Source organism: Ixodes scapularis, unplaced genomic scaffold (genome assembly GCF_016920785.2).
Source record: "Ixodes scapularis isolate PalLabHiFi unplaced genomic scaffold, ASM1692078v2 PGA_scaffold2__306_contigs__length_199485367, whole genome shotgun sequence".
NCBI lineage: Eukaryota > Metazoa > Arthropoda > Arachnida > Ixodida > Ixodidae > Ixodes > Ixodes scapularis.
In genome coordinates this window covers 12,848,489-12,920,577 of record NW_024609857.1, presented here as the reverse complement: position 1 = coordinate 12,920,577, position 72,089 = coordinate 12,848,489, and the positions used below count along the sequence as shown (strand labels likewise).

Below are 72,089 nucleotides of genomic sequence, written 5' to 3'. Positions count from 1 at the left end.
AAAGAAATTTTTGTGATATTAATTTTCCCAGTGTCGCCTAGTTAGATCAACGCACCACCTTGAATTATCTTCATCCAAATGCAATGACTTCCTAAACATGTGTTCTGATTGCAACATTAATCAGTTAGTTAAACAGCCAACAAAAATTAGAGTTGTCTGTTCAAGTATATTTGTCTAGTCTTAACTAACTGCTCTGATCTTGTCTCACCGATTACTCATTTGTCCGGTCGTGGCGACCAAACAATCCTGCACTTTTTTTATGTTCAAACAGCTAAATTAATAAAAAAACACAAAGGTAATTAGGTATTACAGTAAAGCTAATGTTTCCGCTATTAATGATGAACTTAGCACATTCAATGTATTTTAGCGATCATTTGACCAGCGGTTGGAGCAATCCAACAGGAGTATATTTGAAGAAACCGTCGGAAGGCTTATTAGCATGTACTGTCGGGAGCAAAAGTCTGGATAACACGGGAGCGCCGACCGAATTGCATCGCCGCGCTCCCTGACGGCGCGGCGCCTGGCGCCGAGACCCGCGCAATGAGCACGCGCGTCCTTTCTTGTCTGCTGGCCCACTCGTTCGCTCGCTTCAACGCGATGCGCTCCTGAGCGATTAAATGGGCGCTAGTTGCCGCCCCGGGAACCAAGATTCCTAGAGCCTCGCTCACCGCCCTGGACGAGCTCGCTTGCTCCGCGGCACGCGCCGTTCGCGCATATCTCCCGCGACTCGGCGACGCGTTAAAAACTCTCGCTTATGTTGATGCAGCCGCAATGAATTGTAGAACTTATATTCCCGTACTCGAAGCAGCCTTGGGCTTCCTTCCGAGTGATCATGCACGCGCGGTAAAGTGGTGAATGACGAGCAAAAAGAAAACGCCAAATAAGAAATATTTATTCAACCCCCCTCCCAAGAAAAAGGCAAAAAACAAAACGGAAGGAAAAAGAGGCGCTGGTTCAGTTTGGGCGGCTTGTAATTTTTATATTGTTGATAGCGTCCGACAGAATCGAAAAAGCATCACCTTCCTGCAAAATGTTGCAATTCTGTTGTGTAATCGCAAAGCAGAAATAGAAATGTTTCTCCCTCTGCAGCCGTGCGCGGCGGCCATGGGAAACGCGCCGTGATGGTGACGCGGGGATCGCTGCAGCTCAACGCCTCACGAAGAGCAGTAGAGAGAGAAAGAGTAAACATCCTTGAGGAGAGCGCTCGGAAACCGGTGCATCCTCACGTCGATGTCACTGAGCACGTCATTTAGAGAGTTGAGGGTGTGCCGGAAACTTGAATCTTTGCTATAAATCGCTTTTGTGTTCTTTACTTTGGAAGTGTCGAAGATCAACTCCTATAATTATTCGGCCATTGTGCGGAAATCGTTGCATAGCCGCTTTATTTTATGACTTCCGATACAAGTCATCACAGCTGATGTCAAACTGAACATTTTAAGGTCACTTCGCGAACAACCATGCTGAGAATATGTGGCCAGTACCATGTTTTTTTGTTTGTTTTTTCTCGTTGTTTTCTTGACTTCCTGACCCTTTACAACTCGTGCATAATAAATTGAGCAGCAGCTGTTTGCATTGTAGCCGGGGCAAATATAGGGGGAAGCCTAAAAATAACGAATCGAGGGAAGCGACAGTTTTTAACGCGTCGCCGAGTCGCGGGAAAGATATGCGCGAACGGCGCGTGCCGCGGAGCACGCGAGCTCGTCCAGAGCGGTGAGCGAGGCTCTCGGAATCTTGGTTCCCGGGGCGGCACCTAGCGCCCATTTAATCGCTCAGGAGCGCATCGCGTTGAAGCGAGCGAACGAGTGGGCCAGCAGACAAGAAAGGACGCGCGTGCTCATTGCGCGGGGGTCTCGGCACCAGGCGCCGCGCCGTCAGGGAGCGCGGCGATGCAATTCGGTCTAGGGTGCCTACATGTCTGTCTGTCTCAGGGTGAAGACATCCATTGTTGCCCTGAATGTGCCAGCGCGTGACGCTCTCGTGCAGTCGGTGCGTGACTTGGGCGGTAATATGGCGTCTATGCATTAGCCAAAGCTACGCGCTCGAGCTGAGTGACACCGGATTGCGCGCACTTCAAAATGCATAAAAAAAACACTGGGCGGAAAAATGGCTGAGATGTCACCACTCAAGCAAAAGCGCGCGTGTGTATGAAGGCACTCTAATTCGGTCGGCGCTCCCGTGTTATCCAGACTTTTGCTCACGACAGTACATCCTGTGCCGCATGAATAAATTTCACCGTGGTATAACGCAACTATAAAACGACTAGCAAATAAAAATAAACTTCTGTTCCGAGCGGCGACAGGCTCGTCGTGGGAAAAATTGTTGGGCAACCTACAAGCAAGCTGCCGAAAATTACAAGAATTCGGTTAGCCAGGCTAGACTTAGTTTTTTTTTTTTTACTTCAACGATTCCATCATTACGAATAGGAAACCCGAAACAGTTTTGGAATACTGTAAACCGGAAAGAAACCTGTGCTGTATCACTAACCGACGAAGACGGCGTGGTGGTGCCTATCGATTGTTGTGCTAGTTTATTTAACAACACGTTTTCTAAGGTCTTTTCTGCAGTTGAAAACCATCCTAATCCTTAATTTGAGTCAGATTACTACATCCCTATGTTCCCAGTAATAATCAATCCAATAGGTACAGTTAAACTACCGTATTTACTCGCGTATAGGTCGACCTGTTTTTCAAAAATCGCCTCATCAAAACTGGGGGGTCGACCAATACGCGAATCCCGGTATTATATTTTTCAACTTTTTTTTTTTTTCGGGGGTCCCGAAGTTAGGGGGTCGACCTATACGACGTATCGACCAATATGCGAGTAAATACGGTAATTGATTCACTTAATCTCTCATCGTCTGCTGGCGTTGATGAAATTAATTCCAAATTCTTTAAATGCACTAAATTTACTCTTTCATAATTCTGGCAGAACGCTTTCAAGAATTTTCAGATGTTTCAATCTTACCTGAGGATTGGAAGGTGAGGAGGGTGGTGCCTTTACATAAGGGCCGGCCTAAGCATTCACCCGATACCTTCGGTCCAGTATCTCTAACGAGCGTTCCCTGCCAAATTTTAGAGCATATTATTCACTCGAATCTTGTTAACTTCCTCGACTGAAACACCTTTTTAACCTATGTCAACACGGCTTTCGGAAATTATTCACTTGCGAAACGACGCAATATTTATCTTTCACTCCTGATCTGTATAACATTCTGGATCGTAGGTCACAGCCGGACTGCGCATTCCTTGATTTTCCCAAAGCTTTCGATAAAACCAGTCATCAATTATTGCTTTTCAAACTAAGTAAACTTAATATCGGCTCAAACGTACTAAACTGGATTCAATGTTTTTTTTGCATCCTCGCTCAATTAGTAACGGTCAAGGGTTCTAAATCTTCTTTAACCCCCGTTAACTCAGGTGTTTTGTAAGGTTCAGTTCTAGGCCCGTCACTCTTTCTTATATATATATTAACAATTTGCCAGCCTGCATATCCTCCTCTGTTTGTTTATTTTCCAATGATTGTGAAGTTTACCAAGAAATATTAACCGATAATAACATCAGCCTTTTGCAGTCTGATTTAATCTTAATAGCTAATTGATGCCGCGCATGGCTAATGGCACTGAACATCACCAAGTGCAAATCAATGCGCGTACCCCGTCGTAACACAGTTTCGCCTATTTACTAGCTTAACACCATGCAATTTGAATCCGTGGAAATGTACAAATACCTTGGTCTTCATAAAACGTCTGACATGTCATGGAACATTCATATAGTACACGTAATTAGCAATTTTAACCGGATGCCCGGCTGTCTAAGAAGAAATTTTCGTTCTGTTCCCTCGTCACTTAAGCTCCCACTCTATAAATCACTGGAAAAAAGAAGACGACGAAACTTGCTCTAAGTCGGCGCCTGGACATCGTGCTCATATTTCTGGCAAATTTTGCTGTTTTGCACCTTACACCGCGGGCGAAGAACACTTTCACTGACTCCTGCAATATCGCCGACACCTTGACTGCAGGAAGTATCCTCAACAAACCGTAGGATTTCCACCTGATGGTCCTCTGGACGGCAGCGCTCCGGTAGGCCTGATGAAATCCAATCATGCCACCTCAAAACCAATACTGGTCCCTGCTGGATTAGACATGCCTTCTGTAACGCACTCCTTGCAAACTTCGCAGCCAAAGCTGTCGACGACTACTATGAAGTTCTTACTACCTGAGGAATACGACATTGACACAGAAATTGAAACCTTCCCTGAAAATGAAAAAACCGACGACCAAAATGATGTCGAGGATATGGAAGAACAGCATGCTCCTGCCAATGATGGGCCACACGATCACGACAACAATGCAAAACAGTTGAATCACGCAAATGACGCTGGGGGAATAAGGACCAAGAGTCAAGTTCTCACAAACCGCAGCAGTCAGCAGCCAGGCTCTTGGCTCACCGGCATATTCACACCAGACGACCAAAACACCAACATCAAAAGCTTCAATCATTGAAAGCCAACTGTCCTGATGAAATCTACAGCAATCGACCTAACTCAAAGCTGATGTGATTGCTGTACACACTCGCAATTTAGATACAACGAACACTTTACTGCGTATCAAGTCTCTTTGGGGGGGGGGGGGGGGGGGGGGGGGGGGGGGTCCGGTAAGTGCATACGAGCCCCGCTCTAAGTACATGACTATGGGTGTCATCCATGGAGTACCGATAGATATCAGCGACAGCCAACCTACTGAGGCACTGCTCTCAAAGTCATCAATCGTTCGCTTCCGAACACTGGGAAAATCACCATCTGTTGCAATTACATTTGCATGCCCAACTCTACCCGATCCGGTATGTGTGGGCTTTGTGCGCAACAAAGTATATCTCTACGTAGAAAAACCAACACAATGGGGTACTTGTGGTCGCCTCGAACAGGTAGCTGCATCATGTGCATCTTCCTCTACGCACATGAGGCAGCCACAAGCTGGGCGTTTTACAGCAAAGCTGTATATGACTCGTTCGTCAAGTTTTTTTATCAAAACTGTAAATGACTCGTTGGTCGGGTTCTTTTGTCTTCGTCGACAGATAAAATTATTGACAGAAAACCCACGTGCGCGCCTTAACACCGTTCGCGCGCGCCTTATCTATTACCATGTGGTTTTGACAATTGTTTCAATAAGAAAACCACAAAACAAGTGTCAAAACCCCGTGATAGACGATAAGAACGTAGCACTCCCGCACGGGTTTCTCGGTAAAGATTCCGGTTGCATAAGCTGCCGCGGCAACGGCAGCGTACGAAGTCTTTCACATGCAGAAAAGTTCTGGTACAGTGCATTAACTTTTCTTTGGTCAATCAATGGACTGCTTCCAAAACCGACGCGCCCCATCGCGGCGAAATACCACGCAGTGCACTCTGGGAACTAGTTGGCCACCTAGTTTCAGTTTCGACTGAGCAGCTTCATTTCATGCTATCACGCCGCCACCGAACGCGCTGCTTGCGTTTTTGATCACCTGACTTTTTACGAATGTACAATACACTCATTCTCGAGCGATACAAAACGAAGACCGGGGCACTTTCCTTGGTTCCCGAAACACCGGATATCGTGCGTGCGTATGCAAACTTAGTAAGACGTGGCTTAGTCACCTCACCCCACGAGTGCATCTTTGAGCTCAATTTCAATAATCCCGTCTTGTACCTGTGAACTACAAGTGAAAATTGGTCACATTGAGCCCTGCACGTATTTTGTTTGCCAAACGTCCGCTTCTTGTTACTTCATTAGGCGAAAAGCAAGACGCATCCTCACAGGAGTGTCAACGCTGAGTCCAGCGTTGACGAAGGAACTTTTCAGGAAACGCAATAAATTCAACCTCACTACTGCATAAAAGTTACTATGATGTCTTCCTTGTGTCATCATATATCTCCCACTCAAATTTTAGGCTGATAGAAGGTTAAGTTTTCGCAAACACTGAGATCGGCTAGCTACGACAGAGGAGAGCAAGCGTCCCCTACTCCTCATAAGCCTTGTTGGACGAGCTTTTACTGACTACCAAGATCTGTGCCTGAATGATATGTCTGAAATTATCTCGGCATACTTAGTCAGGAAGAAAGCAAACACATAAACAATATTATGGCCATTACCAACCGTCAAATGTGCTTTGAATAATTTCGTTCGTTCGGCGCACCGCATAAGCTTCATGCCCGTCCGGCGCGCTTCCGACGAACGGTGCGACATTTTTCACACAACTGCTTGACTTTTGCTTTCTTAAAACGGTTTGTATGTGCGAGTGTGCCTATACGATTGCAGGATAACTTTATGCGCATACGCGATGTTGAATATTAGTGAAATGCAAAGTGGGTGGGGACTTTGCTTCGTGCAGTGCTGCGGGTCAGTAAAGATAAGAGATAAGAAGTGTGTTAAAATTGAGCTTTTCAATGGCGCCTCCAGGTTTTACCTCGCGTACTCAGGCGTACTAAGAAAAACAGTAATTGCAAAAAGTTATATTTCGTCTATGGACGCACTAAACAAACAAATTTCTTGATCAACAACACTAACCTAAAGGCGCGAGCTTACCACACATTAGTGTTGATGAACACTGTTGAACATTAGTGTTGTTGATGTATGCATATATACTTATTGGTTGCTACAGCTTGTTGATTTTTAAGCACGATCCCCGAGCTTCGCAGCGTCGAGATTCCTAGCACTGGCTCGTCCGCATACCTCAAACCGCTAACAGAAAGGCTCAAGTACAAAAATACAACAGGCATATGTTAAGACAAGCTGTACGTCTCGGGCTTGCGCTAAAGCTTCGAGGTCTGACCATTCAGGTTAGTTTAGAGACCACAAATGACGCTCTCGGGACCAGAAAACATGAGATAACGGCCGTTTATAGTCCACGCTCTGTGTATGATCTCTTGTCGACCTCTCGATCGAAACTGAAACCATGCCACTCTCGTCCCTGGCCAACTAGTTCCCAGAGTGCAACGCGTGCCGTGTCGCATGCAGGGCTTTATGGAAATAGTCGATTGGTATATACCTTTTTGCTGTTTCAAAACATGAACTGCCGCTTGCGTCTCAAGCGACTTCCGGTCGCACCGTCTTTGCAAGCCTGTTGAGCTTGCTTATGTCACCAGTACTAGAAAGCATGAAGGCTACATGGACAACAAAGCCGGAGACTTAAGGAGGGCCTTCGGCTGCACAATATTAGATCTGAGAGGAGGCAAGTTGATTTATAAGAATACTCGAAACATTTTAATAGATCTCGCACTCCTTCGTTCTTTTGGCATTCACCTGGAGAATTGGTGGTTTAACGTTTTGACTACATTTCAAGCAGCGGTGCTTAGGTGCCCTCTATTCATTCTTTTTTTATAAACCGGAAATTCTCTGGGACGCCACAGACTAAAGCACCACCTGGAGGCGTTTCGCAAAAAAATGCTCCATAGTGCAGTGGGCAATCGTTGAAAATCGTACCACAGCTTCGCTGTCCAACCACCTTCACAGCGTGGATTGGAGTTTTAATTTTTTTTATTTTTCGTGCCCGTCGACAGAGCAGTGGTTGACAGAAAACCATTGCGAGCGCCTTACCAGCGTTCGATGACGCCTTATAATCTATTATGTAGTTTTAACACTTGTTTCCTCTTTTCTTCTTTTCTTGCCTCAGTCTCAGGCTAACATCAGAATGGTTAATTTCCACCAGCTCGCCTGCGCACTCACTAGAAAAACAAAACAAGTATTAGAACCACATGATAGATGATAAGGCGCGCGCGAACAGTACAAAGCACGTAGCGCTCCCCGCATGCGTTTCGCGGTAAAGATTGCGGTTGCAGAAGCTGCCGCGGCAACGGCAGCATACGAAGTCTTTCATTAATTGAAATGTTTTGGTACAGTGCATTTACTTTTATTTCGTCATGGGCAGTCGTTGCATGGGATACCACAGCTTCGCTGGTCAACCACCTTATCAGCGTGGATTGGAGACCCAATGTTTTAGTTGTCCCTCCCCCTCGACAGGGCAAGCGCGGACCTAGCTTGCTTGCCGTACTTCCGCGGAGAAGCGCAGCTTTTAAGTTCATTTTGACGTAACAACATTCGGTCTATTCCCTTTAAACAACGTTTTGATGTCTTTTGGAGCAAACAAATTGGTGTCTCTGTGCTGTGGCCAGAACGTGATTGACATTTAGACAATAAGATAGGTGCTGTAATTTCGTTGCACTATCCCCTTAAGGAAAACTCTGCATATTGTACATGAACATTAAAGATCTGACCACATATGATTAGTTTATTTATTTTTACTCGTTTACCTTAAATACCCTCAACGCCGGAGGACATTGCAGAGGAGATTGGGGAGCTTGCCGTTCAAAAGCTATATACAATTTCGTAAATTGTAATCGCGCAAATGCCAGCAGAAGAGTTAAATGGCGTTCGCTACTGGCAACAGTCCCGATTTTCCTAGTGAAAAATGTCCGGAAAATGCCCATAAAAGTCATGATGTTGAATTGAGTCTCGATAACGATAAGCTCTTAAACTTACGGGGATCGTGGTCCCGAGGGGGCCGGACATGGGCCCGCGGAGGCCAAGTGAGAAGAAGAGGTTGGCACGAGCAGCGAGCTCACGGATGGCTGGCGACGGAACGGGAAAGGACAAGGCACTGCCTCCTGATCGTTCATCTGTGAGGCAGTAGATTCGTCGTACCTTGCGTTGTGTGATCTCCTTCGGGGCGGTCGAGGCGTGGCCTGATCGGACGGTGGCTGAAGTGGACACCCACATTATCTGGCGCAGTGTGGGTGTCCACTTCAGCCACCGTCCGATCAGGCCTTACCTCGACTGCTCCAAAGAAGATCACACAACGCAAGATAAGAAGGATCTTCTGTCTCACAGCTGGACTATCCGGAGGCAGCGCCTTGTCCTTTACTGTTTCCTCGCCGGCCATCCGCGAGCTCCCTGTCCGAGCTCTGCCCCCTGCCGTCCTTTTCCTCGTCTCACTTGGCCCCCGCGGGCCCTTGTCCGGCCTTCTCGTGGCCACAATCCCCACAAACTTTGCCGTCTGGTCCGGTCCACGAGCGCTGCATTTGGCCGGAGAACAATCGTTCCTCGTAGCGGAGTTTGTTTTGGAGGAAACAATCAAACACTGTAAATGTCTTCGGGTACGCCAGGGAAATCAGTGCATACCTTATTTACAGTGTCACTTATTAATAACAATTAAGATACTTAGCTGTCAGTGACTATTATCATGGCAATATATATATCTATATATAAAAAAAGATATATAGATTTTATCTATACTCTAGAAAGAATCGAAGACTATCTCCTGTGATGTCAGCGCTGAGATTCGCCCCGTGAAACATGTTATTCGGCTCATTACTTTTCCTCTTACATATTTATTTACCTTACATAAAGAAACAGCTAACGTATCTTGTATTGTATTGTTTTTTAAAAAAACGACTTTGATGATTATAGACTAATTAGCATCCTGCAAGTCGTTTTAAAAGTGCTCGAGATAATCATTCTTAATTGATTGGAACGATTCTTAGATGTCAATGATATAATCGCTGATTCCCAGTACTGTTTCAGAAAAAAGCAGCTTTGTCTTCTTCAACAATAAGAGTACATGTTAGATCATTTTGAACGTAAAACTTTAGTACTAGGGATATTTGTAGAGACTGAATCATTCGACCGATCAAATCACAATATTCTCGTTAAAAATGTTGATATATGTGGAATAAGAGAACTCGCCATACTTTCGGTCGTATTACACCTATCATCCTGAAAGCGGTAAGTTCATATAAATATATTCAAGTTAACCATACGTTTTGTTAAAGGGCCCATGAAACGATTTTTGGGTTGGGATAAATCAATTTAGATTGGGATTTTACTAATAGCACATCGTTCAGTGGACCAAAACAAAAAAGGTAGAAACTCAAAAGCCTGACTTTCAGTGCGAAAATTTGAAAACAGAGCGGACTATTTCGTACCTCCTCCCCTTCGCAACCTCTCTGCCTTTTCACTGTGATACATCCGCGGTCCCAAAAGCGCGTTATCGGGTCCAAACTGACGTCACAAGCAACCGGACCTCACTTATTCCCTTCACCCCTAAGCTGACATTGTGGGGGAAGCTACGCGCTTGCCGGACCAATCAGCCGTCTCCCTTTCATCACCTGACTTCATTCTCTGCAGCCACATTTGCCACGCTCACGTGGCAAGTGTGGCTGGCCCAACGAGCACGTAGCTTCAACAGCACTGTCAGCTTCGGAATTAACGGGGTGGGGAAAGCAACTTTTGTCTGAATTTTGAGCGACGGGCTAATCTTCTAGGGGGAGAATGGATATGTCCGGGATTACACAAACGAGAGTGCGAGCAAGAGGGGACTCCCCCTTTTCGTCTTCTTTAACTGTTTGGTGGAATGCGGGATTTATGAGTCGAGGAGGAAAGCGAAACAGGAAAAAGTTGGACAAGTGTTTCATGACCCCTTTAACTCTCGCGTTCCTCAGGGCAACATCCTTGGCCTGTGAGTATAATGATATCTTTACCATTGACACTACCGCCTGTTTCATTATATATGCGGATCATACAAGCATATACCTGCCCAGTGAGACTTACAACGATCTAACTACTAACGCAAATAATGTACTGAGAAATTTGGAAACCTGGCCGGACAAAAATTTCTTAGTTAATATAGCAAAATCTAAAGTTGGAGTTTTTCGCCCCAAAAATAAGTCATGCAGCGCGGTAATGAACCTTGCGAGTAAACTACAAACAGTCGAAATACTAATGTCGTTTAAATCACTTGGCGTCTCTTTTTTTTCTAAAATATGCTCTGGGATCATCATCATCATCATCATTTATTATTCCTTGAAGGCCCAGGGGGCATTACACAAGGGAGTGAACACTTAAAAAACAAACAAGTAACAAAACTATTTATCTACAAAAACACGCTGTAATCTAGTTATGGGTTAGAAAAAATAAGCTAATGGCTGCAGAAAATTTCTTAGTATCAGATAAGGTAACAATTACGTCAGGCAGTGAGTTCCAGTCGTCAATGGCCAATGGTAAAGTAGACATTTGGTGAGTGACGGTTGACGATGAAATCGGACGGAGTTTACAAGAATGGTCGAGACGAGGGAAAATGCGGTAAGGAGGTGATAACAAACTTTGTCTGAGATGACTGTTGTAATAAAAGATCCGATGAAGAAGAGAAAGACGAGACACCCTGCGGCGGTGAGAAAGAGTGTCAAGGTTAGCTGATTGGCGAAGTCCTGATATGCTTGCGTATGGGGAATAGTCGGAATAAATAAAACGGAGGGCCCTGCTTTGAACGGATTCCAGGTTGTTAGTTAGGTATGCCTGCCACGGTGACCATATAGAAGAAGCGAATTCTAGTTTAGTTCTGACCAAGGTAGTATAAGCTAGTTGTTTTACGGGGGATGCAGCTTGTCTGAGGTTACGGCGAAGAAATCCGAGAGTGCGGTTAGCATCGGCGATGACAGTCGTTATATGAGTGGTCCATGACAGGTCAGATGTCAGATGAATTCCTAGATATTTATACGATGAACAAGAAGTTACTGGGATGCCAGAAAAGTGGTAAGAGGAGGATAGAACATGTGAACTGCGGGAAAAAGATAGCGATTTACATTTATTATAGTTTAAAGCCATTTGCCATTTATGACACCACTGAATTATAAGTTGGAGATCGTTTTGCAAGGTTAGCTGATCGTGGCGTGAATGAATGGGTCTATATATGACACAGTCATCGGCGAACAAACGTACTTCAGAAGTGATGCCATGGTGGAGATCATTAATGTAGTTTAAAAAAAGAAGGGGGCAAGAACGCTTCCTTGAGGGACGCCAGACGTTACTGCGCTTGTGGTAGATTTTATATTGTTAATAGAAGTGTACTGTGTGCGATTAGTAAGGAATTCAGAAATCCAATTGACTACTGAGGGGTGAAGATTAATATTTCTTAGTTTCATTAAAAGACGTTGATGAGGTACCCTGTCAAATGCTTTGGAGAAGTCAATAAAGATGGCGTCAGTTTGAACATTGGAATCGAAATTTGAGTAAACGTCAGTTAGAAATGCTGTTAGCTGAGTTTCGCATGAGTAGGACTTGCGAAATCCGTGCTGGTGCTTAAAAAGGAGGTTATGAGAGTCTAGTAAATTTATTATGTTAGAATAGAGAATGTGCTCCAAGAGTTTGCATGAAACGCTGGCGAGCGAGATGGGACGATAGTTGCTGATTAGTTGGCGATCGCCTGTTTTATGAACGGGTATGACGTTAGCAACTTTCCAATCTGATGGTACTTCAGAGAGTTTAAGAGATTGAGAGAATATGTTGCAGAGGAAAGTGGAAGAAATGTGTTTAGTGTTTATTAATACCTTAGAGTTAATTTGGTCATTTCCGGAGCTGGAGGACACCTTTAGTTGATCTATAGCCTTAAGTACTCCAGTACGGTCAATTACGACAGGATCCATGAGAGGGTGAATGGATTGGCACGAGTCGGGAATATTTATTAAGTCCTCGTTAGTAAAGATGAAGCAGAAGAAATTGTTAATAGTAAGAGCGCCGTGTTTATCAGAAAGCGGAAGTCCGTCGTCATCTACAAATTGCAAAGGAAGTGAAAGTGCCGGATTGATTATTTTCCAAAACTTCTTTGGTTTCGTGGTTAGTATGTTGGGGAGGTCGATACTATAAAATTTGGTTTTGGCGTGATTTATTGCTGATTTATAAGCCCTAGCGCATTCGTAGTAGGCGTTCCAAGAAGCCGTAGTGTTAACAGCCTTAGTCCGCTTATAGAGTCTTTTTTTCCTATTGGAATGACTATGAATTGTTTTATTGTACCAAGGATTAGTGTTGTCAGATATAATACGGGTCAGTGGAATAAAGCGTTCGATTAGGTAGATCATTTTATCTTTGAATAGAGTCCAGTTTTCATTAACCGTTCTTTCCCAGAAGTTAACTGAGAAAGTATGATAAAAATCTTCGAGGTTCGAGTTGATTGATGCGTAATCAGCTTTCGCGTAATTGCGAATGAATTTGCAGTAATGTGATCTACGAGGAGCAGAGAGAGACAGAGTTAAATCGATGACGAGATGGTCACTAATGCCGGGTAAGTATGTGATGTTACTGAAGAGTGAGGGGTCTTGGCTTAAGCACAAGTCGAGTATATTGCTACAGTGATTAGTAATCCTAGTAGGCTGAGTGATAACATTTGTAAAGTTGAAATCTAAACAAAAGTCTATAAATTCTTGAGACAATGCGCAACTAGAAGAGAGGGCAGACAAGTCAACGTTCGGGTAATTGAAATCACCAAAGAGAGTAACAAAGGCGTTAGGGTATTTAGTGGTGATTTCAGAAATACACTTATATAGCTTGTTAACAAATTCTTTATCACTATCTGGCGGTCTATAGCACACAGCCACTATTACGGGGGGCGTCGTAACGACGTACACAAATACAACTTCTAAGTCAGTAAGAATCGGTATAACCCGGGACGGAATTTGGTTATTTATAGCTAAAAGCACACCACTCCCCCTCCTAGCGGATCTATCACACCTATACACACGAAAGTTTGGACACAAAGGAAAAAGTTCAGTATCGGATATATCGGGGCTTAGCCACGTCTCGGTGAGCACAAGGAAATCTGCGTTGCATGCCTCAACCAAGGGAATCACATCATCTCTTTTTGGTATCAAGCTTCTAATATTAGTAAATAAAATAGAATGTTAAGAAGGTTTGTTACAGATATCACGGCGTTTTGCAGGTTGATTGGGTGACGAAAAACGAAATGAACGCTGGCATTGCTATGCACTTTTTTCCTTCACGGCACCAAGAGCGGCGTCATACACATAACACTTATTATCTAAAAACAGCTTCGTGACGCAGCTTGTAAGTCGTGCCTTTAGGCTTGGCAAAATCAAGAAGGTGACGGCGCGCAAGTCGGACAGAAATGGGAAAATCTTCACTGATGGCTACACGTGTTCCTTTGAGCTTAAATGCCGACGAAAGAATGCCCTCTTTATCCTTAAATGATGAAAACTTCACAATTATAGGGCGACATTTCTGTGGATTGAACGCTCCCAAGTGGTGCGCTCTTTCAATTTTGCTTGATTCGATATTCACGCCTAGGTTACTGGAACACAGGCTGGTTACCAAGCCCTCGGACTGGGCCCACGTTTCCCTATCGGTGTCAGTGACACCAAAAACCATGTCAATGGGATTATTCTACCCATGACCATGTCAATGGGGTTATTCTAAAATCGTCTAGAGTCTTAGAACTTACGTCACGTCGTAATAAAAATAATATATTAATCTTTATTTTCGAGTGCCCTAAAACAACCTGAAGGTCTTCACTTTGGTACACAAAGAACGAGTAAACACCCAATTAACACAAAACAAATAGAACACACATCACAGATAGGAAGTAATCCTTTGCAGTTGCTTGCGGTAAACAAAAAATCACTGAATATTTCAATACCTGCGTTGTCAAAGCAATGGAACAGTAATTGCATGCATGACAAGGGTGAAGATCTGCATATGGTATTGACATAAAAACTAAAGCGATTCGTAGTCAAACGGGAGAGGACATAGTTATTAACATTGAATAAAAGCGAATCATTACCTATACTTCCATTTACTATCTTGTGCAAAATGATCAAGTCACGCTCTGTTCTTCTATCAGACGATGACCTCAGCAAGGACTTATCTAGGAGAAATTTAGAATCAAAATAAAAGCGGTACCCAAGATAGCGATTGTAAACGATCCATATTAAGCGTTTTTGCCAGCTTTCAATTTTTGTTGACTATGTTTCTGTAAAAAACTTCTAGGCTGTAGAACCAAATTCAATCATTGGCCTAACAAGAGAGAATAGTAAACGAATAAGACAGGCAGGGTTTCCAAACTGCTTCGTGTTGCGAGATATAAATCCCAACATTGTCGCGCTGCCAACAGTAGAGGACACATGCGAAATAAACGTCAGTTCATTATCTATACCAGGGGCTGCCGCGAGCCGGATGCGGCTCTTCGCTTAGGAAAGTGCGGCTCGCGGCTCCCTGCCCTACCCCCCCCCCCCCCCCTCCAAAAAGAAAAAAGGAACATTTTTTTTAAATTGAAAGACAGGTTGCGGTTTGGTAGTCTTGTGCTACTGCTACCTTACGTAAAATTAGACTGGTTTTGATTCGGATAGATTTAAAGTAGTCTGAGTTTTGGTTATTGCCCTGGACAAAAATTTTCTCCCCCCCCCCCCCCCCCCCCCGCGGCTCTTGGAAGTTTCGTGGCTTTGTTTGCGGCTCTTAAGTCGCGTCAGTCTGGCCAGGCAGCTTACATACCCTGTGAGAACGACTGCGGCGCCCCCTACCGGACCACGGGAAGTTGTGCGGTTCTAATCCGGGAGGGGGCGTCATCAGGGTTCAATCTAGTAGGCAGCCACATGTACCAGAGGCGTTTAGTTATTGATAACAACGGTAGCGCCAAAGAATACATCGGAGGGAAAGCTCTTCCGTGTCCGTGTTGGAGGGCGTGCACCAGGGCTTGGTTGTCGTTGTATATTACAGTGTTGGGGGGCACGAGGAGGGCTGCAGGGCACACCGTGAGTTCTATAATGTAAAACCTGTTAAAACGGAGGTTCGGGCGAGTTGGTTGTTCATGACTGACAAGGAACCAGCGCACCTTCATGTGTGCATGAAAGCTTTAGAGTGTTTGTTTTGAGGGTGCGCTAGTTTCTTGTAAGTCATTATCTGATGTAGATGCCACGGGGTTCAGGTACGATGAAGGCGACGTTTCCTTTCCCGATGCACACCACGAGTCCAGCGTTGATGGCGTCCTCTGCATCATGAGAAACAGGTTCCGAAATTGACCATGGTGTTGTGTGAGGCAATTCCTGCCAGATCCCGTTGAACAACTTTGCCCACTTAGGGTCCACTGCATGGGCGGGCGTTCAGCTGTCGCGGCAGAAAACATGGGCTTTAAGATGTGGTAACGCCACAGTATAAAGAAAACATAAAAAGCCCAGTGGCCTGCGATTCTTCAACAGGCTTCAACGTGCTTCAATATAGGTCAAAACAATTTACCACAACCCTCAATAATACAAGATGGAATGGAGTCTGCCCTAGTAGATAATTTTGGTTTTAGTTTTGTAAAGCTTCAGCGATTTCTTCGATATCTACTCTATACGATTCGGTTCAAGCTACGCTGTATTCTGTCAAGTTTTAAGCGTTTAATTTTAGAGTACAACCTTCTAGCTAGAGCACGATCAATGCTAAACTGAGTTAGCATGAAGTATTGCCAGTTCGTTTGAACAGCCTGTGAAATTGATTTTTTCACGCAAGTAAGTTTTTAAATCTCTGGAAAACCATTCGGAGTAAATTGAAGGCTTGAAAATTCACTGAGCCACAAAAGTGTTAATCGTGTCTTTAACAATCAACGAACCCTTCTCCGTCACTGTTTCCGTGTCAGAAATTGCAAGAACACAGCTCCAATCAAATTTTTCGAAGTCTCTGTACATGCTCAGATAATCTCATTGGGTATAGTTGTAAGTACAGTAACTACGGGATAATGGCTTTTTTCGTGGAAGGCAGAAGATAACCACGAGTGGTTTGTGAAACTCATATATTCCCACTAAGGAATGTATAACAGGTGTCACGGAATTGACTGATATGTTAGATAAAACAAGGTCGAGAACATTTCTAGCGATATTCTTAATTGGGTTAGGCTGACCAAGGCCAGAGTAGTCAATGAACGACAGTAACCATGAAGCCTTATTTGATGTTACAGGGTTGTTGCAATTAGCAAATCTCAGTGGCCAGTCCACTCCTGGAAGATTAATATCTCCGTATATCTGTAATCTGTATTTCGAAAAATGTATTCGTCTACTAAGTGTCTAAGAATGTTCTATAAAAGTTACTTCATCGGAATGTCCCGTAAAATAACAGATTCCAACCAGATAGTTGAAGCCATCGCCTGACTTACTCTCTACCCAGAGACACTCTGAATGCGATTCCAGGTCAAAACGACGATGTGACGAAAGAAATGTCGCGGTAGCAATTAAAACGCCACCACCAAACTTCTGTCCTATAGACTGGTAATCTCGATCACGGCGGTACATTTTATAGTTAGGTGTAAAAAAGTTGGAGTCGGGTATCCCATTACAGAGACAAGTCTCCCTGAGGTAAATAACATCAAACTTCATTGTCACTATGTTGGACATGAACTCATGGTCCGTCACGTTTCTATAGCAGTCATAAAAATATTCTCTCAGAACGGGTCAAACTTGTGGTATATTGCACTCTATTTTGCTCTCACCTGTGTTGTTGCACGCTAATCTAGGCCACAATGACACACGCGAATATATGTTCAATATCGGATCTTCAGAAAATTATTATTCATATAATTTATTAGTTCCCGAACGGTCACACCACTCGTCATTTATTTGTCAACTTATGATAGTTGAATTTAATTTATACACGAATGGTTACTACAATGCTACAAAACCGAGCAAATGAGATATATCAATACCATCTCCATACTAGCTTCATTACGTTCATTGGAATCGCCATATCCGCACCACCATGCCACGCTGAATGCTATCTCTTGTGAGGACCAGCTACAGTCGCCAGAGGGTTAAACATCAGTTTCCTACGGTTTTAAATGAACGTGTTGAAGCAGGCACTAACTTCCCCAATGTCATCAATTTAGATCTGCGTTGTTGTTGTTTTCTGTCCAAGCCCGTAGCTTTTAAACATTAATTTTCTACTGCATGCTTATGTGTCACCTTATCTTAGAACTTAATATAGCATGTTTCATTAGGCTTAGTTTACGTGAGAACCGCGAATGTATGCGTATTGTCCTTTGTTTGTGCTGCATAATCGTTTGTAGCCTTCTCGCTGCCTGCTGTAAAGGAGGTGACAACTTCGTCAAGCGCACTTATTTTTTATACCTCTTCCATCATTTTGTAACGATAAAAAAATAAACATTATCATTAAGTATCAAACTTAGTAGGATGCTCGGGCTGCAGTAGCCAGTCACAAAAAGCAGCGACAGTTGCTGCCAAGTTCGTTCAAATACCTCCGGTTGGACCAAAAATAAAAAAGTCTACGAACGAAAGCAATTGCTAAAAGCTATTTACCGGCATAACCGCCGACGACTGCCTTGCAGGCGTGGGGGTTTGGTGAAGCTGACATATACTGGGCGTACCCAAACCCCGAGAATTCGAGCACGTAAAAAGGAGCAAAACCTTGACAAAAAGGCTACGGTCCGATGCAGGTTAAATGAAGTAGAACAAGCTCCTCCCACTAAGCCCTCCATTTTTAGCAACCATTGCAGAGCGAACGTTGGAGGGGGAGGAGGAAACCATCAATCAACTAGAAATTTGTGGGAAGGACTTCCCCATGTATTTTTAACCTGCGACATACTATTATTGCATGCGTTCTCTTTTACATACACCATTCCTTTGTCATATATCTTTACATTGCTATAACTAAAATACAGATGTCATATGTTAATTTTACATGCTCGTCTAATTAATAGTTCAGCAAGTACGTAAGCCGGCTTTTTGGATCGTATTAGTGTTGGGCTGCTGCCTTCCTCGGCTATGTTTTCTGCTTGTGGAAAACAGTAACAAAAGTTTTTTTTTTTTTTTTTTTTTACAACAATAAGATTGACATATGTACAGGAAAAGTAGATGTGTATGATAGAGGACCTTTAACAGGATTATATTGTTGAAATACACTTGATATGAGATGTCAGGTCAGGTTTTAATGGCACTATTGCGGATGAACTACACCACATTCTTGCATGCTCGCAAATTTTTGCTTAATTATAGCCGGTGATAGGCTAAGATTTCAGTATAAAAACTTCGCCTCAATCATAATCGTGTCGCCTTCCGCCTGACCTTAGCTGCACATGCATCAAAGTGTTACCAAAGGCAAAAAGCTCGCTCTGGAGGTGAAGTTTCTACCGAAGCGGTTAACCTGTCACCAACTATTAAGACTGCATTAACGTGGGGATGTCCGTTTGTGTTTTCTATTCTTACGTCCACCCAAATCCACGTTCATTATCTCAAAACGTGCGTTTCTATTCAAATAGAATCAATCGACGATCGAAATCCCGACAATCAACGTGTACAGTCGCTCGCCCTCAGCAGTCGCGGTCGCCTATTGTGTCAGTGACGAGCTAGGACGTCCCGGCGGCGACGATTCGCAGGTGGGTCAAGGTGCTCATATCGCCGGCTGAATAGCGTATACGCGCGAGCTGCGCGCTGGGCGGCAATATTGCAAGCGGCCCCTGACCCAGTATTCCCCGACAGACAAGGGTTACCCCGTGCGTTCTAATCTAGACACTGTTTGGTTGTTGCTGTTGTCGTCGTTGTGAAAGGACTTGTCGTCTATTCGAGGCTCGTATACTAAAGCGGGACGCAAGTTAGAACGAAGCCTATTAGCCTAATGAAGTTGGATAAATCGCCGTATATTAACTTGCGAGCCTGCAGCTGCAGGTATTTTGCGTGGCAGGCTCAGCCTCATGCGTCACACGAGCTAGGTTATCTACACTTCGTCTGACTTTAAATTAAACCGAAGCCGAAGCTACGAAACGAGGGATCCAATGGGGTAGATTTCAAGGCAGCTCGCTTTGAGGGCTACCCACTATCCTTCAATCAGAGCCTATCAGAGCTTGGCGTCTCTCCTATGTTATCACAGCCACCCTGCAAAAGAAGCAGACGAACTTGCACTCTGCATAAGGCAGCGCCAAGAAAGTGCATCGTCATGGTCTTATTTTTCTTCCGTGTTTGCCCTCTCACCGACGAAACCAAGCTCATACAAAAATGTCCTATGGTCGGCTATAGAAATTTATTCGTATGGTCGGCTTTAGCTATTTGGCCCAATTAGCTAAAGAATTTTGTATGGTTGTCTTTAGCATGGGCCTCTTTAGCTTTGTCTATGGCCCTATCACTGTCCAGCCATAGCGCTCTTTAGCTTTTCTAATGGCTGGCTCTCTATAGCCAGCATGCTATAGCTGCCTAAGGATTTTCCTTTGCTGTCTTTAGCCATTTATATGGTCTGCTAGAGAAGGTGATTGGTTTTCCTATGGCTCTCTTTATCCAGCAAGCTCTAAAACAATGTTTTAATAACGCTACATGGTAATAATAACGCTACATGGTAGATACATACTTATATATATACATCACTGAACACACAGAATACACAGAACACAAGTAGAACACTCCCCCACACAACAGCAAGAACGCAGCGACACCGAAATCCCCACACCTCTCTACGTACGCTATGTTCGCACAATCTCTATATATGGCAGTTTTATTTTTGAATCCGACTTGGCCGGTGACTGCCGTCATTTGTCGCTTAAACATGGAGAGTCGGAGAAATATTACTCTATTTAATACATTATTTGATTTGTCTCTTGGAGTAGCCCCCATCTCTTAATTCAGCACCCCGAAAAAAGCAAGTGTAGATCATTATGTCAATTAACTAACATTTAATAATTATAATTTTAATAAGTTTGATGAATTATGTTGACAATGCAGTGATGAAATGCAGTATATTAGTGCTGAAGATTGCAATCAAGCTATTGCTTGATTGCAGTGTTCGGTGCCAGTGTAATATATTTTCACCACGGGGGGAGGGGTGATAATTAATTTTAATTGTTGCACACTCATTTCAATTGATTTTTCAAACAAACAATATTACTGGTTTTCACGACTTGATCGTTGCAACAGCAGAGAACATATCTTGTGTCATGCTTTGCCACCGCTATTACATAAATTTAGTATTGCGTTAATTTTCTAACCTGGGGCGTTTTTGCTACAAAAATAAGTGCCGGTAATGATTTTCTATAGGCGTGTAAAACAAGTTAATGTTTCCTAGTCTTTAGACTTGGGGCCATAAAGTTCTCTATAGACGGGTAAAGAAAATTTATACGCCTCCCAAGTGGGCTCATTTTCGTCTTCTGCGCATGAGAAATGAAGTAGCGGTGACGTCAGAACGCCGAGCCCTGATTGGCTGATCGCGACCCCTTATCTGAGCGTCGTCTGCTCCTTTGCTACGTCGTCTGCATCTGTCTTACCTTTCCTGCGACTTTCGGAAGTGTAGGTCTTTACGAGCGTGCTTGACTTCGCCTTTCAGAGAGGGCAGACGAAATAACTCGAGCGGTCCGTTGTTTTTGTCTAACAACAAGCAGACGCGCATCAAGGAAGGAAGTCAAAGAACTCACTTGCGAGGTGTCCCGAGGCGCCGAGGTTTGTTTGCTAAGAACCGAGAGGTGAGCGTGTTAGTGTCCGCAAGTTTCCTCCCAAATACTTTTTCTCACCTTTCGTGTGCGGCGAGACCCCTCATTCTTTAACGGCGTCGGCGGGTTGGCGCAGTTAATGTCGTCTGCTTTACGCCTGCTAGTCAAAGCGATGGCTGCTTTACCTTTCCTGCGTGGGTCCATATCACAAGAGCGATGACATTTTAGCGAATGGCGACATTTGAGCGAATGGTCGTTTTAGCGAATAACGGGGGCGCGCGTTAACCCATCCGTCGCGCAGCGTTTACGCCGCTTCGCGGCGACAGTCTGCGGCAACTCATTACAAAAATATGAACTCACTTGGCCCACCCGAAAACGCCGCTTCGCGGCGTCCGACTATTCGCTAAAGTGTCGTTCGATGAAACGTGGGCGTTCGCTAAAACGTCATTCGATCAAGTGAGTGCCTCCCTTCCTGCGTCTGTCGGAGATTCACCGCTTTTTCACCGGCGAGAGTCACCGTTGCCTCGGGAAGCAAGGAGATAACAAGAGGAAGAAATTGACCTCTTAATCTAAAACTGAGGTCAGCGATCACAGTATAATACGGAAAGGGTTCACAAGGCTCGCGCGGGCATATTCCATTCAGCACACCAGCTGGAAGTGGGCAGACGGTCGCCGAGTCGCGGAGTGCCTGCTAAGCCTAACTGCCGTGCTCGCTTGTCGCATTCGGTGGAATCGTGGCCGTCGGAGCTTTTCCCGGGTATTTGTGGATTCAGCGTTCTTGTTCGTCGTGGTCTGTTTCAAGTACTTTTTACTTTTTCTTGCTGCTTGAAGTCGGGACGCGTGAGAAGCGCCCGTAGAAAAATAAACGTCCGTGGGTCATCGCGACCGCGACGCTGTCGGCCATGCTGATTTGATCGTAAGTGCGTAAGACAGCTTCGGAGCTGTCGTAGGATTTCGTCGTAACCTGCGCAAAACTTACGAAAATTTCGTTTCGTGAATACGAATTTGTTCTTAAGTTCTGTCTCACGCACATTTTTGGCGTAAGATCGTTTCGTGAATCTGGCCTTCCGAAAGTCGCAGGAAAGGTAAGACAGACGCAGACAACGTTGCGAGCAGACGACGTAGCAAAGGAGCAGACGACGCTCAGATAGGGGGTCGCGATCAGCCAATCAGGGCTCGGCGTTCTGACGTCACCGCTACCCCCTGCGCAAGAAGCAGACGAACTTGCCCTCCGCATTGGTTCGCGGTCTTTCGACTTGGAGCCATAGAATTTTCTATAGGCAGATAAAAACAATTGATTGGTTTCCTGCCTTTAGACTTGCGGCCAGAGAATATTCTATAGGCGGGTGAAGAAAATGTATTGGATTTCAGTCTTCAGACACGGGGCCGTAGATTTTTTATAGCCGGCTGTAGCTGTATTTATGGATTTATATAGCCGACCATAGAGGGCCATAGCGGGTGATAGCCTGCCATATAATTTTCCATTGTAATTTTCCACGTGTAAATAATGTATCGATGTTGTTACTGCGGTGCACACGTCAAACAGGAAACGACCTCACTTTTCGCGACTTCTTTTGTTCAGGGTTCTCTTTGAAAATAAATACCGTCGGTGATTTGTTGGTCTTGTCACCCCGTGATAATATGATCTAGCCCCATCTCGCTATTGTTTAAAGTTGAAAAACAAGAACAAAAGGCACAGGTGTGTGAGGCTACTTTAGAAAAAGAAAAAAAAAACATTTTGCTTGTCCCGAGAGCTCGTCCACGAAAAATACCTTCCAAAGCCATGCAATTGCTCCCGTCCCTTTGCCAGCACTGCAAGTGTTCATGAATTAGGGGCAGCCGATACTTACTTCTTTTCAGTCACCTTGGTTCGAATTGTCATTTTCTAGGCTGGGCACGAAATGAGAGCATGTGAAGGAGTACGGCTGACATATCTCAACGTGAATTCGACGCACGAGGGATATAATCATAAACCTACGTTCGCGTGTTTTTTTTGTTTTTTTTTTAAAGGGGGGGTGCGTGAATTTTATGTGTGTTTTTACAAACCTTGTCACGATTCGAACGACGCCTTCGCCATCTTGCCAAGTCATATATCAATGCTAGATCTGAAGCCGATACCGAGAGAATGATCATCCGCTCATAGCATATTTGCGCCTTATCTTCATTTTTACATGTCAACGTCTCAGTGTCGCTCTGTATTGCGCTTTGTAAGCAGAGTCCCATCCGAATCGCGTTTTTTTTTTTTTTTTTTTTTTATGCTCGCAGTTAACTTGTATTTACGGGTTTTTTTTTTTTTCAGTTAACCAGTGCCGGACTCGCAATACGCTGTTTTTTTTTCTTTTTTTAATTTAAATTTAGATATTACGTTTGAGGTGCATGTTCTTGCGAAAATAAACCATTCCAAGAGAATCAACCTTTTTCAGGATATTAGAGAGCTTTAGGGAACCGTAATAAAACACGGTCGATATACCAAACCATCCATACCTCGTATGAAGAGCTCGGACCGGTCGTTTTCCATAAAACGGCTTTTAGAGAACCGCGCTTCCAGACGATTGGTGCAGGTCGCACCCCCTGGCAACGGAAATGCGCAAAGGCTTCGTTAAGTAAAGAAAGAAAGGGCCTGTTTTTTTTGTTGTTTTTTTTTTGTGTGTGTGTGGGGGGGGGGTTGCTTTTTTTCTTGCTTTTTGTTGTTGTTTTTCTAGGGGGGGGGGGAGAGAGGGAGGAGTGTTTGGTAATATTATAGAACTTTCTATTTTCAGAAATCGACTGAAGTCAAATTTATGAACCTAACCATATTTTGTATCGTTTTGCTAGAATGGGAGCGTTAGACGTGTCGGCGGCGTCCCCACCGTGACTGAACAGTTCGTCTGCTTAAGGAGGAGACGATCTTCACTGCAATCATAGCGCTCGAACTTTTGACGCGATAGCGTTAAGAAGCTCATGTCGCAGAAAAGCCGGCGTCGGTGCCGGTGGCGTTGAGCGGAAAATCCTAAATGGTCGATAGGGTCATGACGTCCCAGCCACATGACCTCGCGCGGGAATTTTAAGCAACACACAACACTCACGTGAAACGGAACGTCACGCGTGAAACGAAAGTGATCAAAAGACATGACACGAAATGCGAATTAAAGGTCGCCGCCTGATTCAAAAGGTTTCACTTTATAAAGTACTTCATTGGCCTTAAAAGAAAATGTGAAGGATTTTAGGTGGAATTGGAACCCGCGACCCTTCGGTTGCTAGCCAGACACGCTACTATGTTTCGTTCACTCTTAAGCTGAGAGTAGAAGCACCGCCTTCAGCGCGAGCTTTCTGTCGTTGCTGCAGAAGTGTGGACGCGCAGGCACCCGCAACCAAAGCACTGCGGAAGCCAGCGAGCTCGCGCTGGCGGCGGAAAGTATAGGACACGCAAGGCACGCTTCCACGGCTTGAGAACGAGCTTGAGTTTATGTGTTTATAAGTTTCCATATTGCGTTCCACCGTTAAAGGCCAATCTTAAGTGTCCTTATGTGATTTTTGACAATGAGTTCAAATTGGCTTAATTCGGAGAGGAAACCTTAGAAAAAAGTCCTTTTATTTGACTCGGCTACTCCAAAAAGAAGGAGATTGTTGACGGTGAGACTAGGGACGTTCGACCTCGCGTCGATGGATGAGGTGGATGTGCTAAGCCAATTTCGCTTGATCGAAGCCGACGTAGTTCAAACATTGGTCTGCGCTGCAGATCCCGGACACCCTAACCACTAACTGCTGGGTCATCGGACAGGGTTCGAACCCGTGTCGTCGGAGCCTTCATCAAAATGGAAGAGCGGCGTAACTGAGCTCTGCCACAGCCCCACAGACTGAGACAAACGAACAACATGATTCTAAGAACGCGTCGGTGTCCTTGTTCACGTTTCGTTCGTTTTCTCTTTTATTATTTCTCATGAACGCGACTTGCATCTCTCACCGGCACCATGATTTTTTTTTTTTTTTCAGACACAACCACGAAGCTTTTTATTTCATGCTTGAAGCTTCGGCAAGCATCATCCAACAGCGAAACAGACGTTCTATAAACGACTCAAGACGCTTCTGATGTCAGCCGCTTTGACCATAGGCTCACAGCGAACGGTTCCGACACTGGACTACGGTAAGGCTGCAGCAGCGACCACGCGCATGCGCGGTCCGCACCGTAGAGACGGTCGTATAGTATCGTCTGTGCAAATAGGGAGTTTTAGGGAATATTTTTTGCACACCCGATACGGTACGATGAGCCCTCGGGTACGAACTGCGCGTATGCGAGTCTTCTGTGGTATAGCGCATGCGCAGTGCGTACCGGAGGGCCCATCGTATACCGCATCGGATGTTGCAAAAACGGTTCCCGAGAACACTGTATTATGGTTCCCTAAAACCCTCTATTGTACAAAAGGGCATGTTACCAATCGCGTAGACAATATGAGATGAACAAGAAATGCTTCGTCTTTGGATCAGGCAGCGTGCTGAATAACAAATTTCTTTCAGGTGGAGGGAATTGCGAAGAACAAGTCGTCTGCTTCTTGCGGAGGAGTTACGGTGACGTCAGAACAACGCCGAGCTTTGATTGGCTTTGATTGAGACGATAAAGGATAGAGACGCCTTGAGGTTTACCCACTATTTTTTTATATTTTTTTTTCAAACGGCCAATAAGGGTTCGGTGTTCCGACGTCATCACAACCCCTGTGCAAGAAGCAGACGAATTTGCGCTCCGCATACCGCCTAGAAGACAAGAACTGCCTCCACCCCCCCCCCTCCCCTCTAAAAAAAAATAAAGCTACACATGACAAATTTTATGCGTCCAACGTGCCAGAGAGTTCATCCGATGACGGTCCGTGCTCAAGCGGATTTGAAGTCACCCGATGAGATGGAGGCATTGCATCGGGGTAGGTAGCTCAGTGACTAAAAGGACGAGAACGGCCGGGGAATCCATCGGTTGTTTCGCTTCCAGCGCGAGCTTCGTAGCTGCGATAACACTTCGGCGTCTCGTGGGGCTCGGGAGTACACGCGCAGCCAAAGCATGGTTGAAGGCAACGGGCGCAAGCTGAAGGCCGATTTTTCTCATCCTATCAGCGGCAATAGAAATGGCTTCCCGTCAGAAAGGGCCTGAGAGAAATTGTATCCTCTCCCCGCTCTAGCTCTGAATATCGATTTTTTAACGTTGTATTTCTTAAATAAAAAAGAACTGTAGCCTGATGCTTTCGTGGCGCATGTCTTAAATACTTTCATTGCTTGCTTCCGTCCCCATAAAAAAGTATATAAATAAAAAAATAGAATTTACACCGTCATTTGAATGAAGAGAGATTTCAGAATCGGTTCCTTCTTTTAAATGTGTCTCAGTTCATAATTTTTTTTTATTCCATGATACTGCTTATTTCAAAGAGAATGAACTGTTGCTACACGTGTCTTACATCTGTTCCGCTGATAAGCATGGTGCGACTTATCTTTATTCCGGAAGGTTAAAGAACAGCACGTATGTATTTTCGGTATATCGGCGGAAAATTGATCACTAGCTTGCGCCATTGCGCTGCAAGTGCTCGAAACGCAGGGCATGAAAATCACAGCGGAAAAGGGCACGCTCATATCTTATCAAATACAAGTGCATTGTACTTGAGTTAATTGTTGTTGTAAATCGGATGGACTGATTCTGTGTTACACACAATCGGTCCATCGGTGTATGATCCTCCGCGGTCAATATCATTATATTGTTCAAGAAGCGGCCTAAAATCATTCGACGATTTGGAAAATAGGAAAGGTTCTGCTCTCCTATTTTCCGATGGTCATAGTTGAGGATAGAATATCTAAAACGTTTTCCGGAACAGACATTGTTTGCGAATCCTGTCTGATAAAGTGGCTTTCTGATATGCATTGATGGAGAAGGATATGCACGCAACCTTTCATCCCTTTGTAATAATTAAACTTCAATTCACTGTTTGAAGCGCATCAGGCATTCCTGAAGTGCTCTTGGAATTTTGGGATTGCCACAGGAGGTTGCCTCAAAACTCTTCTTACTAAGGATATTCCGGTTCACTCTGGTTTCTCCTTAAATGCTTTCAAATCGCAAGTTTATTTTTCCAGGTAGTATTATACTCCGTTCACCCTTAATCTGATACAAGAATCTTCGCCTTTAGTGCGAGCTCGCTGGCTTCTGCAGTACTTTGGTTGCGTGTGTTGCGCGTTCACACTTGCGTTAGCAAGGGCAGAAAGCTCACGCTGAAGACGGAGCTACTAGACTCAGCTTAAGGGTAAACGGAGTGTACTTGTAATCAAAATGATACCTGATAAGGAACAAGCGTTCAGTTTGTCGACTTTTATTTTGTTAATGCGATAGCATCCCTTAGTTAGAATCTCTAGATAAGACCTTCCTAGAAGTAGCGACATTCTTTAAACCACCGACTGCGTGACGGTGCAGGTTTTAGAAAGCGAATGGCGGCGCACAGCGGAGGTTTGAACTGAATGCCGCCATTTTGCTTCAGCGGAATGTGCTTTGTCATTTGTATTGGTTGTCGTTACTTGTAACTAAGGTATCGAGGGACTTTAGCTACTTCACCCGGTTTTCGCGATACGCTATGTGGCCTCGAATGCGCCCGTATACGCAGGACTTTTACATACGCACGACGTCCGCATACGCAGGCGCTGCGCGTATGCGGCCGTCGTCCTCAACATTATCCTAAAGCTTGTCCTTCAGTTAGTCCAAGAGGTCCTCCTAAACGCCGCCTTTGACGTCGTCCTCGACGCCGTCCTATACCTCGTTCTTGAGGTCATCCTTGAGATCGCCCTAGAGGTCGTCCTAGAGTTTGTTCTAGAGGTCGTTCTAGACGTTTTCTTTCACATCCTTCTCCTAGACGTCGTCCTAGGCGTCGTCCTTGAGGTAGTCCTAGAGGTCATCCTAGAGATCGCTCTACGGGTCGTCACCGACGTCGTCCTTAAGGCTATCCTTGAGATCACACAAGAGGTCTCCCTGGAGGTCGTCTTAAACGTCGTCTTTGATGTCGTCCTGGCAAGCAGTTAAACCCGCGCCGAGCATACAGGGAGCGGGACTACGCACAGGTTCCTACTTGCGCCCAAGCTACGAAGCAATTATCGGTTTCGTTTGAGCTAGTTAGAATATGGTCAATGATGGTGGGGAAACATCTTGAACATGAAACGATTACACAGGACAAGACACACACGCGAAGTTACAAAGATGGTGGGAAAACAGCTTGAACAATAAACGATTGCACAGAGACAGAAGAATAAATGACTCCGCAGACACGAAGAAATCACTCAATTTCAAAAGTAGCGCGCTGCAGTCAAGTTAACGTCTATGATTGCGTCGTAAAATATTCATAAAATAAAGTGTTTACTAAAACTTTGTGTCGTCGTATCTACAGTGAGGTGCGTCGTGAGTCTGATGACGAATGCTATCGCTATTCATCGATCAGATCAGAAAACGTTTATTAAAATGATTGGGTTCCGCCACACATCTTGACTGAAGTCATCTGGTAATTCATCGACAACCCAGAACAGTGGTTTCTGTAGCCATATTTTTATATTGATGACAACTAGACCAGTAAATGGCGTAATTACGGCTAGACAAGTAAAAGATGCGATGTGCGCAGTGGTTGAGCAAGTAAAATTTCTTGTTCGTTGAGCCTGCACACATACATTGCATCTTTCAGCTTCTGATCCTTTCCTGAGTAGAGATGTAAGCGGCTGAAAAAAACCTTGAAAATTTCGAAAAAAAACAGTTTTTTTTTGTTTGTTTGTTTTTCAACCAGGATAGAATTGAGGAAAACCAACAAAGCTCACAAACTGTGAAACGCTACCGCGCGCCGCCGCCGGCGACGTCCACCTCCTGCTGGACGTCGGGAAACTTTTGTCTAACGTCCCAGGGTGGAACCTGCAAGAAAATTTGGTCAAAACAAGCAGTTTTGGAGTCTCCGAAGCACCTGGATTCATCCTCGTGGTGGCAAGGACCTCGCTTCAACAAACCCTTGAGTCCCCTCGCCTCTCGCGTACTGCGGATTCCCCTTTTTCCTGCGGCATGTGAAAGAAACTGGTTCGAGGTTGAAAACGTGCACACCAAGCTACGCAACACGCTTGCAGGAGATTGCGTGCAAAACCTTGCGTACGTGCACTTCAACCTGAATGTCCGGAAGGCTTCGTCCGCTGCACAGCGACGCATAGACGTGTCAAGCGGAAATGAATCGGAATTATCGGACACGGATTGATATAAATGTCAGTCTTGTCGCTTTGATGTGAAATCAATGCCTTGACGTGCAATCATGCTGACACTTTTGTGGTGCATTAATATAACAGTTAAATTTTTTCAGTGTTAAGTAAATAAATGTATTGGGTTCTTCATAGCTCTGTGCGCAATCTTTTTCTTTTCAGTTTTTCGTATTCTTCTAAAAAGAACATAAAAAAAAACCCGTGTTTTTCTGGCCCTCAGAATTTCGTGAAATTTTACACCTCTATTTCTGAGCCTCAACATCCGCTTTGCCTTTTTGTTGCTCCCAATTATTGGCCGCCTATGTATTCTAGAGGAGGTTGCGCACATATACGGGGTTTTCCCCCAGCTAACTTCCACAATTACCTAAAAACAAATAGAAACTGGTGCAGGTTACGCGCGTCTTATCATTTCATGTTGTTCGCAGTTCTATTGAACAGGTCAAAATATTTTACCGATGCGTCAAGCTTGCTAATTAAGACAAAATTACTTAGCTAACCTTTTTTTTATAATTTAATGTGTGCGTAACCTTCCAAAAACAAAAGGTGTAGAGAATGTTGAGAAACATTCCATCATGTCGTTTCTATTAAGGCAGCCATCGTGTGTTCATTTTTTTTTTGGTAATCTTTATTGAAAGACCGCGCGATTAAAAAGAAGTTCCACGTGACTTCCGCGATGTTAGTACACTTAGTCATGCGTGATTTTTTTTTTAATCTTCGCGTGTTTTTTTTTATGATTTTCTAAAAATTAGAGACATGAACGCTACCTTTATGAAAACGGCACGATTCGATGTTTGTCAACACTCCTTACAACGTTTGTTTTGGAAGGTCGGCGCAAAAATTAATATTACAGAATATAGCCTATTACTCTATTTAATCGGCTATTTTAGCGCAGCGCGAAAAATATCTTGACCCGCTCTTTAGGACCATGAAGAATATTACGTTGGTTCGACACGTGTAGCGTGCTCCAGAATTATTTTAAATCTTGGCACAAGTTTGCTGAAACACCCTGTATTTCTCTTCGGGGCAATACTGAACTTTCTGAATAATACCTGTGCTCAGCTCAGCTATGCGGTAACGAGTTCACCTCTCTAACACTGAGCTTGGAGTATCTGGACATGTTGAGCCGAACAGTTCTCAGCTGACTCGGAAGTATCAGTCTTGAGGTTCGATGGCTATCATTGTGTATTGGCCGACAATCCCTCCTTAGAGATATCAAGATTACTTACGGTTCGTATCCCTCAGCAACGCGATATGACTCTCCCCAACTATCTGTGTGTCAATCGACAATCTCGTGACCATGGGAATGTTGTTGAGTCGTTCCTTTGAACCCGCTGAGGTGGCACTTACGGCCATTGAGTCCTCGGACACGCTCCTCTCAAGTTGATCGGCACAACTTCTGTTCTTTCACACCCAAAGCCGTTTATTATCTACTAGAAAAAAGATGACTCACTGAATATTTCTCCATCCTTCTGTATGGCTTAAAGTTAAACTATGCCTGGTATTTCCTGAGATGTAAGTGGGAGAAAAATCACACACCAGGCCCAAGGAACATATATGTTGCCTAAGCCTGGTGTGTATGTTCTGTCCGTATTCGATTCAGAATAAAAAAAGGCTGCAGGCCCTTGTTTGCTCTACAATCGAATTCCGATTTTATTTTTCGTCCTTTTAGAACAACAGACACTAAACCACCTCCCGCGGTCCATATCCGGTCCGCGGGTAGCTGCGATCATTCCAGTGACGCCCAGACTTGTACGTAGTTCAACTACTCCACTGAAGTTACTGTAGTTTAACTACTTTTCTGAGTAGTTTAGTAACATTCAATTACAGTTTTATTTCGGTAATTAGTAGTTTACTTCAATTACTTTTTTGAGTAACTCCTACTCAAATTACAAATTCCTTTCGAATTTTAGTGGTTGTTTTGCCTATCAACAAACGTTCGTGCATAAAAGAGATAAGATCTTGGAAGATGAAGTGATATTTGCAAAAGGGGGGGAAAGATGGAGCGTAGGAAAGGGAGGTGGAGAAGAAAATGAGTTGGAGAGTCTGAAATCCCCCAAAATGCTCCCGAACCCCCCCCCCCCCCCCCCCCCCCCTCTGCAACAACACTGCCACAAAGCGCGGGGAGCGAACAAGCACAACACAAGAGAAACCGAGAAACTGCGGGATTTGTGCGGAAAACTGGTGTTTCTTTGTGTCCCGAAGCTCAATGAGACTTGACCCATTCGAAGAAATGGCGTGTTCCCGCTTCTCCCCAACGTAGAAACTCTTGTTCACTACAGGAGGTGCAGACGCAGCGTCCTCACTCAAAGGAGGCAACAAAATGCAGCACCTGCTATGAAGCTCATCTGGTGCTCCTGTAGTATGTGAAAGAATCGCGTGCTAAAGGGCAACGCAAAGGGGACCTTTGTGCGTTGCCTTTTCTCCTAAACATAGAATATGCAGATATTCAAAGATTTGAAGATCGTTCGAGAAACCTTACTAATTCCCCCAACGTTTCTGTATAAAAAAATAATAAACAAGCAGTGTTGGGAAGCACTCCAAGTACATGGTGCTTAAAGTACAACTGTTTAGAAAACTTGTACTTTACTTGAAGTACATTCTCTGGGCATGTACTTGTACTTTCCGAGGAAAGTAAAACTCCCGACTACAATGTAAATTCCCCGAATTTGAAAACAAAAATGGCGTATCGTCATGTGAAAACATCATCTGGTCATTCCTCTGAGTGAAGTAATGGCGGCTATAAGACCGACATAAATAAGTGACTTGTTAGTTGATTGTGTCAAGTAGCTTGTCAGCGAGAGTAAAACAACTGTGGCGACTTGTCTTGATACAATATTTGCTGCCATTTCCGTGAAAAACTGATGCACCTCCGATTACCTCTGGAGCAATGCGTGTCAGTTAAACAAACACTGTATAGGGAATGAAAGAGCATCATGGAAGATTCGTTTAAAGGTACTGGTACTTTACCTTGAAATATATTGTATTTATAGTACGTCCCTTCAAGTACATTGCACACGGTGTACTTACTACTTTTCTTGAAGTACGTAACCTCTAATTTACTTTGTACAATGATCCAAGTACTGTTTAGATGTTCTTTACGCAACACTGTAACCAATCAAACACTGCCTAAAAATCAAGCTCTTGCAGTGCTAAACCTCAAAGTAGAAATGACACATTCACAGTACATCATTGACCAAACAAACAAGAAAGTACAAAACAATTAGGCACGCAGAAGCAGAACCAGCTATTACAGCATTTCCTTCGAAAAAACAATCCGATCCATATTTGGCTTGCACAATTTCGCTAACGGATCAAAACCTATGCACTTTCTTTTTACCATAAAAACATATCAAAATAACTACAAAGTAATTCCAAAAGTAATTTGCTACTTTTTAAGGTAATTAGTAATTTTCTCAATTACTTTCTATTTGAGTAAATTCTATTCTACTCAAATTACATTTGAGGTCAATACTCTGTAACTTAACTTATTTACTTTCCTTGAGTAACTTGTACATGTCTGGTGACGCCCAACTCACGGCCCGCTGCTACCAACGCAAAAAAGTGCTCGTTAAAAAATCGCCGCCGCGAGACGCATCAAAAGTGCAAACGAAGATATAAGGAAGAGTGAGATAAAACTGTAGTGTTGTGCAAATATTCGAATTTTTGAATAGTAGTTTCGAATAATGCGCTATTCGATATTCGCTTGGAGATGAACTCTGATGTTTGTATGTTTCGGAATATTGATCGCGGCGGGTTAGCCCCTGTTGAGGGCGCTTCTTACTGAGAACCGGCGAACTGCAGCGAAACAACAATCGCAAAGCTCGCTTCTGCCAGTGTTGCTTCTCTGCAGTGCATTGCTGCTCAGTAAGAAGCGTACTTAACGGGGCTAACCCACCGCGACCAACACTTTGAATGAAAATTGCGAATACTGCAATCACGTTCTTAAGAGGAGGCCCACTTTCAAAGCGAGATGGCGCACACGCGCGCGTGCTGTAGGAAATTGAATTTCTGAGATCACAGTCCATAAATATAGCTATAGTGACTTAGCTTAGATATGAACAAGGGGAAGCCTTAGAACATTGCGTTTTCAGATGGGTTTTCGGTTGGGCACTGTGCAATAGTGAAAAAGCTTGTAGAAACTATTCGATATTTGAATAATTCGAAAATATTCTACCAAAGCAACAATTCTTTTCGAATTGGCTTCGAACTCAAAATCCGCTATAAGCATAGATCTTGAATATCCCATCAAAAAGCCGGTTTTCTCGACATATTATTTATTGTACATTGTCATCACCATAATTCCTATTCAAAGTTCGCTGCTTCATGTTTGCGTAACCATGAAAAAATCCCTTTGCATTCTCGTGTGTATCATGCATAATGATCTTATCTACCATTTTCATTAGTATTCTACCCTGCGCGACTCTGCTAAAGTTTGTATGCGATTTTGTCTGCTGAGTTCTTCCGGTCACAATATTTTTTGTCACAAAAAGTAAAGTATTGCACTTAAAGATAAAGTGCATGTATGTGTCCACCTTACATTTTTGTTTAATTTTTGCACTATTTACTTATGTTTTTGTATTTAAAAGTCGATTTAAGCTTATTTACATAGTATTTCCCCGTTTATATTGTTTTCCCTTTCCAACCCCTGGCGAAAACATTTGGATACCATTGTTCTAGATCTAGATGAACAGCGTGAACGTCGTGACATCATTTTAATATTTTGGAGAGCGCAATAATATTCAGTGAAGATTCTCCTATCCCTCAAGCAATAAAAACGCAATCCATATTGTAAAACATAGTCTTAGATTTGGGATCACCATAGCCGTAATGCGGTTCTATTTGGTCACTCAGTCAAATTGATCCAGCAAAAACAAAACACCAAAATAAAACACTTATTCATAACTGAGTTTGAATAAAGCTCTGCGCACTCACGCTTTGACTCAGATGTGACGCGGTGAAAAAAAAACGAATATCTTTGCTTGCCCTCGGTCAAAGACGACCCAAAATTCTTATTGTTGTCCTTTGAACATTTACGTTTTTGTCAACACGTCATGAATAGCCATTTTTCACGTCGACTTGGCAAATCACATACCTGAACTTGCCTAGGTGATGCAGTACGCTTATGTTACAACACAGTGTCGACTAAGCGAATCAGTTTCACTCGTGATTTCACCGACAACCGTGAGGATCTCCTCTTCGGCCGGGGTAACTCCTTAATACTAAAGTAGAAAGGTGCCGTCACACTTCGGCGTCACGGTACCTTACAGTTTTATTATGTAGGCACTGTCACGCTCCTGGCGCTGTCACGCTTCTATGCTCGTCCAGTCACTACTTTTACAGTCCAAGTCGTCTCTAAACTTGCGTAATAAAAAAAAAAAAAGCCAAGGTCACCATCGTATACCGCTAAATGCTCTACCTTCTAGCGATGCGTCTTGCAAGCGGAAAAAGTAGTCTTATACAAATAAAACAATAGCCGACACTGGGAAGTCGCAACATTTGTACGCTTCCAGATTTATTTTGAATTCCCAGATAGAGGGAGCGTCCGTATACCCTACCGGAACATCTTCTAGATCGCTTCGAGATATTGCTTGCGCGTAAGTCAAGGTCTGGAGGCGTTGATTTCCACCCGTTTGCCGTCCTTCCGCACGGATTCACCGTTAGGGGCACAGGAATCGGAAACTCTCTCCCCTCCCCCCTCCCCCGTCCCCTCTTAAACACGCACTTGGGGCGCGGAAATTCGCAACAAGCGGGCGCGCGCCCCACATATTTTTGTTTGGCTCGCAGAAAAGGGCTGTCAACCGGAAAAAAAAGTCTTTCCGTTATGATCTCTCGTCATTTTCCCTGCCCTTTCCCCGCGGTGGGACGGACGCCATTGGCTAAGTTCCTCGCTCGGAGAGCACAGATTTGGGAGAGTGGGCAACTGCGACCTCGGATAGCGTATGTTTGCAATTTCATGGCGGACGCCATCATGGTGCCGATTGGTCGCAAGTGCGCATGCGTGGTTTTGTCGCGAAGCGAGGAGGAAACCGGACAGGGAGGCGGCGACGCTCTCGCAGACGATCAACGCTTTTTGAATACAACCTGGCGACTCGTGTTGCAGATAGCGGCCCATAAACCACGTGACCCTTATTGAGCAGTCGGAAAACGCACTCTGAAAATCTAGGCACACTACCTTCGTGGTTACGACAGGAACCCGACTGGCGTGGGGGGACACCGGTCCAGTCGTCGCGCGGCAGAACGTCGGTGCGTGCGCGCACGTGAGTCGCTACGCGGGTTCGTCAGCCCGCCTTAGTTGATTATCAATCGGCTTCATTGTGAGCGAACTGCGCACGGCGCCCGATAATGGTTCGGCGTCACTATAAAGATCGAGATTAGAGGAAACAACGTACGCAGCTTCGCAACGGGATACTGAGAGATCACTCGCACGCACGCACCTCGAAGCTCCGAAGCATCGCCCAATAAGTGATCGTTGCGTTGTCTCAAGATGAGGAAGAACCGTCAAGAATGGGAATTGGAGGTAAGGCCTTCTTCACTCCCTTTAGGACTTAAAAAAAGGTGTAAACATATTTTCTTTCTCGTTTTTTTTTTTTTTTTTTTTTTCTTTTAGTCGGTTTAGAATGTTTAAAGATGGAAACTTGCATTCCGTTAGATTTAGCGAAGCGAAGCCGACTGCGAAAGCGTCATTCTATGCCCGCTTAGTTTCGGTTCGAAGCTGAGTAGAAGGGAGACATTTAACGCCCCGTGGCGCCCACGCCGAATGTTTTAATCTTTGTGACATGCGTGTCACTAGACCGCATCGAGGACCAGCGTCAATTGTCCAAATGCATTATTCGTCCAGAAATAGAAGTTTACGAACTTGATTTTATTACTTTTCGAAAATGCCTGCATCTCTGCGAGACATTTTAGAGGGGGAGGGGGGGTGGTGCGTTTTAGAAATCATTAATAAAACATCATGAATATTTATATATAAAATCTATTAAACACATCTAGTACAAAAACTAATGTAAAAAGACTTGTTCATAGAAAACAAACATCTCTGGAATTAAAAAAGAAAACGTTTATCAGCACATTTCGAATATAAATGGGACTATCAGAATAAGTGTAAAAATTAAGGCGCCATTCATTAAACACAAGCCGAATATCTATTTGAAACACTATCTTGAGAAGTCGTCGAGCATATATCTAGGTTTTCCACTCTTCAATAGTTCTCTGGAAAAAAGAATAAGCAAGTAGGTCAGAGTGAAAGGAGCAAGGATGCTCTTGAGTCATTAACTAATTAGTTAAAGCAGGTCGCCTCTTTTTTAGTGGCCGCCATGGCCACGATCTTGGCCACAGATCTAAGTAAATCTCAACACAAGTTCTTTTTTTTTTCTTTTTTTTCTTTTTGTTTTGTAATTCGGGCCTTAGTCATAAAGCAGCGCACTGCATAGCCTCCTATTCTTTTCTCGTTTCCTTTGTTTCACCGAGACAGGAAGCCTCCCACGATGTTTCTTGGCAGATAAACCCGGATCATGAGGGGATGGAAGTGATAGAGACGCGGACATGTTCCCGGAAGCCGCGCTCATAGACGCAAGAAGCGAGGCGCGTTCTGCATCTTAATGAACTTCAGCAGTAAATTTCGAGTTTCTGCTGGCATGCACTTACTCCACATATTCACGTTGATCACAGCTTTAAGTTCTTAATAATGAAACAGCAAGATGGTACGATGTGTTTAGTTTCAGTCTAGCTTTGAATGCATTCGTGAAAGCAATGGATTCACGAAATAGTACATGTGGTTTAACATATCGGTGTGATCATTTTTAGGCACGCCTAAGGAGCTGAGGGAAAGAAGGCACAATCTAAGTAACAAATTACCTCAATGAGGCTTTGCTGATTGTATGAATTGGTTGCATATTCAAAACCAGACAACCAAAGCATAATAGAAGGAAGTTCTCCCATGAGTTTGTTGTCCAAAGATTTGTGGGAGGAATCTGTCTGGGAAGTTTGATATCAAATAGGTGGAAAAAGAATATTCTTTTCTCGCAAGGAGGTATATCCCGTTCCTAAAAATAGAAACGTTAAAAAAATTTTAACTTATATAAATTGATGTTAATCAAGACTAGTTCTGGCTACAGCAGTGAAATTAGAATAGACAGCGTCTATTTCCACCACACTGAAATACCCCGCACGCATTCGTCAAAAAAAAAACAAAAAAAACACATCCCGATGAAGTGTTTCTCTTATACTTCTTATCAGTTTCATGCTTTATCCTAATCGTACACGGTACTCAAATCTACGACCTTTGGCGTTTATAAAATGCATTGCCTCCATTTTATAATTAATGTGCTATTAATCACATCAATCGCCATAATACTTGCCGCCACTTTGACTATCCGCAGATAGTTGGGTCTGTCTATGCATAACACTGTTTACTGGGGGTGGGCAATTCGTCGATTAATCTACCGATTAATCGATTAATGGAGGGGAGGAGGTTGAAGGATGGGGGAGAAGGAGGAGGTTGAGGAGGGAGGAGGAGTAGCACGCAGGATGAGGAGGTGAGGAGGAAGGAGGAGGGGTATACCATCCCTTCAGTACCCTTCCCTCCTCCTCAAGAGCTGCGCTCTAATTCGGCGTTACAGGGTGTTGTAAACGTCTCATTTATTTATCCTGGTAATCGATAAAATGTTAACGAACCAAAATAAATTAAAATTTACACGCTTTCGCCACGCAGACGAGGATGAGTACACCTGTACGAAGGGCTAACTTTAGGTCAACATTTAGCCTGAAATAAACAGTAGGGGCAAGACTTGTGACTCCTGATCAGTCCCGAAGGTTACACATGTCCCGACCACTTCACCGCCATTCGAGTGTCCGTTTAGCGCAGCACAGACTATTGTGAGCAATCAAAGGAGGTCGCTCTTGCCGGAGAATACCAACGAACCTCTTTGCTTGTGCAGCTGCAGTAATGATCTGAAAGTGTGATTGTCTCAAAACTGTTGTTAACTACACATCGAGGTTGATTCATATGAAAATTGTATATTGCGCCGTCCATCTCATACTCAAACAAAAAACTTATTATTATACGAGGATTTTAACCAGACCGATTAATCGATCAATGAGTGGATTAAAGAGTGACAATCAATCTGGATAAAGCTTTTATTCGACGCACGTTTACACCAGTCACTGGAGTAATAAACCCACGCCTTGCCGAAAAAGCCTGCGTGTTCACTCTCCCGTGGAGCACTCGGATAGCCAATCACCGAGATGAACAGCCAAGCGACTTGCGGGGTCACAAATAACGCCCTCTCGATGGCATACTGCCTGCGCAAAGTGCATTCCCCCCCCCCCCCCCCAAAAAAAAAAAAAAAAAAAAAAAAAACTTTTTTTGGTTATGTTGACTGGCCGTAGGTATACCCTGTGTTAAAGAAGACCCTCGAACCTCGTTCACAGGCAGCGCGTGTATTACCAACACCGTTAACAAAGACCGATCAAGAAAATGAAGCACTGTTTTCCCACATGGAAAAGTAAATTATGCGACGCAGGCAACTCGAACTCCGTGAGAACGTGACGCTAGCGGTGGTGGCGAAATGCGAAAGTTTGAGAACATGGCATTGCCTGGATCAAAAGATAGGAGATAAAAAAAAAAAGAACGTTTCTCATGAACGCGAGGTTCGCCTAAGCCTAATAATTTATTCATCAAACCAAGAAACGGCACTGTGGGCTCCCGTACCACATGTTTTCGCGAAAAAAAAAAGTAAATAAAAGTTTGTTGGAGAGAAAGAAAATGATATCGTCTTTCTTGCTGACAAGATTTTTCAGTGGAATTAACGCTAAGCGCCCACAGTGTTTTCTTTTCTTTTTTTCGTGATGAATATTAGGCTTAGGTAGACTTCGGCTCATAGAAATATTTTATTTTCTCTTGCCTATCTTTTGATTTAGGTAACGTCATCATTTTCAAACTTTCGCATTTTGTCACCAGCACGAGCGTCACGTTCTCACAAAGTTTCAGCTTCTTTTTTTTTTTGTCGATGCGTAGTTTATGTTTGTTTGTCAAAAGAACGCGTTTTATTTTTCCTCGGTCGGACGCTGTAGTCAGTGACCGTTTAAGAAACTCAAGGAGTGGCCCTACGCCACACTTGTTGCCTTAAGATTTGTTTCTGGTCGTTCTTAACGTTCCATGTTCAATGGCTGCGAAGCGCTGATCAGATGCTCGAGATTAGCCACGCCCTGCATTTCTTACGCTGGCGGTCATTATAAAATAATCAAGGCCTGCGAGCATCCTCCTCTCCTTCCATTAAACTTCATCAAAATCGAATGGCGCCAATCAAACAATGGGACCCGTGGATGACCGTCCTTCGATGCGTTGATCAGACACATGGCCCCAACCCAACGCAGCTCTCCTCTCCAAACTCTGTCTTCATTCGAACTCGCTATGATGACGTCAAACATTTTTAGTGCAGAAGCTTCGATTATTCTGGGTGGTGTTGGTATTACTCGAGGATATAATGGCTTGTATACTCCGTATGCAGATGTGCATTCGGCTCCCAAGTTCAAAGCAAGAAAAAAATAATTTCTTAAGATTGAGCCGCTCCTCTCGATATTCCTGATCGTTGAGACTACCAAACTTAATGTACTAAAAACGATGCCAGTCGTCAGGTGCAATAAATATATTTCTAAGGATATTCATCTCTTAGCGACAGCGCGACCAGAAAGTTTGCATAGGATGCACTATCATCCATGACAAACCATTGGTAACCCCTAGTCCACAGGCAACAGCGAGCCTGAGAGGTCCGTGGTCAAAATGGAATAATATTATGTGCAGACGCTTGGAGCTGACCAATAAAGAACGATTTCTAAATCGCGTTGAAGTATTAGAGGCGCAGTTTCTGACTGCCATTTTTGCACATTTTTTTTGTGTTAGTAATTACCTCTCGTACATGATTGTGGAGAGGGTATGAATGTTACCTTGTTACCGGTGGCACGCAATCATATTCATCGATTCGCGGAACTACACGTTTATGCTAGGTCAAAAGGCCTCCGAGTTGCTTCATTTGAAACGTCATTAATGCGGGAATTTTATATTTTTTTGTTAGGAAAGGATTGGCGTGTCCGAGCCGTCCTAAATTGCCCTTTGGCTCCTTACCAAGATCAGTCAACTACACGTGCTTTTATGGTAGCTCCACGCGCTGCACATCGGTACGCTAAGGAGGTAGTGGAGTGATAAAGGGATTCTACGATCTAGACCCCATTGAAGGCTTTAGTGTTTCCAGATAAAAAAAAAAATGAATCAAACAAAAATCCGATTGCGATAGACTGGGAATCGAAAATTGCTTGCACTATTTCAATTTTCGTGTGGTATCCCAGTCGCTGCGCGGATCATGTGAGCAGCTAAGTGCAAGCAGGTTCAACGGACAATAACTATAGGGTCTTGTTTATTCGGGGTTTATGGTTCACCACTGATTCGGTGCTTTTCGCTATCAATTTCTGGCGTCGGAGAAGAAATCGGAGTTTATCAAATCTTATGTATGAGAAAATGAAACAGAGACATATTCTCTAGCCGTCCGGTAACATGCGCACCGACATAACCTCAATATTGAAAATAGTAAAAAAAAAAAAAAGTCCCCGTGTTTGTAAGGAAAGAGGAGGGAAGTAAGAAAAGTGTTTCCGAAGAGCCCGCAGCGGACAGTTTATTGTTCATTGGATAGGCGTGTTTCAGATCAACACATAGTAAAGCTGTAGATACATATTTACATTTTTTCGTAAAATCATGGCTTCCTTTTTTTATTTATTTTTTTGTTTTGTTTTGTTTTCCTGTTTTTCGGGTTTCTTTTTTATACTGATAAAACCGACTGGGGAAGTTAATTGTAGGGGTTTCTCGGCATTTATCCAAATACGAAACTCTAATTCAAACGATGAGAACCCCAGAGTAGCGCATTCCAAATACTAAAGAAAAATTCACAAAGTTTCCAGCCCCATCGTATCGTGTTTTTTTTTGTGTTTTTTTATTATTATTATTGCCGCGAGAGGGACAGACCTTTCACTCCGGCTTATTTCGGCCTCCTAGACACATTAGGGCTATTCAAAATAGAGGACGAGCTGAGTTTTAAAACAATTGCAGTTTGCAGGCTGCTGTACTTTTGTTATTGTTTATTTTAAAAAGAATTAGCTGCCGCTTTTAGTGCAGTGTGTCGTAAGCTTTGTGAACAAACAATTTGTTACGATTGTCCGAATTGACCGCGATTTTCGTTTTCTAAACATAGAATATGTTACAACGTTCTTGAACAGGGAAGTAACATGTTGGGGGATTGGAATTCGAACTGCATGGGAAAATAAACAAGTTTATAAACCCAGAAAAAAAATAAGAAAAAAAATAAACTCTAAAACACATTTAGAAAACTATCGTAGGCAACTTAAAAATCCTATGTCAAAAGATTTTTTTTGTTTGTTTTTACTTCATTACTAAACGCGACGTAATCGGCAAGTAAAGTTTCGACGTTGCTCCGCCCACTGCTGCGTGCCGAGCTCAGAGGAGTACAGGAAAGCAAATTTAGCGAAAGTAACGTCATCGGTGTCGTCCATGACCCTTGCTGACCCCTAAGCTCGCATAAAGGCGCTACAATGACGTCACAGAACTTTTTTTATCTGTTTATTTATTTATATACCCGCAGGGGCTTTATGGTTATTATGGAAAGGATGCCTGCAGAGTGTTAAAATTAAACAGAAAAAAGAAAACCGCACTGTTGAGAGAGCAGCGATGTTAAAAATCAACGAAGTGCAGGCTCAGCGAAGTGGTTGGTTCTGGCGGTCTTGAAGGATGAGAGGTCTTCAACGGAGGTGATAAAGGGGGAAGAATAAAATCGAAAATACATTTGTGGTGTAGTAAGGAGCGGCAACTTGTGTTTAATTCGGGATAAAAGGCATGGATGCTGTGAAAGAATGCAATAATCGGTTACAAAAAAAAGAAAAGTTTTGTAAAAAAAAAAAACACGCGAAAGTTTATTCAAATTATCAAGCCCGGAAGCCCAATAATTGGTTTCATTAGTGAGGTGCTACCGAGACGGTAATAGTTAGAGAGAATTGAGCACACTGATCAATTCTGAGTGGACCCTAGGGACGTCGGCGAGAGTATGAAATAGCCACAAAAGGAACTTACTTAAAAGGAGCTGCCATAAAAGGAACTTCCATTAAAACGAAACTTTATAGCGCTGTATTGTCGTGTTCAGACACATTTGAAATTTGAAACGATTTTGAAACTTGCTTACATTTTTAGCAGTTCATGCCGAAATAGCGGCATGTTTTGAAATCACTGAAATGACTCTCGTGCCTTAAATACTGCTCTAAATATTCTCCAAAACATTCTTTTTGTGATCCTCTTGTCCTATTTAGGCCTTTCGATTTTTTTTTATTTCAATGCCAATTTAAAGCAAAGTTATTAAAACACTAACTGTTTTCAGGAATTTTGTTTTCAATTTTTTATTTACTTTTACTCAAATTCAAAAGGTATCTTACAGTAAACAAACTTTGAGAACGTACACATGGCGGGTACGTTCATGCAAGTCGCTTGTGGTACTTGAAAATCGCTCATGGTACTCGAAAATCGCTTACTCTACGAAGCAAAGATCCTACAAGCATAATGACGCCTGATAGCTTTATCCCAAGTATCCGCGTGTCGGATACAACTACTGAAGATAGTATTAAAAGGGTGCATGAGTAGCAACCGCAACATGGGCAATTTTCCTGATAGGACATATCGGATAAGACATATCAATGGCAAAAACGAAAAAAAAACATGAGGAAATGAAAAGAATGAGGCAGAGGTAAGGAAGCACGTCAGTGTCATTCAAATCACGTGACACTAGATATGCGAAGACAATTGATGGCTCCGTTCTTGGCACAGATACTTGATACGGGTAGATACATCGGAGACCGACAAGACGTAGAAAGAAAATATGACGTATATCTGCCCAACAGCACTACCTTGCTCCCGTCACCGCCAAGTAAGGAAACTAAGGGCGCGGCGAGTTCTGAACGTTTTAATATAGAGCCAATAAGATTGTGATCAGAGCAGATGAGATCGTCGAAGAACAAACCACGAGGCAAGAGACTTGTACATGAAATGCCACACCCTTCGTTACTTAACCTGTCAGTGGCTCTAGTTTGCATGGCAAAACGCGGAGGATATGATCCTCAGTCGATTTAGCCCATGGGCAGCCTGTCATCTCAAATCACAGTTTCGATACCAACCGAGCCCTGATTCTGGACAGGTGACTGATGTGCGGTAAAAGTCAAATAGTCCGTTTTTTTTTTCGCACTTTCATTTGAAATGTTCTAATTAAAAATTGGTTACTCAGCTTAACTTATTCCTGATTAGGCTTCAAGAACGTGAGAAAATGTCCAAGATAACGTGTAGTGGATTCTAGCTCATAAGTAGAGAACCAACTGCGTTCGGAAGCTGGCACGTCGACTAGTGCGGGCTACTCTAAAATTAATTCCATTGATCTTTTATCCATGCTTGGTTACACCCAAACCCGAATCCAGGACAGGAGCTCACCGGACAAAAGCTCACCGGATTTTTCACAGACCCGGAAAGAAGCTCGCCGCTCTTACTCGTGAACTCGGACAAAAGATCACCAGAGTAAAATTGTTTGGTTTTGTACGTGCGCTCAAATAACATGACAAATTACGAAGAGCCAGGCATGTAGCCAGGATTTTCTTTGGGGGGGGGGGGGGGGGGGGGGCGCCCATGACAAAATGCTGTATGAAGGGGAGGGGGAGAGGAGGCCCCAGCAAAATGTAAGATTTCGGGGGGGGGGGGGGGGGCCCATGTCCCCCCACCCCCCTGGCTACGTGCCTGCGAAGAGCATTCAATATAAAAGTACGTATGACTCGCGCAAGGACATGGTAGTTTTCTTATTTAAGAAAAGAATGTTTATTGCTCAATTCTTTGAAGGTTACTACAACCTCCCACTGCCTCCAGCAGTTTCGGCAAGTCTCTCTGAAGCTGATAGTCCACAGTCAGCTCCCTCATGCGGTTCTGAAGACGCTTCGTTGCTTTCCGAAAACTCTTCACCGAGAGTTCACCTTGTCGTGCCTGCAGGAAAGCTAAAGAGACCTACGCTTTATCCTGTTGAAAACATTCGATCAGCCTCCAGACATTTGTATGATCCTGTGCCACAAGCTTGTGGACCTCGTTGATTTACCTTCGCACGAGTTATTGGTCCTGTCCTCGTCTCTTAGCGTGGCTTTGTGTACATTCCCCAGCTCCGGAGTAAATTCCGGTCGTCGTCGGAGCACGGTCATCCTGAGTGATCCACTCCTAGAAAAAATCCCAGGACATACTCTAAAAGTTTGACCTTGGTTTTGAGTTGACCGGGTTCAAAGAATGCAAAAGGTGTAACCCCTCCCCCCCCCCCCCCCCCTAGTTGATTTTTAACGTAAAAAATCAACTATGCAATGCCGAACGCTCATTTTCCGCCAAAATGTAGCGCTATAGGTTCGCAATTGATGCCAAAGTTTCAGCACAAAGCGATATCTCATTCAAAAGTTATAAGTACTTTTCTGAAATTTTCAATGGGAAAATGGGGGCCATTTTCGCCTGTTTTCGGTTCCTGGCGCTATAGAGCTCCATGTATACGGGTGCTCCGTAGGCCTCCATTTCCCCATTGAAACTTTGAAAAAATGACTTCTAACATTTGAATAAGATAACAGTTAGTGCAGAAACTTTGGCATCTGGTTCGGATTTCTAGCGCCACATTTGTATGAAAAATGAGCGTCCAATGCGTAGTTCATTTTCGCACTGAAAAAAAAAACAAAAAACTTTTATATTTCTTTTTTGGAAGGTGACACCTTGTACTTTTTAGAGGGCTGTTGACGTAACCCCGTTGAGCCAGCAGTTTAACCCAGCCCATTTTACCCCGAGTAAACTTTTGTCCGTCTTTTCAACAAATAAAAAAAAAAAAAAATTGAGCTTCTGTTTGGGTCCGCCAAAAGTGAGTAAGCTTTTGTACGGCTAGCTTCTCTCCAGTTACTTATCTTAACGTAAAAATCGCCCCCTACTAAAATCCATCGCGAAAATTCAGCAAGCTTTTAGACATAATTCAACCTTGCGAATGCAGGAAGCAATAACGCCATGAACATACAAAGATACCTTGTGTGTTCGTGTCGGTATTGTTTCCTGCAGTCTCGGGGTTGGCCTACAAACAGAAGGTAAGGGCACAAATGAGCCGGTATGTACAGAACATTCTGAAGCAATCCAAGAATGAGGAAATGCGGAAGTTGACACAGAGAAGAGAAGGAAAACGTGTGAAACACAGCTAAAATTTTATTGCGGAGAGAACCCTTTATAAAAGGGTTGAACAAACTAAAAGGATGAGAAACACCCTTTCCCACTCACACCAATCTCGTTTCAAACAAAGGAATGAAACTACGTCTGACCCTTCACACCTTAGGGGACGATAGCGTGGATAACACTGGGGGAACGAGGCCAGCGGGGGCATACCTAAGACCTTGGATGAAAGACGTCATGAGATTACCTCACAAAATCCTTAAAGAACCATCTAGAACAAGTGCGCACGCACACACACACACACACAGTCTATAAAAACTAGAGATTCCGAAAACGCTTATTTTCTGCTTCCAAAGACAATGAGGCTTATTTACAGCATTTCCATGTTTGGTAATCGCGATTGATTCTTTTAACAGGAGTTTGGGATTGTTTCTTTCTGGCAGTATTGTGGTTGCTGAGTTCCATAACGACAGGCAATTATTACACCCCTGAATGTGCTTAGAAATTTTGTATACTGGTCTCTGTTTTTGGACATATCGTTTATGTTCGCCCAGCCTATCATTAATATAACGTTTTGTTTGGCCTATGTGGCATAACCACACAATCAAAAGGTATCTTATAAACCACATCGGAAACAGATATGATATATTTCTCCCTGAGTTCTTTGATACAACCTTATTAAGCGGAAGCAAAAAGAGTCACAGGTGGGAAAGGCTCTTTACCTTTTCTTTCAGTTTGTTCAACCCTCATATAAAGGATCTGTCCGCACTAAAATTTTAGCTGTGTTTGAGTCGTTGTTCTTCTTTTCTCTTGTTGTCGACTTTTGTGTTTTCTCTCTCTCTCGCGGGTTGCTCCGAAATGTTGAGTTACCTCTAGCAACCTCCACCAGTTCGCTTGCGCCCTGACTTTTTATTCGGGAAGCTTCTTTTTAAATAAGAATTATGTTAACGATTGTAATATTTAATTAGAACATTTTTCCATTCTGAGTCCTGTCAAACTTTATTTCAGGACGTTCGTCGGTTATCTCAAGACAAAGGCGAGAAAAAAGACACCACACTGAGCCTCAACCCTGAAGGGACCGTAAGTAGCTCAACATGATTCATTTTGTGTTACTAATTCACGTGCCTCTTCACTCGAACCCTGATTGCGGTACGAAATATGCATAGTCACAGATTATTCATATTCCCAAGCATCTTGGTGTTGCTCTCCGAAGCCACGTCATTTGCTGCATCAACTTAAAACAGTGCCGAACAACGAACCACCAAGAATGAAAAATAAACATAGCAGGGCCAAAAAATATATAATGATTTTTAAAAAAATCAGGGAGGTAGATTAATTTAGTTTATATCAAATTTATGTGATTTAAATCAGATGTTTTTTATTTAAATTAAATTTGTTTGATGTAAATAAGATTAATTTGAGTTAAATCACTTTACCTGGAAAATAGTTACTTTATCATTAGCTGCTTTTTTAAACATGGCAGATAGATTTATCAATCCGCCCGATCACTGATAACAGTGCGGAAGATATATTGCTACTACAATTTTAAAGTACACTTTAATTAACAACATTTTAATGATGTAAACCCCGCCATGTATTTAACAAAACCAGCTTCATATTTTAGTAAGCTAAAAAGCTTCATTTGTTTTTTTCTTTGGCGTTCTGATATGCACTCAATAAGACATTACTCTTCTGGTTCTCGTTTCTGGCGCATTCTGCTTAGCTTGCAACAGAACATCACGTAACTGAAAAACGAAATGTTTCGCTTAAAAAGAAAGTTCCATGTCTGATATCAAACAAAACATATGCCCATAGAAAGCATCAGATGATTGACGAACGTTAAATTGAAACTGTTTTCGTGATTGTATCTGCAAGAAAGGTTTAATTTAAACCATCATAGTAAAATTCGTATGATTGAAATTACGATTGAAATCATTATTACAATCACGACCTAAATCACCTTGATATTAATTCTCCACCCTGGAACATAGCAGCCATGACCAGCATTTCTGAAGCTGCACAGTGTTGGCGGTAACGCGTTACCAGTAACGGCGTTACCGGTATACCTTGTTTGGAACGCGTAACGTACGTATGCGCCACGTGTTGAAACCAATGGTGGGTAATGGGCTTAGTTACCTATTTTGAGTAACAGGCACCGTGCTCGTCACTTTTTTTCTTTCCAAGACTTAAAAAATTACACCAATTTGTTTCGTGTTCTGGACGCCAAGCCATGTAATTTTTTTTGTCTGATTTTACAATTTATGTGAAACCGTAAAAAAGATAAGGTAATGATGTTCAATTTCTGCCTGGAAATAATATTTCTTGAAATGTGGCGCTTATGCTTACCTGTGGAATCAAAGCAGTAAAACGTGTTAAATCAAAATTATAATGTTTGATGTAACGGAGGGTGGTAACGCGTTCCTTTTATTTGCAAGTAAGGAGTAACATGTATCGTTTCCTTCTTTCGGTGACAAAGGCTTCTGTTCGGGGCAAACACGCGTGGAGGTGGGATTGTGTGGAGATGTGAAGAAGATATCTGAGTAAACGCAGGCTGCCAGTGTACCATGAAGGGAAAGCTATGCGGCGAGCAAGTTCTTCTTTTTGGCAGGGGTTGTGGTGACGTCAGAACGCCGAGCTTTTATTGGCTCTGATTCAAGAAAATTGGATGAACTTCAATGTTCTAGCTGCCTACCCATTATCCTGAAATCGGAGCCAATCAGAGCGTGCCGTCGTTCTGACGTCACCACAACCCCTGCAAAAGAAGCAGACGAACTTGCGCTCCGCGTAGCTTTCAAGTGGAAGGATTGTTTGACACTAATTTATATACTTATTTATTTATTTACTTTACAAAACAGGACTGCACTTTTTAATGTGAATACCATCAAGTGTTTTCACGTTACACTTCTTTCAACTTTGCTTACTGGCTGGATGGCGCCACTGTGATTGAAAAACGCGAAAGGACACTTGAACGGTGACATAATCGAAAGCAATCAGCCTCTTCTATTTTCGCTTCTGACCGACCGACATCTGAGGGAGTTTCGCCGCTCTATATTCCGTATTTCTGTTCACACAAGCTCGAGAAATCGTAAAGTATTTACCCAGATGTTCATCAACATTTCTCACCGGTATGACGAATTCAACAAGTTTTAAACACAAAGTTTTACAACATTTATTTATTTATTCTTTTTAAGAAATTTTCCCTTTTTTCTAAGTTTTTGTGTGATTTTAAGCTTGGGCAGAACTCTTGAGCATGAATATTTGTGGTGAGTATTTAGCTTATGTTCTGTGTTTTACCGCAAAAGCATTTGGGCATCTGGTAAGCACGAAAAAAGTAAACATTAAACATTGAACATTCTGTTTCACCTAATGTCAGAGCACACTCGAAATCCAGTATAACACGAAGAATAAGAGCGCATTGTCTAGGCGTATTGATTCGATGTGCTTTGATTATCGAGAAGTAGCAGGTGCTTATAGATAGACAATAAATGCTTCGACTAGGTGCAGGTGGTGTTTAATGATTCGTCCCACTGACTCGCACCGTTGGCCAGACATGTCGAATTAGAGCATGGACTCCATCGCATTCGATTATGTTTTATGTATGATGGGCTAGGTTGAAAGATAGAAGCTACCAGAAGCTTAAAGGGTTAAAACAGGCTGGGTACATGATCAGTCACGTTCAGACTGCCGACTGTGAGTTGAACTTGCCTTCGCCTGTCGAACCATTTACGAGTTTGAAAATAGGATTCAATCGAATACAATCCTAGTCATAAGATAACGTTCCACGAAAATTGATACCGATAAAAAGCGAGCGATCATAACTTCCCCCATCGGGAATATCGTGACAAAAGCGAGAAAACATGATTCGATCCAGTTGACAATTGATAGAGTACCGCGCATTCCATTTATCTCGACCGTTGGAGCCTAGAAATTCGCCAAGCAAGGTTCAATTTATCATAAGTGTTGAAGCGATAACATTTTTTGGGGAGCTAGACCTTCGCCAAGCAGTCCAATTTATCATAAGTGTTGGAGCGATAACATTTTTTTTTTCGAACCCATATCTTCTCCAAGCAGTCCAACTTATCATAAGTTCTGGAGCGGAAACATTTTGCACCGACGAGCACCGGCGGTCTTTCTTTTTCTTTTTTTCTGGAAGTTTTCTATTGTTTTTTTTTTTCTTGTGAATACAAAAGCATGGGTTGATGAATTATAGATACTGGGCGACACCTTTCGTGTGAACTCAACGTGTTTATATTTAATTTTGCGAAGATAGGATAGTACCGCAGACAATTTTTATTAGGTGTGACAAGGAAGAGCAAATTCCAAGTATATATTCACTTCAAAGATTAAAAAAAGACAGAAAGCGTGGAAAGTTTTGAGCTAATTATTATCGTTCCGCAACCGATGAGACAGTGGCCTCAGCTAATAAGAACTCCCAAGAACAAATCCCGAATCAAGAGGCGTCTACGGTCCGCGCTACATGAGCTCTATAGTGACCGGTGTGATGGCAAATTTTCAGTTGAGATTAAATTGAAAGAAGAACAACAGAAACCGGAGATAATTTATATTTATTCTTACTGGTCTACAGTACACTTACCCCAATCTTGGTGCTTAAAATATTTAACCAGGGCCGCCTTCTTTGATAAAAACGCTATGAAAAATAATACAAACCTCTTTCGTCTCATCATAAAGCACTCGAATATATTGTAAGCTCTAGTTCAACGTGTCCGTGCCGCAAAAAAAAACAAAAAAAAACAAATCTACAACAAAAACAAAGCAACAACGGCAACAACAAAACGATAACAACTACAAAAGTATTTTATGCTGGTTTCGTACACAAATAACGGAGTATAAAGTTGATGAAATTATTACTTTTTTGTTTACTTCGTGTACATACTGTTAGCAAACATACAAGTGACGTCTGGCAAAAAAATGCCCGGCTGGTTTATCAGCGCTGCCATTTTCTATGCGTCATAATGTTGTTCATGCAATCAAGTTCACTTTATTGTATACCTAGATAGATTTTTTGTGGTTGTTCAGACTTCCAGACAGGTAACTGTTTCACATCGAATCAAATAAAAAATATATAAAAAACGCCTTTGCCTTTTTATGTTTTTTTTTTTTGCTAGTTTTCTATTTTAGCTTGATTGAAATGTTTACCTACATGAGCATCTGTATTATTTACTCTGAGAGAATAAAAAAATGACAGTAAAAACTCACATTGACCTAATGTTATTGTGATATTCGTGATTTGCCATGACAAAATGCAGTATTGAAAAAGAGTCTCTCTGTGAGCAGTAGAGGGGGTCGGGAAGACAAAATGGAAGGGGTCTTTGCTCTGCTGCAGCAACTTGATTCCCGTCCATCTTGTTTGCTTCCTTTACATCTGCGCAGAAAGATGAGGGCCAGACGGATGACTCACGTACTCAATGGGGCCAAGGGCTACAGTTTTTCCTTTCGTGTCTATCTATTTCTATTGGCTTGGGCAACGTATGGAGGTTTCCCACTCTCGCATACCAAAATGGAGGAGGTAAGTATCACTTATCTTTCTCCCTCTATGTCTGGTATAAGGTGACTAGATGCGCGTCATCTCAGAGCCAAGTTCATTTAACCCTTTCTCTTGCAGTACATTCCGCTACTCCAACACTGTGATTCTCCTTCTTTTTCTTTGTGTTTTCTTTCAAGGTTTTTATAGTTCAATAGCGTTTTTATTATTGTCAGTAACAATTTAGTGACTTTTTTTAAAATTATAGTTTAGTCTGAGCTGTGCGTTCAGGCTAACCTATCTCCGTTTAAATAGTGATCTCACTAACTTTCTTCTACCTTTCTTTTTAATTTCGCTGAGGTATATGAAAATACCGGATATTTGTTACATACAAACAGAATGTCTAATGCATTTTTGTTTTGTTTTTCAGGTGCTTTTCTTATTCCTTACTTTGTGGTATTATTCCTCATTGGAAAGCCAATGTACTTCCTTGAACTTGCTATTGGGCAGTTTGTGGGCAAAAGTCCCCTCAAGATTTGGAAGTGTGTTCCTGGTTTTAGAGGTATGAATTCCTTTCGTATGTATTTCATACGGGAACCAGTAAATGCAATTCAAATGATTCATTAAACCTAGATTTAAAAAAGTAAAAAAAAAAACATTAAAACTAACATTATTAAGGAAGACGTAGTTTTGCGAATTCCCTTTCCGGAAAATAGTCTGATATGTTCTTGACTACATTGGCGTCTTGCTAAATTTCCATTAATAAACTTAATTTTTGCACTTTCCGGCTCATTATAAAATTACATTGTTTCGTGTGCCGTTGCATTTGTTTCATTTTATGTTTCACCTATTTCTACGCCGTAGAGTTCACAAAGCGGCGGCTGTCTTAAACTGCGCATTTCAATTCGTGTCCTTTTCATACAGATTTATAAGGCTTCTGATACATCAGACTAAAGACGTAATGCGAAAATCGCGTCGCTGTACTACCAAGTTTTTTTTTTTTTTTTTTTAGCTTATCGGTTTTTGGAGCAATCGGTGTATGAAATAACGGGGATTCTTAGGTTTCGAGCATATACGCTGAATACAATGCCATAAGACTTCAAGCTGAGAACAAACTAGATCACTCCAGTTTGCTTACAGAAAAAAGTTTTGCCGAGACTAAGTTGAAAATTGATTACCACTTCGCTCCGAATGCATTAACCAATTCATTAACCGAAAGTTGTTCTTTATGAGAATTCGTAATTTGGCTAAAAGTTGGCTTTTTTATTTTGTAGGTATCGGCATTGCTCAGATATTTTCGACATTTTACACGTTGGTCTCTTACAACTACATCATGGCTCTGTGCCTGTTCTACATGTTCGCGTCCATGCAAAGCGTCCTTCCCTGGACTTATTGTGACACCGAATGGAGCGACGAAACCTGCTACGACAACGACCTGGTGCGTGCTCCTGGAATGGGGTTGGAAAAAACGAACCTTTTTTGTAATATTCTGAAGAAATTTTAATTGCATCTTTGAAATTATACACGTTTCTGAATGTTTATCTTAATATACAACGTCGAGAATTACAATTTAAAGAGTACGTGCATTTTGTTATATTCCTAGTTTTTTTCCTAAAATTAGAAATTATAGAATGAAAATAAATCAGGTCTACGTGGATTACACCAAGCGCGAAATAAATGGCCCAGTGGCAGTTCCACAGATTATGGTTGCGCATTGCTGAAACTGACACATATTTTTATCCGAAACGTATTTCATGCATATCATATACACTTTATTTTAAGGCGTAAAATTTGCTGACACCTTGTCAGACCGTTATCATCAAAACAAAACAAAAAAAAATTTTTAGAATGAATGCTTTTCATCAGGTTTCTTCAAATATAACTAAAGCTATGGGTTTAGTTCTTTATAGGTTAAACTGGGCTATTTTTCTCAAGGCGTTTGTAGTGGATTTTTTTTCAAGCTACTGAACCCCCCCCCCCCCCCCAAAAAAAAAGAACAAGAAAAAAACTGTATTTTAAGTTTATACAGAGACATATTATAAAGACGTGAGCACCAAAGACATTCTACAAAACCATTGGAATTAATCCATGTCTTGAACTTTCGAAATATCAGTTTGGGATGGCCGCATCGATGAAGCGTAAGGTGAAATCAAATTATGAACTCTACAATTAGCATATCACGGTCACAATTTGCGAATTGTGTTACTCGTGTTTTGGAACCAAAATGTTAACAAAACCTAGCTCCTCCGAGCTATTTATTATCAAATTCAAAACAGTTGTAGCTCATTTCACAAAAGTTCAAACATAAACTCATCAACTCTATATTTCTTGTTTACTTTAGTTTTGAATAATTGGGTAAGAAACACGTCAATATATCAATAAGTAAACGTGCGCCTCCCCCCCCCCCCCCTCTAAATAAAAAAAAGTTAAGTTTTGGGGGTTTTTTACTAAAAAACGCTCAATTCAGAAGCAATTTTTATATCTCCGTTGCTTGTTGGAAGATGTGGTTGTGTCGTCTTCATCTTACATGCTTTGTCTGCGGCCATCATCCAAATTAAAAATTTAAAAAAAATCACATAACTTTTGAAAACATAACGACTAGTTCTGAAACTTCGGCGTCTGGTTCCGACCGCTGGTGCTACATTGGGACGGAAAGCTAGCGTTCGGCGATGTATGGTGTATTTTGTGGTAAAAGAAACCCTGTAAATATTTTGTAACGTTGTGTACATCATTTACTGTATCCGAACACTGACGATTAGCCAGTTAGGTCGAGTCATCATCAGACGGGCTCAATAAATGGCGAATAAAGCTGGGTAATGTTTAGTTGTTGTTTTTTTGTTTTTTTTTTTGTTTTACGTCAGTTAAGTGAATATGTCAACTCGATGTGGGGAGTCTACCATCTGCTCATGAATACGAGCGAAATTGCTGAAAGGCATATATAAAGTTTGTTTACAACTACTTAAACAATTGGTCTCGCCAATATACAATCATCCAGCTAGAACATAAACTCAAGCACGAAAGATTTACAAACAATTTGGAAAATGTTGCGTTAGGGCTGCGATTTCATTTTTACAGGAAAATTCGACGATGGAATACACCGCCAACGTCACGTCGTCAGCAGAGCAGTACTTTCAGTAAGTATTGTGTTGCAATGAGGCATATGTGTCTCTAGACAAAAAGCTTGCGGAGCGACGCATCCCTCTACTTAAAAAGCAACATCAGTTTACATTATTGAAGCCAGAAACACTTTATGAACGGTTTAACTGACCCTATAAGTATCTGCGATAAATTTGAACTTTAAACCTCAAACCCGCTGTCAGAAACAAATTGTGTATTGTGCAGACATGGAGCGAGTCTGAGTAAACATTTCTCCTTTCAGAAAGTACGTCCTGAAGAATTCGGGTGGCTTCACTTTGCCATCAGCTTTGGACTGGCGAATGGCGCTATGCTTGCTCTTGGCTTGGGTTTGTGAAGCCCTCTCAACCATCAAAGGTGTTGATTCGATTGGCAAGGTAAGTCTCGGGGTCCTTCAAGATGTTGAATGCGTTTACCTATAAAGAAAACAAGAGTCATGCGCACTGTTATCCTTTAAAGATCGCTCGTGGCAAATGAGCCTATGACAACAAAATGCTTTAAATTGCATTAGACTATATTATATCAAAAGAAACAGACCCTTGAATTTTATTATTTAGATACCAACCCATAACTTTCTCAGTATACTGCACAAATACCGTTCCTCAAAGTGTTTACAATTCTGTGACCTTGAGTTCCCCGAACCAGCCTTCGAAAACCGAATTTGCAAGTTTTAGGTTTTGTTGCTCAATGTGACATTCGTGAATTTTTTTTTTTTTTCTTTGTTTTTACTTTGTGTTACCCCAAGGTTGTCTACGTTACATCTACATTTCCATATGTGGTCTTGGTATCACTGCTGGTGATCACATGTCTTCAAGATGGAGCCTTTACCGGTATTAAAGCTTTCTTCGTGCCCCAGTGGGAAAAAATTCTTGACATCGAGGTAAGCTATTCTTATTGCATTTTGTTTTTTAAACCGGGTTGAAGTAGACATTATTGAAGTTATGTAATGCAATATGAAGTATGAACTTGTACATATATTTACACTTCTAAATGCACAACATAATTTCTATACGTTTCTAAACACTGCATCACAAACACAGCCATTTTCAATTTAAAATAAATTATAGTGCAAGGAAAAATATGAGCGACATGAACCACAAAAAGAATATTCCGTGTTTATATACGGCACCACAATGTCTAACAAAGAAGATGCAGTGTATAGTATGAAATTAATGACTACCTTCCTTTTTTAAACCAACATACTGCTGGAAGTTCATCTATGGGAATTGAAGGAGATAAAATGATAAACTGGCCTCAATTGAGTGCCACACTGCCAGAATTGGTCCCAAATTTCTGCTAACTCGAAAGAAAATGAGTCGCATCTTTAAAATAACACAAATAGGTTATAGGACACTCGCTCGTGCTAGGCTTGACAAATTTATATTTTAGGCGGCTAAGATTACACAACAAACGTGTAGTTAACATGTGTGCAACTAAAATCCTAACTGCTTCCTGTCCACTACGATTACTGAAAATATAAAAATAAGATCTACAAAATGTTATTTTTTGTCTTTCGTTTTCTTTTGCCAGGTGTGGTTCAAAGCCTGCGAGCAGTCGTTCTTCTCTCTGGGAATCGGGTTCGGTTACCTAGTCATGTACTCTAGCTTCAACGATTTTAAACACAACGTGGGAAGGTGAGCGATCTAGAAACATATATTTTAATAGTCAATTAAACGTTCTTACATTAAGGCAGCGAAATATTTATGTTAAGTAGAGTTAGTGCAAAGTAGCGGTAACCAAGTTTTTTTCTTCTTGTATTTTTTTTCCCGTGGTCGAATTATTTTTTTTCAAAACAATAAGTGCAATAACATGCAAGCTGAAACCACCAACTATAAGGCGATGAACTTGAAAGATCAACGCCAAACGTTAAGACACCAATGTGAAACCGCCTCGATATTCCTGTTTTTGCTCACATATGCTGCAGTACATCCTATTTGTTGTTAAACAATTATTTTTTGATAGATTAAACCTGGGAACGTAAATACCTGCTCAGAATTTGTTTTTTTAACAGCAAGAGCACATTACTTCTGGTTCATATGCTAAATACGTCAAATATAGGGTGCCCCGGCCAGCCAAACGGACCTTCCACAGTAAAATGAGCCGGAAAAATCGTCCCCGCACATTGAAAGCTTTCACCGAATGTGCACCGAGCATTTAAGTATTACCATGGGAAATTCCAGGGTACAATTCTCTTCTTGTGCAAAAAAAAGGGAAAATGACTTCCCAAGGTCAAGGTTGGACGCGTTTGCAGACGATCGAGTTATTTGTGGCGCCATCTCCCGACAGGCGCATAGAGCGACACACTCTGTTGTCTGCTCGCTGCGTCTATCGACAGATGGCGCCACAAGTAAATGTGTCGGTAACTTGGTCGTCTGCGAACGTGGCCAACCTTGACTTCGGCAAGGTGCTTGCTCTCATTTTTGTTTTACAGAGAAAGGAAAACACCTTGAAATTTCACAGGGTCAAACTAGCCTGCTCAGTGAAAATTCAGCGAAAGTCTGAGCTTCGTATGTGCAGGCTGTAATTTTCCGGCTCGTTTTACAGCTGAAGGTCCTCTTGGGACACCCTCTATATCTTCTCTAATAGCCATAGTCACTGACAGCACAAAAAACGCAAGGCACGCTTAGTCTAGAGCATCTCGCTCCGTGGCCAATGGGATTGCGTCATTAGCCGATAAAAACGCCGAAGAACGAATCACGAAGCAGGAAGCAGAAACATTACTAGCCACATTCGACGTTTCTTCAGCTGTCAGTGACTATCATCTACGCGTACGTGCTCTGTATCATCTACGTATCATCTATGTATAAGCGTATGTTAACGTGTATGCATACGTGTCCCTCAATATACAGTATACTATTTTTCTAAATATTTGCCGTGAAGCGTTCATATTGTTACGATCTAATTTTCACCGTTCCAGAGACGCTTTTCTCATCAGTATCGCGGACACCATTACAAGCGTCCTCGCTGGCTGCGTGGTATTCGGCACACTGGGGTCGTTGGCCCATGAGCTGGGAACCGATGACATATCCCAGGTTTTAAAAGGAGAATCAGGTGAACAATTAGGCTCGAACTATTCAGATGGTCCAATGCCGAGCGTTAAAACGGCGTAGCAGGTCTCTGCTTGTGGTGTTTGGGAAGAAATATGTTATTAATATTACTGTTGCCATATTACTACAATTACACAAAACCATACAGGATAATATAATTATAAAAATTTGGCACGTTTACTCAAGCTTGATAACTAACGTTCTTTCGAAAACGATTTACTTAACGAAATAAAAATCTCAGGTTTATGTCAATTGTTTCTCCCGATTTTATTTGATACTAAGAACAAGGCACCGTATTTAGGTGTCAACAAAGGTCCATTATAAAAAACGCCAGACTTTCGAGATGTAATATGTGTTGTCTGTATGTTTATACATCCCCAATGGGCGTCTGGTGTCTCGGCTGTAGATGAGCAATTTAGCCAGAGCGGTACCATCGCTAACCTGGGGTCTTCAGTAAATACCGTATGATACTTGTCTAGACTATCGGTGTTAACGTGCAGACTTTCATGGTTACAAAGCTTTTGTGCCATAATAACGCTCTATTATGGTTGTTAACGTAGAATATTAAGTTCAGTTTAGGTTTAATTTGTAAATGACACGAAAAACCACTCTGATGACTGCGTACTTCCTATAGTCAGTTAACAAAATATATGAAGTTAGACGAAACGTTCACATCGCGTGGTTGACATGCAGATAGCGTTAGGTAGTACGAAAGGAACCCAAGCCTTCAACTTTGGATATCTAAGCGCTGGATATTGTTTTCTTAGTCGTTTTATACGTTTTTTTATTGCAGATCTCGGCCTGGCCTTTGTAACTTACCCAGAGGCTCTCAGTCGGATTTCGTTCATTCCGCAGTTTTGGTCGGTGATGTTCTTCATCATGCTTTTCATGCTTGGACTGGGAAGTGGTGTAAGTAGCATTGGAGTGCATTAAGATCATCTAAGAGAAATAGTACGCAATAAGTTATGTTATTGGCAATAAGTTGCATAGAACAGTATGTAAAATATGCGAACTACATTTTTCAGAAATAACTATAAATTACATGAAGTGACTTTTCGTCGAGCTTTTGGTGCACTTCGTTCTTGCCGGCATGGTAGAATATTTTATTTCTATCACGTGGGAAGAAGCCATCTACAGAGAATAATCCCGTAATGTACATGCATGACAGTTTCGTATTCAAAATCAATTATGTGCTACCTCGTATCAATATTTATTATACTTCGTTTTGTTTCAACTCAAAGTGCAGCGGACATTACGAGCTGTTAGAGTAAGTCAAGCAGTCTAAAAAGTGCAACATCACGGCGTCTGCTACCTTTTTGTGTTCCTCTGTGCTCCTATCTATCAATATCTAAAACAATCTAGAGCTGAAAATGGGTTGTACATATATGGTTTTTGAATTTAGCATATCTGTTCATGCCTGAGCACTCCTAGCGCTTGATTGCGCTAGGATTTATGACAAAACAAACTATAGTAAGCGTTCAGACCTCTATTTAGTCAAAGGCTACTCTCAAACATTTTTAAGCGTATTTACTTCACAAATGAAGAGTTTCCGTTAAATTAGTAAAAGTCCAAGAGCAGGACTTCTATAAGGTACGGAATTAATTCCAGACCTTATAGACTTTCATAGACCTCATTATTATCATACATGATAATATTGAGGTCTCTGGAATAGTTTCAGCAAAAGCAATGTTCGACAGTTATAAATGTTATCATCTTATTTAGCGTGTTATCCCTCAAGGCGACATCCTAAACCAGCTAATTTCATTAGGACTCGCTTCACCCTTGAAAACACAACTTAATAGAAATCATAAATAGAGTTCCCTTTTTTGTTTTTGTCTTCTAGGTTGGAGGTGTGCAGTTGGTAACCACAGTGCTCACGGACCAATATCCGGGATGGAGCAAGTGGAAGAGCCATATCTCTATACTTTTCTGTGTAATTTCATTTGGCACTGGCCTTGTCTTGTGCACTGACGTGAGTACTTCATTCACATTAGTTTCTGCTGATTGATAAATCTTCAGCTTTTTTTTACGGGTTGTGTTTTAGTCATACAAAGTTAAGCCGGCTGAGACTCAAACTCTGTTTTTCTTGCATTCTTGCACATATTTTAGCCACTTAGACACTTCTTGTAATGGCTCTCAAGAGAGGGGTAAGATTAATTTCAAATAAACAAATATTAAAAATATAATAAGTTGGTGTATAGTTTCTTAAACCATCATAGAGTGCTATGAAGGAGACGATTATGTAGTTAATATTTTTAACACATATGTATTGCGAGCAAGTTAAAATTTAAAATTTCAAGTTTGAATAGTAAATCATGGCTCTCCAAAGAGGGGAATTTAGTTAATTAGCTTATAAACTGAAACGTTTCACCCAATTTTCGTTTTCTTTTTCCTTGGGGGAGAACGGGTGGAATAATGCATTCGCAGAATTGACGGTTGACCTAAATAGGTCCACACGCGCAGTGAAATGTTGATAAATAAATTCGTCTTTGGCACCACGGAGCGAAGGATGTCCACCTTTTACACTTCTTCAAACAGAAGGTAAAAGGGCATATAGCGCCATTGATACAACCTCTCGACCTTCGGCGGGTTTCGCAAATCGAGCCTGGCTGCAATAGCACCGCTGTTTGACAGTGTAGTTTCGGTCTGAAACCGTGTACAAGGGTGGCATTTCTCACTCCGCGATACGAATTTTTTAATCGAAATTTTACCTCCCGGCGCGACTGTATTGAGATGGAGCATCAGTTCTCCTACTACGTTTTTCCCCAAGAAAGCATAAATTATAAATTTATTTAAGATGTTTTAGGTCATTTGTTTACTAATAACCCATTTCATCTTTTTCTAATGGCCTTTATATTTCCAACTTAACACAAGGGTTAGAATTACGCTCAAGTAAATTCATTTATTTTTAAATTCTGGACGGACCAAAAAATGACCCTGTTTACTCCTTCCATTTTGCTATGCTAAAATAAGGTAGCTTGAGTGCTAACGCAAATCAACTTATTTTGATTTGTACGTTTTTATTCTGTTCCTGATAACATTTCGGTTCTCACAAAAGTAAGTTATTGACAAGATTGTCTAAACGCTCATTCACTAAAGGACAAAACGAGCGGGTTGGTAGGAATAATTAAACTTGAGGAAGAAAACGAGAAAGCTTGCGGTTGTCCGTCCTTTCTCGTTTTCTTCCTCGAGTTCTTTTCATTAATTCTTTTTTTCGGAATTTCGTTTCGTGGCACTGTCCGAATCGCTACGATGAATCAGGCTTAAGGAGTCTTGCCGATAACGCATTCCCTCAATTTTATATGACCAAGGTCCTCGTATGCAGCACAACCAATCAAACTAGCACAGATATGTCAGATATGTTTATGAAACGCAAGCTAAATATTTAAATTGAAAATGCAATTTCTCTTCTAGAGTGGAAACGCCATTAGGCTGCTCTTCGACAACTACGGTGTTGGCCGGGCGTTATTTATTTACGGTACTTTGCAAGTTGTGGGATTCGTCTGGATTTATGGTAAGCAGATATTTTAATTTCAATATAGCCTTGACATAATACAAATTTGTATATTTTTAGCAGTAGAAACTAGTTATCTCTTACACGTTCTGCACTGGGTTTAAGGTGAACTTGTTTATGTCAAAGAAAAGCTGACTGCGACACTCTTATCTATGCTTCGGTGAAAACGCTGAACCCAGAAGCGAAACCCATTATCAACCTAACAACGATGTATGGAAATTTCCTACTTGGCGAAGGGCATCCATGGCATCACGGCCCTTCTTTTTTAGACCTTGTTGCGACCATTCGGAATACTCACGTTCTCATCCATGATTATTGTTTTTCAGGCTTCAGAAATATAATTGAAGATTTTGAGTACATGCTCAACAAGAAAGTCTCTTGGTACTGGAAGATTACCTGGGGATTCATTACTCCAGTTTCTCTCATTGTAAGCAAACCCTTTTGCAGTGGTTCTTATAAAGCAAAAACAAGGATTAAAACGAATTCGTAAAGCCGCGGGTTATCTTCCTTTCTTTCTTTTTTTCTTCTTCTAGTGGAAGTAGTTTCGTGCAGCGACATCGCTGTTACGATATTTTGTTTTCTTAAATAAAAAGAAAAGCTCAATTAATTTCACAACCTGAGCTCACTCCTATTTGGTGTTGGGCAAATAAAATCGTATTTGCATTAAACTTTAATCTTGCGTACTCGTTCAACAATCTGCGTATTCAACAATCTGCGTATAGCTACCACTCGTTTTTGTGCGGATATACAGAACCGCATGTCTTATGTAGCGTGCAGGGCTGTTTGACTAAAATTGGTATGTCTATTAAGGCACTTACAAAAAAAGGTTAAATGTTATTCAGAAACATATATTTGTATAGACGTTTGCAAATGCGACCTGTGGGCGCCGCCATCTTGTTGGTGGTGTGGGAAGATCGTCTGATGGTCGAGCATTGCTGAGGTCGTGGGTACGCCTCAGCAATGCTCCACTATCAGACGATCTACCCACAACAGCAGCAAGATGGCCGGCGCCCAGACGCCGTACTTGCAAACGTCTATAGCACGAGGACAAAGGGGATTCCACTGCCCGCTTGTTCAGGTTACAAGAAGTTGCCCACGCCGTTGGTAAACCACGGGGCTTTAGCAACTGAGCTCAAGCTTTGCCATTAAAACGGTTTCTAAATTATTTGTTCTTTCTGTCAGTCAATCTTCATCTACGGTACTGCAACCGAAGGCGGATCGTCCAGTTTGCCTCCAATTGGTCAGACAATCGGTTGGATTATGGCCGGCATTGCTGTCGGCCAGATAGTACTTTGGATGACCATCACCTTCATCAACGCAAAAGGCTCAGACATACTTGAGGTATGAGTGCATTTACGGAGGTGCCAGTGTGGCGTTCATGATTTAAGCTATTCAAAGCGTTATTTTCCGTGTTACGTAGTTTAGATGTGATGTTGGTTCATTGTGAAAAAAAAAAGATGTAAATAACGTGGAATTTAAAATATTTTATAGTTTATATATATTTCGAAGACAAAGGCAAAAATGCTGAGAACTTTCTTTATTAGCCGGCGACGGAACTATTTGCCTATAAACATGGCATTTGTTCGAGCAAATGAAAAACATATCACCTGTTGAAAGGTGACATGCTTTTACGATGTGACCGAGCACCCCATGATCTACTACACTAATGGAATCGAGAATTGGGTGTCGCAAAACATATTTACAAAAAGCAACACCTAACATACCAAACCCAAGGCAAAAAAAAAAAAATCCAGAGCTCCCATTTTTTTGCTGCATAGGCTGACGTCATCGTTTAATGTTGCTCGTACCTTAGCGAAAACTCGTAAACTCCGGAAGAGATCACACACAGATATTTATCATGTTATGTGATATCTCGTTGTGTCACTACAGTACGAACGGTAAAACCTTTTCATGAAAAGGTACCAAATTAAATGATTCTAAAATACAGCGTTTAGAAATCGCGAATACTACAAGCGTTTCCCGCCATGCGTGTCGGTTTGTTTATTCTCAGCCCTATCTCTTAGAAACCACTTCACGGCAGAGCTCTCTGTTAGCCGGAACTTCTTTTTAAAGGTTACAGGCTTTCGAAAGAAAAGCAACCCCGAAGGATGTATGTCGCCCTTGTAAGACCGCCTGAGGTCATATTGCGTAGATGTAACAGTACTACTAAGAGTTTTCTTTTTTTATCTTATTTTTGTGCTGTTATTTGTGCATTCCGCATAACGAATACATAGGCAGGTTGCTCTTAAAGTGCAATGGTGTTCGTGACTTGATTGGGGAAGGGAAATAAGGATACATAGTCTTTATTTTTATTTTCTCTTTCCTTCCCGATCGTAGGGACACACGCAATAGTGTTCTTGGTGGTTCTAATGCATTTCTTCGTTGTTTTTTTTTTTATTGCAGAAACTGAAAACAACGTTCTCTCCGACTCCCTCGTACGGTCCGAGGGACCCAAAAGTCTTTAAGGAGTGGAAAGAGTGGAAATTTAACAAGCGCAACAATGCATCCGTGACGTTACCTTACAACATCAGCGGCCAAGTCAATCCTTCGTACCAGAGAGACGAAGACTATTGATTACAATGGCGGCCTTAGCTGTGATATTGCATTGCATTCTCATCATCTACAGTGTAAACGCATGTTCATATCGTATTTTATTTCAAGTGAGCGGGCATCTTAAGATATAAAAAAAAGGTATATGTAATCTCACTTTGATCTCACTAGAGGGATGCGTCTTTAAAGTAAACTATGACTGCTCGCATCGCTCTCAACTTGCATGTTCATCACCTGGTAATTCAAAATCTTTACAACTCCAAGTGGCTTCCTTGGGTAAAAGGGTGTTATTCTAGTTTGGCTTAAGAATCGAGTTTGCCAAGAGGCTCTAAAAGTCAGTCTGTTTACTTTCGCCTCTATTCCTTAGCGCTGACATTCGATCTTTTGAGAGAGTGTAAGATGGCTTCGGCTGGCTCGAGCAACGAAAGCCAAATGATAATCAGTGCTTGGTACATTTTTTTTTTGCTCCTCTAAAAATGGTGGAATTTGCTTTCATGTCTCTTCCGTCCGTGTGAAAAAAAAGTAGAAGTGTGCAGGGTGTTGTTTTAGGATATACAGATTTGTTTTAAAAAAAGCTGTGAAAGCTACGCTAATGCGGTCTGTGCGGGTGAGTTATATGGCCAGGGGACAAAAGCTAATTTGACACTATACGACGACTAATTAACTATAAATTGTTAATTTTTTTCTATTTGTGAAAATGTTTATGTGGTATTAAACAGAAGCTTGCTGAGAGTCGTTGAAAATCACTGAAGTCGGTAAATTTTACAAATTTATAAAGCACTTGGAAAGCACGATAGTGCGCTATAGTTACCACTGTGCAACAGGTGCAAAGCTGACGTTGCGGAAACGCGTGAGGTAAGAGAAAGAACCCGCGAGGGCGCGTTTTTACACCCAGAGCCTTGCGCCTGTTACACGACTAGTAACTTTATTGCACCACGGTGCTTCCTCCGCTCTTTAAGACATTCTAAAGTTTACTGATTCAGTAGGATTCGATGGCGCTCAGCAAGTTTGTAGTTAGAACCATTTGTTTTTCTTTACTAATTAAAAATTTGATCAATAAAATACTAGTTAATTAGTTGTCACTGTGATGATTAACCTCCTATTATGTTTCATTGACCATACGTATAACTCACCTGTGAAGACCGCGTTTATGTTGCTTTGACGGCTTAAAAAAAAGATTTGTAAAGTATAAACATACACAGTGCCTATCAGGAGGCGAACTTTTGGCATTATCTGCTTTCATTGTTTAGGGTGAATGTGTCAAGCGAGGTTTGGATAAAGGCATAGAACCAGACACTCAGTATGTGGAAAACTACAGCTCGGGACACAAAGAAAAAACAAATTTGTCAGGTACGAGTCTAGAGAGAAAAATGCTACAAATAACTGTTATCATGCCTTATCATCACTGGAGTCAGGCCATTTGATAAGTGAGAATGTGAGAATCATCATATCTCGCGGAAAACCCATGAAGGCAACTACCCGATGTTGATCGATTTGTTATCACAATCGTTCATTTGGTTCACGTTCCTTTTAGCGATATCGCAGTATCCCTCCATCAAGTGCCTTATTGTCGACTTGCATCTTCCCGAAACAACTGCCATGTTCCGGAGCCAATCAACATAGTTTTTTTTTTATTTGCATTTTAAACATTCTTTTAAGACTGTGACTTTTTTGTATATCTTTGTTTGGTCATTTTTATTCTCACCGTCACAACTGGCATTTTATCTTTATCAAAGAGTGTGCTCTCACTTATATTTTTCTACTTCAGCTTCTTTCTGCTCGTTTTTCAGATCTGCTTGTTGGCGGTTTTTTTTTTCATTCTTGAAGTTTTACCTTGTTATAGTTGTTTTTCTTGTTTTCTTTCTTTTTTTAAAGTCATTAAGAAAGGTCTATACCCGTTTTCACTTCAAGAACCGAAGTTAAAAAAAAAATGTCGGGGATTTGCAGAGCACTACTAATTTACTCCTTTATTTGAACAATTAAGATATATCTAGGTGAATTTTAGACTAGATATATGTTATCTTATCAAGATGTCCACGTTCCAAACGCGAAGAGCATCGCTTTTTTCTTCTACAGCCAAATGTCGTAACAACTTCTTGGTGCCGCATATGACATTTGAAAAATGCGTAAAACTGGCTTCTTTCTTGAGGTGAAAGCGGGCATAGGAATGTTTTAGAATGTATAAAACTGGTCGGAATTGTCAAAAACATGAGGGATCAAATTTCCTGCAGGCGTTGTCAAGGGTTAGAATTAACATTACTATTTGAATTTCTCAGAAGTTGCAAGATGATTCGAAACGAACATTACCGAAATCATCGATATATAATATCACATTACATGTGTACTTCTACCAAGGTTGTTATTGCAAAGTTATTTGTGAGTGGCAACATTTTACGAAAGACCGATGCCTTGAAGCGATTTCATGACTTGTATATGTTGTATAAATAAGATTATTGACTTTGTTAGCACTCGACAACGTCGAGACCCTGTTTTGCATCATGTTATGTGATTCTAGTTTGTTGTGCACTTGTGACTATTAAAACACCCTAATCGTCATTGTGTGAAGTGATATATTTTGTACACATGTCATAGCCCTATAGGGTTAAAAATATACAAAATAAAAGCATAAATATTTTAGTTTTGGTTCATGCAAGATGTTCTTGATAATTTAACATTTGTTCGCCCATGCAATACGCTAATAGTTTCACTTCAGTACTTCAAACGTGGCTTTTTCTTGCTCATGAAGTTGTATGAGAATTATTTTACTAAAAATCAAGTGGTTTCATTTTGTGCGCATCGTGTTGCATAAAACTGTACGTTAATTATCGCTATACTCTTCCCAGCCACACTCCACGAGCTAACCCCAAACGCTAATGACGGAGTGCCAAAACCGTCAATAACAAACTCCCGGCTGACTCTATACGTCGCTGAAGGGCGTAAACTCGCAGCAGCAACCGAAATCAACCAATGATATGAAGAGATAGAACACACGTTGGTGTGGGTATGTTAATGTGCCTCCAATTTTTGTACTATATATGTAACAATTCCTTTAAAACATCTTAAGCAATTGGTGTACCTTGCTTTTATGTAACTACAACTGCCATAGATATAAAACGGTTTCCAACTGCGGCACACCGAGTCCCCAGATCGCAAACATTAACCTTACATATTAAAAGGCTCGATAAGTTGCTCAGCTACTTTTTTAATATATAATATTTGGAAGACTGTGGGTACGGAGCATAATCTCCTGGCCTACAATGATAAAATGTACAAACAAAAGGTTACTGCTCTTATCAACTGCATGTTGTAGCAAGGAGCAAAAATAACACTTTTACATCCCCTAACTTATTTTATCTAGAACTCAGCTAAGTTTCCCTAATGTCTCCTGTCATTTGGTTTTCAGTTAAACGCGGTACTGAAGTTACTGAATTTAGTAGAGTCACTGCGATAAAATATGAAGTGCAAGAGTCTTTACCTTTATATGAATGCCGTATCTTTATCCAATATAAATGCATTTATTTAGAAAATTAAAAGACCGATTAGTTCTTGAGTAAGTCATTTCGTGAACTCTTCTCCAATTCTGGATGTTGTTCATATTGCGCTTGCCTTGGCTGTTCAGAAAATGGTAGTTTACATTAGTACAACAATTAACGTTAATTGCCGTAAAGCGTAAACTATTGATGTTCTTCGAAAGTAGGGTGTTGCTACGCTAATTACAAGAACCTTTATTCACTTCGGTGCAAGGCTAATTTTAGCTGAAGCACAGGTACAATGTTAGCGTTTTCCGAAGGGGAGACGTGTGTGTCGTTTCCCGAAGGTCGCGGACTCTCTAAAATACCACCAATAAATCTTGCTGTAACTTGTTTCACCCTTCTGTACTCTGCCTGCAAGAGTATGTCGACGCCCTTGGAGTCTTGGATACGGTCATACACATCACTCTTGGAAAGAACCACATCCATACCACTCGTGGAAAGAAACCGCATGCCTATCACTAGTGGAGGGAACCGCGTTCATTGTTTTAACTACACACACACACATCACAGACCACGCACTTCTATACGAAAGCCCGGAGTTAAGCAGAACCGGCGACGGCAAAGCAGCAACTGACCACGCCCGCATAGCACCGCGCCGCGGCGCAGCACCTCCTAGATAACGAAGCCGTAGTGCTGCATGAGATGGCGTCATCAGAGAAGGTCAACGCTGGGCACAGATTAGAAAAGACGAATGCATCAATGTTTGGCTCAAACTTGACTCGAATCCAAGCGCTGACGGAGCGCTCATTTCCTATCTGTGTCCAGCATTGGCATTCTCCGATTACGCCATCTCATTAAGCACTATGGCTTTGCTTTCTACAAGGTGTTGCGCGGCCCCTCCTTCTCACAGGCTCCCCATCAGCTGTGCGCTTGACTTAGCCAAAAACGAAAGGGCTCAATATGACGAAAACCCGGCGGTGTCTGTCAGTTTGTCAGCGTCAGGGAGAGAGGGAGAGCTTCACGCGTGCTGACGTCAGCGCTTCGGACCAATGGGAGCGTCGCACTCGTCATCCTCTCCCACCTTTTTCTCTCTCTCCGTCGCTCACAAACGAAAGACACCGCCGGGTTTTCGTTTTCGAAAGGGACCGTGGGAGGGTAACTTCTGTTGCGTTATGAGGAGACGCTTCTGGCCACAAAGAGGGGCAGACAGGCGTCACGTGCAAGCTATGTATTGGTTTCAGTTTTAGGTAATCTTCCGGGATCGCTTGTTTCGGTTTTTGTCCGTGCAATGCAATGTCGACGCTACAAAAGGTCGATTTAAACCGGCCCGAATGCACTTCTCCCGATGGCGCGATAGCCGCTTTAGTCGACGAACTCGATCGCTACGAAGTCAACTCGACTACCATCATTGCCAAAAGGAGACGGCCCGCACGACTCTGCAAAGCGTCTCACGTGTAAACAAATCAACGCGGCGTTTTTCGTGGCTTCGGAGATGCGGAACGGAGCCGACATTCAGGAAGATACGTTTGAACTACAAGAGTGTCAGCAGGAGCCACGTAAATACCTGTTCACACTGGGAGCCCAACCGCATGCACCGATCCAATTTTATGAACCGATGAGCGACTAGACAATCGGATGCAGCTGGATACTGACGTAACGCTCGGCAGAGGGAGATTGGACCGGCATTCAGTAGCTCCCGATAACTGTTGTAACTCGGCATGCGTTGGCGTACCGTCATGTCGGAATAAAAGTTGCACAGTAAAAATAGTGGATGTACCCATGTTGTGAAGGCAATCTATATGGCGTTTATTTCAACTCTAAGAAAAATGAGATAGTATCCATGAGTGTCCCTTTTTGATGAGAGTGTTCGATAAACCAGTAAACAAACATTTCCTCAAAATAACCGGAAGGAAAAAGCGGTGTTTGACTGTTTGTATGTTTAATTTTGCGGACCCAAATGGGCGCATAATGCGGGATGCGCTTCTAAGCGAGCGATTTTAAATTTGCAAATATTCCTAGTAAAGATAGTACAAAACAAATTAATCAATCGCCTGAATTTGCCGGGCCATGTCCGACAATGTAAACATTTATGAAAAAGTTCAGCTTTTTTTTTTTTTGAGCAGAAGTAGCGATGTGACAAACTTCGTTGCCTCGTATTCGATGCGGGATAAGCTAAGCGTAAGATGCTGACGAGCATTAATTAGCTCGTCGGCAACAGTCGAGTCGCACTTGAGTAGAAGCTTCAGCAGCGGCAAGCTCAATGTAGCCAAAACAAGTGGGCGCCGCTACAGCTAAGGAGACAGCGCGTCATTTACTCTAGCGAATGCCAAATCTTTTTTCTAGAGCAGCCTCCACAGACTCAAAAGAACAAGAACCAGAAAGGCTGTGAACAGACCCGACACATGCCGCGCAACCTGTAATATGTGAAGCTCCAGGTACAGCGCTACTAGACCTAACGCAACGCCACTAGCGGCTCTTTCAGACACCAAGGCCTGCCTGACGCGTAAAACAAAAATTTGTAAAGCAATTCTTTACAATATCTTTTTTTATTTAACGTCGCTATCTTAATGGAATATCCCTTCTTTATCGAATAAAATGTTAATCTTTGTTTTTTTTAAGTAAATGATTAATATGTTTGTAATTAGGGGTGTCGCGAACCGGCCGAGGTTCGAGTTCGACCAGGTTCAGCTTTTTCGAACTTTTAGTGGAAATTTCGACGAACCTTGTATTGAGGTTCGACTCGTGTGCGCATGCGCGACAGGCTCACCAGTTGGCTTCGAATTGGATGGTGATGGCTAAGGGATGATTCAAGGGCAGCGCTGATTCGTTATTTCAGTTAATACTGTACAAAAAATCAAGTTATTAACCTCTTCAGTGATTAGATCTGGTTTATTTTAATTGCAACTGTTAATAAAATAAAGTAACCCTTTGCATAAAGAAAAATCCCCACACCTAGACATGCTTGTATCAAGGTCCGACCACACTGTCCACAAAGTCGAACCGCTCGAATCTGGTGAAAAGTTCGAAGGTTTGTCGACCCGAAAGTTCGACCTAAAACTCCGTTTCGACAAAAGTTCGCGACACCCCTAGTATTCAGTGCTTTAGGCCCAAGGGACCCAAGGAGGCCCTAGCGCCCCTAGCGTCTCTTGGTGCCCTCTACCTCGTTGATTGGTGAAAAGGGTGAAAACATGGGTGACCATTTTATAAAATATAAAATGAACTACAGGGTCCGATCGAGAAAAGTAAACCCTACTTTTCGGCCCACGTAAAAAATCTACGCATCGCAGAACGCTCAAACTCTGCCAAAATGTAACCCTAGCGGTCCAAGCAAGATGCCAAAGTTTCAGATCATGAGCTTACCTGGATCAAAAGATAAAAGAAAAAAAATGAGAAATCTCTACGGAGAGGCTCTGACCACGGAGAGACGCAGACGGAGGCCGTCTGCTTTTCGTTGCATCGCATAGGTGGCGCCACCACCTATATGGTTTGGCGGGTTATCGCGGGCATCTGCCGGGCTTGGCGGCAGATTCGGAATTGTTCTCTATCATTTCTGAAGTTTCGCTTACGCACTGCTTTTCACTGCAACGGAAATAAAGATTACACGGTCTAATTTGCGATACTTCGGTGCATTTGCTCAGGCATAACATTTCTTCATGCTAATTATTTTAGCAGATGTCGTCTGCTTTACTCTTTGGAAACCCGAACACCAGTTCTCCCGTTGATTACTTTTAATCTCTACCGCGTTTCGCTGCACTTTCCTGTCTGATAAGGCAATTAACAAAAAAAAAAAAACGCGCGGACGTGGTGGTTTGGTATTTAAAGCGCACAAGCTTTAAGGATGTTCGCCGCCGATACCGTCGAGTGCAGCGTTCCAGGCCGCCGTCAAAGAGAACCATCTGGAAGTGGGTCCAGCGTTTCGGCGCAGTGGGCAGCGTCGCGAACAAGAAGCACGTCTTCGCCAGCACGCCAGAAAAACAGCAGCTCGCGTACGAGATCATGGGTGCTTTCGAAACGGACCCGCACCTGTCCACAAAGAGAGCGGCGACTTTGTCTGGAGTTTCAGATTTCACTGTGTGCCGGATTCTTCGCCGACACAACCTGCATGCACGTTCTCCACGAGCTGAAGCCTGAAGACTATGAAAGACGGCTCGATTTTTGCCGCGAAGAGATCCTAAGGATCGCGGCCAACCCCTCCCATCTGGACTTCCTTCTTTTCTCGGACGAGGCCGTCTTTCACCTCGACGGAAAAGTCGACGCTCAGAACTGCCGGTACTGGAGCAACTGCAACCCGCACTGGACAGTGGAGAGGTCTCAGTACTCTCCCAAGGTAGCTGTATGGTGCGGGATCTGGAAGGAGGGTGCTTTTGGGCCTTTTTTTTTTTTCGATGAGTCTGTGACGGGCAGACGTTATCTGCGCATGTTGAAGGAGGAGTTTCTTCCCGAGCTCGAGGCCCTCCAGATGCAACGGCAAGTTTGCGTATTCATGCAAGATGGAGCGCCCCACACTGGTGGACCTCCGTCAGGAAATGGTTAAGCGACACCCAGAGGCTCGCCCAGCATGCCATGGCCACCGCGATCCCCGTCACCAATCTATGATTTTTTTGTATGGAGGTTCATCAAGTCACAGGTCTACACCGGTCGAATCTCCACCCTCGGCATCCTCAAGCAACGCATTGAAGCTGCGTTTCTGCACATTACGAACGAAATGATAGCTGCGGCTTTTGCCGAATAGGAGGCGAGACTTCGACGTTGCACCTGGCAGCTGGGAGGTCACGTTGAGGCAGAACCGTAGGGCTACGGTGTTGCCTTCCAGTGCCTGCCCCTGACGCACTCCACATACTTTCATCTGGAAGCAAGAACAGCTTCCGCCATGTGCGCGGTCTTTTCCCGTTTTTATTTCATTTACCTCTGACAAATGGTCCTTAATAGGGCTGCCAATTACGGTTGTCAGCTGCTGAGCTACTCCTGCTCGGCGCTCTCCCGAGTCTCTCTCATCTGGTGTCTCCGGACCATGGAAATGGTGAACCTGGTTCTTTGACGGGGCAGCTTAATTGTCCAGCATTTAATCTAAATACCAGCAAACCATAAGCACTGAATTCCTTTAATAATATTAATAATAATAAATTCGAACGTGTTCGAGACTCGACGTAATGAGTAAGCCGGGTCACAAAGTCGCTGACTTGGCGTCTTCTGCC

At 42.4% G+C, this 72,089-nt stretch overlaps 1 protein-coding gene across 1 annotated transcript; it reads left to right on the top strand.

The window, feature by feature from the left end:
* The first annotated feature begins 35,487 nt into the window (after positions 1-35,487).
* Positions 35,488-66,058, top strand: LOC8042932 (sodium-dependent nutrient amino acid transporter 1). The gene is made up of 16 exons (XM_029991901.3): positions 35,488-35,946; positions 46,702-46,773; positions 51,085-51,220; positions 51,606-51,737; positions 52,450-52,613; positions 54,251-54,309; positions 54,555-54,687; positions 55,056-55,190; positions 55,841-55,944; positions 57,228-57,361; positions 58,151-58,266; positions 59,201-59,329; positions 60,772-60,871; positions 61,198-61,298; positions 62,054-62,212; positions 63,275-66,058. Exons 1-16 carry the CDS (start codon positions 35,914-35,916, stop codon positions 63,443-63,445), a joined length of 1,878 nt encoding a protein of 625 aa, XP_029847761.2. The 5' UTR covers positions 35,488-35,913; the 3' UTR covers positions 63,446-66,058.
* The last annotated feature ends 6,031 nt before the right edge of the window (positions 66,059-72,089 follow it).

What these genes read in the sequence shown, in the direction of transcription:
- LOC8042932 (XM_029991901.3), top strand. Translation starts at nt 35,914, where the DNA reads ATGAGGAAGAACCGTCAAGAATGGGAATTGGAG. An exon ending in CGCATACCAAAATGGAGGAG is followed by an intron (nt 51,221 to 51,605) that starts GTAAGTATCACT and finishes TTTGTTTTTCAG; the next exon opens with GTGCTTTTCTTATTCCTTAC. An exon ending in TTTAAACACAACGTGGGAAG is followed by an intron (nt 55,945 to 57,227) that starts GTGAGCGATCTA and finishes TCACCGTTCCAG; the next exon opens with AGACGCTTTTCTCATCAGTA.